This window comes from Schistocerca serialis, chromosome 11 (assembly GCF_023864345.2).
Source record: "Schistocerca serialis cubense isolate TAMUIC-IGC-003099 chromosome 11, iqSchSeri2.2, whole genome shotgun sequence".
Taxonomy (NCBI): domain Eukaryota; kingdom Metazoa; phylum Arthropoda; class Insecta; order Orthoptera; family Acrididae; genus Schistocerca; species Schistocerca serialis.
In genome coordinates this window covers 186,596,837-186,668,925 of record NC_064648.1, presented here as the reverse complement: position 1 = coordinate 186,668,925, position 72,089 = coordinate 186,596,837, and the positions used below count along the sequence as shown (strand labels likewise).

Below are 72,089 nucleotides of genomic sequence, written 5' to 3'. Positions count from 1 at the left end.
GAGGAGAGTGTTTTGCCAATTCTTAAACACACGGAACTTTCTTATCTATGGCTAGATACAGTACTTCTCTTTTTTTTCACTCCAGTGTAATTTTTTAAGAGTTATCGAGAGCTAGCGAAAGAATAGCTTCCTAGTATGAAAATAAACATGAAATTTCTTCTTTTATGTTGCTGCAATCCGAGACTGTGAGGTTTTTAGTAAGCTATTGAACTCTGTATTGCCAGTTACTTGTTTAATGAGGCATTCCGTTTCGGAATTCCGTCGCAATAGCTGCTGTGAGATGAGTTTGGCAAATTATATTGTGACAAAGGAAGTACAATTAAACCAGTCACCAAGAGAAATGTGGCCTTTACTCATAAATGGTGATGCTTTCTCGTGGTCGTGCGGTAGCGTTCTCGCTTCCCACGCTCGGGTTCCCGGGTTCGATTCCCGGCGGGGTCAGGGATTTTCTCTGCCTCGTGATGGCTGGGTGTTGTGTGCTGTCCTTAGGTTAGTTAGGTTTAATTAGTTCTAAGTTCTAGGCGACTGATGACCTCAGCAGTTGAGTCGTATAGTGCTCCGAACCATTTTTTGGTGATGCTTCTTCGAATGAGAAAAGGTTAACAACTTACACAAAAATAGATTGCCAATTGTGTTGGAATTTTGGTGGAATCCCCATAACCCATCGTATTTTTAACAATGGGCAAATGAAATGGAAACTTACCAAGGTATTTTGTTCCTTCTTTTGATCTGAGCAGTATTAAAATATTGACGAGCGTTCCTTCAGGTGGAATGATAGGCACATGCCAGACACTGGTTACTCACCTACAGCTTGAAAACTGACAATGTGGGATCGCGAATGAAATAATTGTTATTGAGAAAAATAAGCAATTGATATGTCGCACAACACAATGGTCAGTGTACTGTCAGCAGCGGAGGATAATGCGCGCGATAGGAATGCACAAGCTAGCCATGTGTGCCCTGTGTGTTAGAGTTCGAAAAACATTGTCACGAAAGCAGATCTGCCTTTGTCAGCAGTACATTTCAACAAATTAAATATATCTAATCATGATACTCTTTTAAGGATATTCCTATTTTTCGTAATAATACCGACCGTTCTTACATTTGTGTAACCTGTTCTAAAATTAGCTTATTAATGCTGATAATGAGCATATAACAATTGAAATGCTTTTAGTCATGACGGTGAGCCAATTAAAACATTGTTATTTGTGACTGCTTTTTCGACTGTTACTAACTTGCAGTGGAAATGTGATGTTCACATGCATGTAGTACAGTGTGTCATATTACACTAGTGCCCATTAAAATTGCTACACCACGAAGATGACGTGCTACAGACGCGAAATTTAACCGACAGGAAGAAGATGCTGTGATATGCAAATGATTAGCTTTTCAGAACATTCACACAAGGTTGAGCGCCGGTGGCGACACCTACAATGTGCTGACATGAGGAAAGTTTCCAACCGATTTCTCATACACAAACAGCAGTTGACAGACGCTGCCTGGTGAAACGTTGTTGTGATGCCCCGTGTAAGGAGGAGAAATGCGTACCATCACGTTTCCGACTTTGATAAAGATCGGATTGCAGCGTATCGCGATTGCGGTTTACCGTATCGTGACATTGCTGCTCGTGTTGGTCGAGATCCAATGACTGTTAGCAGATTATGGAATCGGTGGGTTCAGGAGGGTAATACGGAACGCCGTGCTGGATCCCAACGGCCTCGTATCTCTAGCAGTCGAGATGACAGGCATCTTATCCGCACGGCTGTAACGGATCGTGCAGCCACATCTCGATCCCTAAGTCAACAGATGGGGACGTTTGCAAGACAACAACCATCTGCACGAACAGTTCGACGACGTTTGCAGCAGCACGGACTATCAGCTCGGAGACCGTGGCTGCGGTTACCCTTGACGCTGCATCACAGACAGGAACGCCTGCGATGGTGTACTCGACGACGAACCTGGGAGCACGAATGGCAAAACATTTTTTCGGATGACTCCAGGTTCTGTTTACAGCATCACGATGGTCACATCCGTGTTTGGCGTCATCGCGGTGAACGCACATTGGAAGCGTCTATTCGTCATCGCCATAGTGGCGTATCACCCGGCGTGATGGTATGGGGTGCCATTGGTTACACGTCTCAGTCACCTTTCGTTCGCATTGATGACACTTTGAACAGTGAACGTTACATTTCAGATGTGTTACGACCCGAGACTCTACTCTTCATTCGATCCCTGCAAAACCCTACATTTCAGCAGGACAATGCACGACCGCATGTTGGGAGTCCTGAACGGGCCTTTCCGGATACAGAAAATGTTCGACTGCTGCCCTGGCCAGCACATTCTCCAGATCTCTCACCAATTGAAAACGTCTGGTCAATGGTGGCCGACCAACTTGCTCGTCACAATACGCCAGTCACTACTATTGATGAACTGTGGTATCGTGTTGAAGCTGCACGGGCAGCTGTACCTGTACACGCCATCGCAGCTCTGTTTGACTCAATGCCCAGGCGTATCAAGGCCGTCATTACGGCCAGAGGCGGTTGTTCTAGGTACTGATTTCTCAGGATCTATGCACCCAAGTTGCGTGAAAATGTAATCAGAAGTCAGTTCTAGTGTAATATATTTGTCCAATGAATACCCGTTTATCATCTGCATTTCTTCTTAGTGTAGCAATTTTAATGGCCAGTAGTGTAAATTTTTACATCCATATGCAAGTAATCACAGTGAGACTTCTATACTTCATATCGTGGACGCTTTTTACGAGGATCACAATGGGATCACACCTGTGGAAATTATCGCTTTGTACAGATCGTACAGATACGGCGGGATACTCGGCAGCGAGAAGATTTGGCTCAAATGGCTCTCATCACTATGGGACTTAACATCTGTGGTCATCAGTCCCCTAGAACTTAGAACTACTTAAACCTAACTAACCTAAGGACAGCACACACATCCATGCCCGAGGCAGGATTCGAACCTGCGACCGTAGCGGTCGCGCGGTTCCGGACTGAAGCGCCTAGACCCGCTCGGCTACCAGAGGCCGGAACAGCGAGAAGATAAAACTTGTTTTACTTTCCTTCTTAATCACATGATTTTTTAATATTCCTTGCTTCCTTATTCACTACCCTCTGTGGTTTCTTGCGATCTGAAAACATCGTGGTTTTTTCTTGCGATACGAAAACATCGCGGAGGCATATGATACAATTCCTGCGGCCAATACCTCACCAGTTACTGAAGTATGCATTTTTCTTGATAGAAGAAAAACAAAACAAAACTATACAGATATAAATAACGTAACAAAAGTATAATGGACTAACGAAGAAAGCTGGAGTGTTTGAATGGCGAAAAACGAGGCACTACCCAAAGGCAATTATAATTTAGTAGACACTAAGGCAAAATTTATCGTATGGGCAATATTACCACTGCTCATATATTCCGTGCCGATGTGAGCAAACCGCCGGGCCGCTTTTCCGCTCCCCGCCTCAGATTTCCCACGGTGGTAGCGAGGCACGCGCGACGCGCAGCGCGAGAAACTGTGACGCAACCGCAACGCCGCGCGCGTCGCGTCCCAGTTGCGTTACGTCGCCATTTGCACGGTCCCATTTGACCCTGTGTGATGTTACAAAAATGCGCGCTGCGCTGCGTCGCGCCACACGCGCTATACGCGTCTCAATTGTTAGGCTAGGCGTGTTTTTGTAACATCGCAGGTTCAAATGGGACCGCGCAAATGGCGAAGCAACGCAACTGGGACGCGACACGCGCCTGCGCCAGGTCGCGCGGCGTTGCGGTTGAGGCACAGTTTCTCCTAGCACCGCGGGAAGTTTGAGGCGGGGAGCAGAAAGCTAGTCCGGCCATATACTCACATCGGAACGGCGCATACGAGCAGTGGCAGTATTGCCCATACGATAAATTTTGCCTTACTGTGTACTAAATTTTATTACCTTTGGGTAGCGTTTCGTTTTTCGCCATTTAAACGCTCCAGCTTTCTTCGTTGCTACATTATACTTTTCTGTTATTTATATCTATATAGGTTTGTTTTGTTTTTCTTCTGTCAAGAAAAATGCATACTTCAGTAACTGATGAGCTATTGGCCTCTCGAATTGTGTCATATGCCTCCGCGGTGTTTTCAGATCCAGAGGGTAGTGAATAAAGAAGCAAGGAATATTATAAAATCATGAGATTAGGAAACAAGGCAGGAAAGTAAAACAAAGTTATTTTCTCGTTGCCGCGTATGATGGCGTATCTGTACGATCTGTTACAAAAATTTAGAAATGGATAATCTTCACAGATGTGACCCTTTTGTGCTCCAGGTATAAAGCGTCCAAGATCTGAAGTATAGAAGTTTCGCTGTGATTACTCTGATATTGACGTAATAATGTAATACGACACACTGTACTACATGCATGTGAACAACACATTTCCACTGCAAGCTAGAAACAGTCGAAAAGCAGTCACAAATAAGAATGTTTTAATTGGTTCGCCGTGATGAGAAAAAGCATTTCAATTGTTGCAGCACATTATCAGCATTAATAAACTAATTACACAACAGGCTACACAAATGAAAATGGTCGGTATTATTACGAAAAATGGGAATATCCTAAAAGAGTGTTATGATTAGATATATTTAATTTGTTGAAATGTACTGCTGACAAAGGCAGATCTACTTTCATGACAATGTTTTTTCGAACTGCAACTCACAAGGCACACATGGCTAGCTTGCGCATTCCTGTCGCGCTCATTATCCTCCGCTGCTGACAATACACTGACCAGTGTCTTGTGCGACAGATCAGTTGTTTATTTTTCTCAATAACAAGTATTATGTTCGCGATCACATATTGTCAGTTTGGCAAGCCGTTGGTGAGTAAGCAGTATCTAGCATGTGCCTATCATTCCGCCTGAAGGAACGCTCGTCATTATTTTAACACTGTTCAGAAGAGAAGGAATAAACTTCCATTCCAGTCGGCCAGTGTTAAAAATACGATGGGTTACGGGGATTCCACCAAAATTCCAACACAATTGGCAATCAATTTTTGTGTGAGTTTTTAACCTTTCCTCATTAGAAGAAGCATCACCGTTTCTGAGTAAAGGCCACATTTCTCTTGGTGACTGGTACAATTGCACTTCCTTTGTCACAGTGTAATTTGCCAAACTCATCTCACAGTAGCTATTGCGACAGAATTCCGAAACGGAGTGCCTCATTAAACAAGTAATTGGCAATCACAGAGCAACAATAGCTTACGAAAAACCTCATAGTGTCGGTTTGCAGTAACATAAAAGAAGAAATTTCACGTTTATTTTTATACTAGGAAGCTCTTGTTTCGCTAGGTGTCGTTAACTCGTAAAAAATTACAGTAACTGGAGTGAAATAAATAAAAAGGGAGGTATAAGTACTGATATATCGCCATAGATAAGAAAGTTCCGTGTGTTTAAGAATTCGCAAAACACTCTCCTACGTGTGTGCTATCATTCCCCAAACTTTCGTTTCGATGTCTCGAGCCGTTTAAGAGATATGAGAGATGTTGAGAGTGTTTCATTCTCGCGGGCGTGAGATCGGAAATGAGCGCGCTACATGGGATCCATTTTCTCGAGATCTCCTCCCACGTCTAAACAAAAATTCAGCATGTTAGCTAAATTTCATTCGCAGCAACATGTGGTGTAATGCGCACCGAATAAAAAATCATAGCGACCCCCAATTTTCGTTGCAAATTTTTTGAGTTTTGTGTAGTGTCTTACTAAAATGTGTACATCACAATAAGAATGGCCATTAGCGAGGTGATGGGCACTTCGTCACGAAGCTGACATATAAAGGTACAAGTAAGGCGAAAATCAAATATTTTCAGTGAATAGTTTCTGTAAAATCGTTTGAGAAAGATAACAGGTTGCGCCCGTGCGGCACGTGCGTGTCGCGCTGTATTGTCGTGTCACGTCACACGTGCTATACGCTTCTCTCTCTCTCTCTCTCTCTCTCTCTCTCTCTCTCTCTCTCTCTCAATATATATATATATATATATATATATATATATATATATATATATATATATATACTCCTGGAAATTGAAATAAGAACACCGTGAATTCATTGTCCCAGGAAGGGGAAACTTTATTGACACATTCCTGGGGTCAGATACATCACATGATCACACTGACAGAACCACAGGCACATAGACACAGGCAACAGAGCATGCACAATGTCGGCACTAGTACAGTCTATATCCACCTTTCGCAGCAATGCAGGCTGCTATTCTCCCATGGAGACGATCGTAGAGATGCTGGATGTAGTCCTGTGGAACGGCTTGCCATGCCATTTCCACCTGGCGCCTCAGTTGGACCAGCGTTCGTGCTGGACGTGCAGACCGCGTGAGACGACGCTTCATCCAGTCCCAAACATGCTCAATGGGGGGACAGATCCGGAGATCTTGCTGGCCAGGGTAGTTGACTTACACCTTCTAGAGCACGTTGGGTGGCACGGGATACATGCGGACGTGCATTGTCCTGTTGGAACAGCAAGTTCCCTTGCCGGTCTAGGAATGGTAGAACGATGGGTTCGATGACGGTTTGGATGTACCGTGCACTATTCAGTGTCCCCTCGACGATCACCAGTGGTGTACGGCCAGTGTAGGAGATCGCTCCCCACACCATGATGCCGGGTGTTGGCCCTGTGTGCCTCGGTCGTATGCAGTCCTGATTGTGGCGCTCACCTGCACGGCGCCAAACACGCATACGACCATCATTGGCACCAAGGCAGAAGCGACTCTCATCGCTGAAGACGACACGTCTCCATTCGTCCCTCCATTCACGCCTGTCGCGACACCACTGGAGGCGGGCTGCACGATGTTGGGGCGTGAGCGGAAGACGGCTTAACGGCGTGCGGGACCGTAGCCCAGCTTCATGGAGACGGTTGCGAATGGTCCTCGCCGATACCCCAAGAGCAACAGTGTCCCTAATTTGCTGGGAAGTGGCGGTGCGGTCCCCTACGGCACTGCGTAGGATCCTACGGTCTTGGCGTGCATCCGTGAGTCGCTGCGGTCCGGTCCCAGGTCGACGGGCACGTGCACCTTCCGCCGACCACTGGCGACAACATCGATGTACTGTGGAGACCTCACGCCCCACGTGTTGAGCAATTCGGCGGTACGTCCACCCGGCCTCCCGCATGCCCACTATACGCCCTCGCTCAAAGTCCGTCAACTGCACATACGGTTCACGTCCACGCTGTCGTGGGATGCTACCAGTGTTAAAGACTGCGATGGAGCTCCGTATGCCACGGCAAACTGGCTGACAGTGACGGCGGCGGTGCACAAATGCTGCGCAGCTAGCGCCATTCGACGGCCAACACCGCGGTTCCTGGTGTGTCCGCTGTGCCGTGCGTGTGATCATTGCTTGTACAGCCCTCTCGCAGTGTCCGGAGCAAGTATGGTGGGTCTGACACACCGGTGTCAATGTGTTCTTTTTTCCATTTCCAGGAGTATATATATATATATATATATATATATATATATATGAATTCCTCGTGGATAAACGAAAAAGATTACAAGAATCAGGTAATATTAAATATAGCCTACTGTAATAACGACCATATATAACAAGAGAACTACCGTATCCCTTCTACCGCACAGTAAGTAGGCCTATTAAAAACTGTCTTCAAGAGTACCTACAATTATTTACTACGAATAATGTTTCAGCAATCACAACAACAACTGCAGAAAACGTGCTTAGAACTTGCCTGCGCCAACAGTCAGACAATAATACTGAAACTGAAATAATGCCTATTGTTCTGATTCGGAACGAAATAAAGTTTGGCGCTATAAAGTCGAATGAGCATGGCACAACAATTACAGGAACTTTGCGTTTGCAGCAAGGACGTCAGATATTGCCTTCAAAAAAGCTTGTGATGCTACCAGTATGGACGAACTGTCAAAGAAATAAGAGCTTAAAAATGCAGTAAATTGTAATAGGCCTCCCTGTTTTCCGTAACTAAAAATATTTTTAAAAAAACTGCTCACTGCTTTCGTCTTTCTTCATTGCGTGGAAATGCTAACATGCGAAATCCACCTTCGCCTCTATTGGAACAACCAAACGCAGCACAACCTGGCATCGTTTAGGAACGTCTGCAGAACGAATTACAGAGGTCAAAAACAGTACTGTACAATTACTAACGTGTTTACTTCAAACATGTAGGCCTACCGACTTCATCACAAAACGCTTCATTATTTCAACTCGTATTTAAGATCCCAAACGCTAATTACGTACTAAAAACGATATACAACTTAATCGTTTCCAAAAGTCGTCTGAACTTCAATTCAACTCAAAAGCACGGCGAACATAGGAAGCGTGATAGACGTTTGGCACAAAAATGGCGCCAAAGCTAATGAACCAATCACAGGCAACTTCACCTATGGGCACTCTCTCTGTATACAGGGTGTTACAAAAAGGCAACAGCCGTGGCGCGGTACGTTTGTATCGAGACAGATTTCCAGAACGAAGGTGTCCCGACAGGAAGACGATCGAAGCAATTAATCGGCGTCTTAGGGAGCACGGAACATTCCAGTCTATGACTCGCGACTGGGGAAAACCTAGAACGACGAGGGCACCTGCAATGTACGAGGCAATTCTTCGTGCAGTTGACGATAACCCTAATGTCAGCGTCAGAGAAGTTGCTGCTGTACAAGGTAACGTCGACCACGTCACTGTATGGAGAGTGCTACGGGAGAACCAGTTGTTTCCGTACCGTGTACAGCGTGTGCAGGCACTATGAGCAGCTGATTGGCCTCCACGGGTACACTTCTGCGAATGGTTCATCCGACAATGGTTAATCCTCATTTCAGTGCAAATGTTCTTTTTGCGTATGAGGCTTCATTCCAACGTGATCAGATTGTAAATTTTCACAATCAGCATGTGTGGGCTGACGAGAATCCGCACGCAATTGTGCAATCACGTCAACAACACAGATTCGCTGTGAACGTTTGGGCAGGCAGGAGGCGATGTCTCGATTGGGCCCCACATTCTTCCACCTACGCTCAATGGAGCACGTTATCACGATTTCATACGGGATACTCTACCTGTGCTGCTAGAACATGTGCCTATACAAGTACGACACAACATGTGGTTCACGCTCGATGGAGCTCCTGCACATTTCAGTCGAAGTGTTCGTACGCTTCTCAACAACAGATTCGGTGTTCGACGGATTGGTACAGGCGGACCAATTCCGCGGCCTCCACGCTCTCCTGACCTCAACCCCCTTGACTTTCATTTATTGTGGCATTTGAAAGCTCTTGTCAACGCAACCCCGGTACCAAATGTAGATACTCTTCGTGCTCGTATTGTGGACGGCTGTGATACAATACGCCATTCTCCAGGGCTGCATCAGCACATCAGGGATTCCGTGCGACGGAGGGTGGATGCACGTATCCTCGCTAACGGAGGACATTTTGAACGTTTCCTGTAACAAAGTGTTTGAAGTCACGCTGGTACGTTCTGTTGCTGTGTGTTTCCATTCCACGATGAATGTGATTTGAAGATAAGTAATAAAATGAGCTCTAACATGGAAAGTAAGCGTTTCCGGACACATGTCCACGTAACATATTTTCTTTCTTTGTGTGTGATGAATGTTTCCTGAAAGTTTGGCAGTATCTTTTTGTAATACCCTGTATAGGCTCTCTACTGCAGCAAACGTTTGCTCCCAAGTGCTGTGAAGTCCGCTCGGCTATGCAGCACGCTGACAGTGTTTACCACAGATTCTCACCGACAGTGGTTCACGGGACGACAGCTTAATGAAGTGCCGCGTGGTAATCGCGAGGGGCCGCTGTAGCGTTTGAAGTGCGTAGCAGTCGCGGCTCATCGCTCCCCCCCCTCCCTCTCCCCTCCCTCTGCCTCACTGTATCCTGCTGCAGAACTCGCACCCTCTTCCTCACACCCTCACGGCCGTCAAAGCGCGGAACTAATATTCGGACACGCGGTGTGGCCGCCAACACTGCAGCATATGTCGTGCGCCGCACGCAACGCCTCATGAGGCGATCTGTGTAGCGGGCCGCTCTCCATCAATCAGACACGGCCATTATGTCGCAGGGCTGCCGTGCCCAATCAGACGATGCGGTTGTTGTGTCAGAACGGGAGGCGGCGGCTGCGGTGGCGCATGTTGCCCACGGCTAGCGCAAAGGCCGACCTCACAGGCATAACACGTACACAGTAGAGTGGGGCAACACGACTCTTCTTCCCGATTCCATTCCTACGATTCAATCTCACATTGCTAATCGATTCGTTCGCGATTCTTTCACGATTCATTCTAGTCATAGAGTAAATATCTCTGGAGCGAGCATTGCGTTCTCCGCATGTTGTCAACATTAAACCAGGATTGTCACGTGTTTTCAGGGCTTCGCTGTGCGTGTGTGCTTTCCGCAGCGTTTGAAGTTTATAATATCAAGAGTTGTTTTTTTTATTTCTCCGTTTGTTGATTGTAATAGCGATGATGAACTACTGTTGTTGCTACGGATGCAAAGAAAAATATGTGAAAGGAGGGATAGTAACATTTCACGGGTATATACCATGTAGCTCTAATTGTTGCTGTTGTGGTCTTCAGTCCTGAGACTGGTTTGATGCAGCTCTCCATGCTACTCTATCCTGTGGAAGCTTCTTCATCTCCCAGTACCTACTGCAACCTACACCCTTCTGAATCTGCTTAGTCTATTCATCTCCTGGTCTCCCTCTACGATTTTTACCCTCCACGCTGCCCTCCAATACTAAATCGGTGATCCCTTGATGCCTCAGAACATGCCCTACCAACCGATCCCTTCTTCTAGTCAAGTTGTGCCACAAAGATCTCTTCTCCCCAATCCTATTCAATACCTCCTCATTAGTTATGTCATCTACCCATCAAATCTTTAGCATTCTTCTGTAGCACCACATTTCGAAAGCTTCTCTTCTCTTCTTGTCTAAACTAGTTATCGTCCATGTTTCACTTCCATACTTGGCTATGCTCCATACAAATACTTTCAGAAACGACTTCCTGACACTTAAATCTATACTCGATGTAAACAAATTTCTCTTCTTCAGGAACCCTTTCAACGCCATTGCCAGTCTACATTTGATATCCTCTCTACTTCCACCATCATCAGTTATTTTGCTCCCCAAATAGCAAAACTCCTGTACTATTTTAAGTGTCTCATTTCCTAATCTAATACCCTCAGCATCACCCGAGTTAACTCGACTACATTCCATTATCCTCGTTTTGCTTTTGTTGATTTTCATGTTATACCCTCCTTTCAAGACTCTGTCCATTCCGTTCAACTGCTCTTCCAAGTCCTTTGCTGTCTCTGACAGAATTACAATGTCATCGGCGAACCTCAAAGTTTTTATTTCTTCTCCATGGACTTTAATACCTACTCTGAATTTTTCTTTTGTTTCCTTCACTGCTTGCTCAATATACAGATTGAATAACATCGGGGATAGGCTACAACCCTGTCTCACTCCCTTCCTAACCACTGCTTCCCTTTCGTGTCCCTCGACTCTTATAACTGCCATCTGGTTTCTGTACTAATTGTAAATAACCTTTCGCTCCCTGTATTTTACCCCTGCCACCTTCAGATTTTGAAAGAGAGTATTCCAGTCAACATTGTCAAAAGCTTTCTCTAAGTCTACAAATGCTAGAAACGTAGGTTTGCCTTTCCTTAATCTAGCTTCTAAGACAAGTCGTAGGGTCAGTATTGCCTCACGTCTTACAATATTTCTACGGAATCCAAACTGATCTTCCCCGACGTCAGCTTCTACCAGTTTTTCCATTCGTCTGTAGAGAATACGCGTTAGTATTTTGCATCCGTGACTTATTAAACTGATAGTTTGGTAATATTCACATCTGTCAACACCTGCTTTCTTTGGGATCGGAATTATTATATTCTTCTTGAAGTCTGAGGATATTTCGCCTGTCTCATACATATTGCTCACCAGATGGTAGAGTTTTGTCAGGACTGGCTCTCCCAAGGCCGTCAGTAGTTCTAATGGAATGTTGTCTACTCCCGGGGCCTTGTTTCGACAGGTCTTTCAGTGCTCTGTCAAACTCCTCACGCCGTATCATATCTCCCATTTCATCTTCATCTACATCCTCTTCCATTTCCGTAATATTGTCCTCAAGTATTGTCCCTTGTATAGGCCCTCTATATACTCCCTCCACCTTTCTGCTTTCCCTTCTTTGCTTAGAATTGGGTTTCCATCTGAGCTCTTGATATTCATACAAGTGGTCCTCTTCTCTCCAAAGGTCTCTTTAATTTTCCTGTAGGCAGTATCTATCTTACCCCTAGTGAGATAAGCCTCTACATCCTTACATTTGTCCTCTAGCCATCCCTGCTTAGCCATTTTGGATATCCTGTCGATCTCGTTTTTGAGACGTTTGTATTCCTTTTTGCCTGCTTCATTTACTGCATTTTTATATTTTCTCCGTAGCTCTAATTATAGTAATGCCCCGTCACCCCTCTATTGAACCCAAACGGAAGAGTGTGTGGGAAATGATTCCATTTCTCCACATGACGATCCATTTTCTAGCGTCCACAGCTCCACTCACTGTCCCCAAATGACAAAAGGACAATATGAAAATTCAAATAGCAACAGTGAACTGCAAATAAGATTTAACAACCGATAAATAAACCCACTACAATGGGGATACCAACTTGCAAAAGAAAAACGCTACAAACTTATTGAGCCGTGGCTGGCTCATGTTATGCATTGGATTAAACCTTGTGATTCGTGTTTCAAACCGCACACAATAGGAGGGACCAGGCCCCTTTTCTTTTTTTTAATCACTCGTTTATTACATCAGAGAAATACACATTTTAAGACAAAATTTAACTACATGAAATATTGCTCCCAGTAAAGGTTAACATAAGCAGTGACAAAACTTAGTTGTCTTAAGGGTTTCTGCTGGCATCAAATTTTAAGGAGACAATGTAAGGTTTATATCAATTTAGCTCAAACACTTAGCTAGTGACTGAATCACGACACAGACACTTCAACAATTTCGGTAACAGATAAATAGCGTGAATTTGTAGTCACAGTAACCAACTAATCAACAGTCTTGCCATTGAATAAGTAGTAGGCCATTTGGAACGAATTATCAACACCCCCTGCAACTAGAGTGTTAATACCAACAGTCTTTAAATGTCTTGCTCCCGATTAAATAAACAAACTAACAGTAATTAAATGAATAACAAATCAAACACACTACGCTCCACTCAGACTCTTCAGTGAAAGGCAAGCCAAAATGAAGATTCCATTAACTGACCAGCACTGAAGTCGCACTAAAGCTCATCTCTGTGTTCCCAGACACACACGGGGCAAACTTATACACGACAAGATTTTGAAGGGAACACATCAGGAAAACCTGTAGTGGAGCTAACTCGTGCCACTGAAAAGTAAGGTACTAGACCGGGGCGCAAGGTGGTATACAATGAGGTTGCCTCAGTGCTATACTGCGCTCCAAAGTATTAATCCAAATGGCCAATTCAAAATTGTTGTTGTTGCTGTTGCGGTCTTCAGTCCTGAGACTGGTTTGATGCAGCTCTCCATGCTACTCTATCCTGTGGAAGCTTCTTCATCTCCCAGTACCTTCTGCAACCTACATCCTTCTGAATCTACTTTGTGTATTCATCTCTCGGTCTCCCTCTACGATTTTTACCCTCCACGCTGCCCTCCAATACTAAATTGGCGATCCCTTGATGCCTCAGAACATGTCCTACCAACCGATCCCTTCTTCTAGTCAAGTTGTGCCACAAACTTCTCTTCTCCCCAGTTCTATTCAATACCTCCTCATTAGTTATGTGATCTACCCATCTAATCTTCAGCATTCTTCTGTAGCACCACATTTCGAAAGCTTATCTTCTCTTCTTGTCTAAACTATTTATCGTCCATGTTTCACTTCCATACGTGGCTACACTCCACACAAATACTTTCAGAAACAACTTCCTGACACTTAAATCTGTACTCGATATTGACAAATTTCTCTTCTTCAGAAATGCTTTTCTTCCCATTGCCAGTGTACATTTTATATCCTCTCTACTTCGACCGTCATCAGTTATTTTGCTCCCCAAATAGCAAAACTCCTTTACTACTTTAAGTCTCTCATCACCTAATCTAATTCCCTCAGCACCACCCGACTTAATTCGACAACATTCCATAACCCTCGTTTTGCTTTTGTTGATGTTCATCTTATATCCTCCCTTCAAGACACAGTCCATCCCGTTCAACTGCTCTTCCAAGTCCTTTGCTGCCTCTGACAGAATTACAATGTCATCGGCGAATCTCAACGTTTTTATTTCTTCTCCATGGACTTTAATACCTACTCCGAATTTTTCTTTTGTTTCCTCTACTGCTTGCTTAATACACAGATTGAGTAACATCGGGGAGCGGCTACAACGCTGTCTCACTCCCTTCCCAACCGCTGCTTCCCTTTCATGCCCCTCGACTTTTATAACTGCCATCTGGTTTATGTACAAATTGTAAATAGCCTTTCGCTCCCTGTATTTTACCCCCGCCACCTTAATTCAAAATTAAGTACCCATAAACCAGCATTAATTAACGAGGAGTGACACCAGGTCGCTCGAAGGGATGACAACACTTGACTGAAAAGACGAATGCCGGAGGCGGCAGTAACATCAAACACCTTCTCTGAGTTTTAACCAGGAGTCACTTCCCGCTATACAAGTAAACATTTAACCAAGCACAAGGAAGGAACCCCAAAGAGAAAATTCAAATAAAACGCCCAAAAGATTATAAAGGACAGGGAACCCCAACTATATAAATTTAAAAGAGTTAGCTCTTCCCAAAGGCAGTGTAAACGCGAAGGCCACACTTAAGAGGCCACCAAAACTGGTTACAAAAAGGTCTTATACATTTGCTCCTTTTCTTTAAAGACCAATTGTGTGATTGGATTGAAGTGTTCCTAGATAACAGAACGCAGCATGTCATTCTCAATGGAGAGAAGTCTTCCGAAGTAAGAGTGATTTCAGGTGTGCCGCAGGGGAGTGTTGTAGGACCGTTGTTATTCACAATATACATAAATGACCTTGTGGATGACATCGGAAGTTCACTGAGGGTTTTTGCGGATGATGCTGTGGTATATCGAGAGGTTGTAACAATGGAAAATTGTACTGAAATGCAGGAGGATCTGCATCGAATTGACACAGGGTGCAGGGAATGGCAATTGATTCTCAATGTAGACAAGTGTAATGTGCTGCGAATACATAGAAAGAAAGATCCCTTATCATTTATCTACTACATAGCAGGTCAGCAACTGGAAGCAGTTAATCCCATAAATTATCTGGGAGCAGGCATTAGCAGTGATTTAAAATGGAGTGATCATATAAAGTTGATCGTCGGTAAAGCAGATTCCAGACTGAGATTCATTGGAAGAATCGTAAGGAAATGCAATCCGAAAACAAAGGAAGTAGGTTACAGTACGCTTGTTCGCCTACTGCTTGAATACTGCTCAGCACTGTGGGATCCGTACCATATAGGGTTGATAGGAGAGATAGAGGAGATCCAACGGAGAGCAGCGCGCTTCGTTACAGGATCATTTAGAAATCGCGAAAGCGTTATGGAGAAGATAGATAAACTCCAGTGGAAGACTCTGCAGGAGAGACGCTCAGTAGCTCGGTATGGGCTTTTGTTGAAGTTTCCAGAACATACCTTCACCGAGGAGTCAGGCAGTATATTGCTCCCTCCTACGTATATCTCGCGAAGAGACCGTGAGGATAAAATCAGAGAGATTAGAGCCCACACAGAGGCATACCGACAATCCTTCTTTCCACGAACAATACGAGACTGGAGTAGAAGGAAGAACCGATAGAGGTACTCAAGGTACCCTCCGCCACACACCGTCAAGTGGCTTGCGGAGTATGGATGTAGATGTAGATGTAGAACACAAGGCAGCTTAACATCTGCTAGACGTCCGGTATGGCTCGTGTAGAATTAAATGATCTGCTGAACGGAATGAACAGTCTAATGAGTACACAGTGTGGTTTGAGAGTAAATCGGAAAAAGACGAAGGTAATGAGAAGTAGTAGAAATGAGAACAGCGAGAAACTTAACATCAGGATTGATGGTCACGAAGTCAATGAAGTTAAGGAATTCTGCTACCTAGGCAGTAAAATAACCAATGACGGACAGAGCAAGGAGGACATCAAAAGCAGACTCGCTATGGCAAAAAAGGCATTTCTGGCCAAGAGAAGTCTACTAATATCAAATACCGGCCTTAATTTGAGGAAGAAATTTCTGGGGATGTACGTCTGGAGTACAGCATTGTATGGTAGTGAAACATGGACTGTGGGAAAACCGGAGCAGAAGAGAATCGAAGCATTTGAGATGTGGTGCTATAGACGAATGTTGAAAATTAGGTGGACTGATAAGGTAAGGAATGAGGAGGTTCTACGCAGAATCGGAGAGGAAAGGAATATGTGGAAAACACTGATAAGGAGAAGGGACAGGATGATAGGACATTTGCTAAGCCGTGAGGGAATGACTTCCATGGTACTAGAGGGAGCTGTAGAGGGCAAAAACTGTAGAGGAAGTCAGAGATTGGAATACGTCAAGCAAATAATTGAGGACGTAGGTTGCAAATGCTACTCTGAGATGAAGAGGTTAGCACAGGAATGGAATTATTCGTGGCGGGCCGCATCAAACCAGACAGTAGACTGATGACCAAAAAAAAAAAAAAAAAGGATACACCAGGCAGAAACCCGAGCTAGGCGGTCGCAAGGCACGGCGAGCAAAATCAAGAGAGCAGACAGGCAGGCAGCCAACACATATCCTCCATCCTGAACCGGCAGACCGCCTACAACCAACTCCACATATACGTGGTTGCTTCCCACCTCGTACCTCACGGCATCTCAGCAGGTACCGTAAACTGAGGTAACTTGGACCCAAGAAGTGAAAATTTTTGTATATTTAGTACCACATGATAGTCTAAAACCATTAATTATGCCGATATCCTAAATTGCTTTATATTTGCGATATTTTTGTAGCAGTTTACATCTGTTTCAGACCATATTCTGTTTTTTATATGTGAGTAAAAAATTATTGAAATTTGGGTCCAAGTACACTCCTGGAAATGGAAAAAAGAACACATTGACACCGGTGTGTCAGACCCACCATACTTGCTCCGGACACTGCGAGAGGGCTGTACAAGCAATGATCACACGCACGGCACAGCGGACACACCAGGAACCGCGGTGTTGGCCGTCGAATGGCGCTAGCTGCGCAGCATTTGTGCACCGCCGCCGCCAGTTTGCCGTGGCATACGGAGCTCCATCGCAGTCTTTAACACTGGTAGCATGCCGCGACAGCGTGGACGTGAACCGTATGTGCAGTTGACGGACTTTGAGCGAGGGCGTATAGTGGGCATGCGGGAGGCCGGGTGGACGTACCGCCGAATTGCTCAACACGTGGGGCGTGAGGTCTCCACAGTACATCGATGTTGCCGCCAGTGGTCGGCGGAAGGTGCACGTGCCCGTCGACCTGGGACCAGACCGCAGCGACGCACGGATGCACGCCAAAACCGTAGGATCCTACGCAGTGCCGTAGGGGACCGCACCGCCACTTCCCAGCAAATTAGGGACACTGTTGCTCCTGGGGTATCGGCGAGGACCATTCGCAACCGTCTCCATGAAGCTGGGCTACGGTCCCGCACACCGTTAGGCCGTCTTCCGCTCACGCCCCAACATCGTGCTGCCCGCCTCCAGTGGTGTCGCGACAGGCGTGAATGGAGGGACGAATGGAGACGTGTCGTCTTCAGCGATGAGAGTCGCTTCTGCCTTGGTGCCAATGATGGTCGTATGCGTGTTTGGCGCCGTGCAGGTGAGCGCCACAATCAGGACTGCATACGATCGAGGCACACAGGGCCAACACCCGGCGTCATGGTGTGGGGAGCGATCTCCTACACTGGCCGTACACCACTGGTGATCGTCGAGGGGACACTGAATAGTGCACGGTACATCCAAACCGTCATCGAACCCATCGTTCTACCATTCCTAGACCGGCAAGGGAACTTGCTGTTCCAACAGGACAATGCACGTCCACATGTATCCCGTGCCACCCAACGTGCTCTAGAAGGTGTACGTCAACTACCCTGGCCAGCAAGATCTCCGGATCTGTCCCCCATTGAGCATGTTTGGGACTGGATGAAGCGTCGTCTCACGCGGTCTGCACGTCCAGCACGAACGCTGGTCCAACTGAGGCGCCAGGTGGAAATGGCATGGCAAGCCGTTCCACAGGACTACATCCAGCATCTCTACGATCGTCTCCATGGGAGAATAGCAGCCTGCACTGCTGCGAAAGGTGGATATACACTGTACTAGTGCCGACATTGTGCATGCTCTGTTGCCTGTGTCTATGTGCCTGTGGTTCTGTCAGTGTGATCATGTGATGTATCTGACCCCAGGAATGTGTCAATAAAGTTTCCCCTTCCTGGGACAATGAATTCACGGTGTTCTTATTTCAATTTCCACGAGTGTAACTCCAGGGTTTGGCTAACATGAACCCACGCATTATTTTCCTTGTAAAAAGCAGTTTAAATGTGCATCCGGTCCAAGTAGGACCCGGGCTCTGGCAATAAAGACATTTACAGATATTTTGGTGCAAAAAATGTTCATTTAATTTGACATTTAATTGCAAAACATCCAAAAAATACATAATAAACTGTATTCACTGGTTTACACTGTTGTAAATATTCACAATAATAAATTATGGTGCACAATAAAGCTAGTTTATGGTCACTGAAAACAAACCCCTTCTAATGAAAGTGGGTGGGTTAATTTTTCTTTTAATGTCACACCACTTGTAGAATAAAATGTCCTTTCCTGAAGGCCACGCCCAGGTTTTCCTTGTCCGTGTCATGCAGTCAACAATGGCACCATTGTCGCAGACGGTCATTACTTGACCTCGAAAAAAAACATTATTCCAAGCCACAAGAACAAAATCCTGCTTTTGTGAGGAACCTTTTTTAATTTCTTCGTCTTCTTTATTTTCGTTCTCTGGAAGATTACTGCGAAGGGGTGGCGTACAAATTTCATTTTCAGAAGAAAGTAAGTCGCTTCCTCCGGAGTCCCTGAGACTATAAGCTTCCTCGTCCTCAGATGTGGACTCATCAAATGATTTTTTCGTGGAGTTTCGTTTTTTCTTCGAAGACACTTTTTTCTCTGCAGCTGTTTTTATTGTACGTTCGTTTTCTCTTCGCCTTTTAGAAGATGAAGTTTCTGCTTCTTCGGGCTGAATATCAGAGACACGAATGCTTTTTCCTGGCCTGGGGCTTTACAAACTCACACCTCTTTTCTTGAAGGTGAGCTAAGAACACGTCTCCAACAATGTCTGAGTTTACTGATCTATCTTGTTTCGCAAAACGAGATAACAACTAATCTTTATTTGTGGGGACAATGCCAGTTTTCTTAAAACCTGCTTTCAAATTGCTTGGCAACTGAGGCTCCATCTCGTTTCATACAGTTTTTAGTAACATGCGGAATTGATCTTTAGGCAAGGATGCTGATTTCTTTCCAGCTTCAGACTGTTTCCGTTTGGTTAAAATCTCTCTCCATTTAGCTTTCAAAGGCTTGAAGTAGGCTACATCGAGGGGCTGTGTCATATGTGAGGAGTTCGGTGGCAGGCACACTAATTTTATATTGTGCTCTTCACACAGCTTAACAACATTTAATCTGATATGAGATGACAAATTATCTCCAACTACAATCTTAGTGCCTTCTTGTTTCTTCAGCACAGGCGGGAGGTGGACGATAAACCAATCTTCAAATATTGCATGGTCAGTCCAACCATGCTTACTTCGGTTGTACCTAGCACCCACTGGTCCATTTTCTGTCCATGTTGTCCAAAGGTGTTCTGCTTTATATATTACGTATGGAGGGAGAGATGATCCGGCAGCATTGCCACAAAACATGACAGTGACGTTAGCCTTTGCGGAATTTATTATCCTCTGTGGATATTTGCTACCTCGGCGACATATAATCTTCTTCCTACCAGGATCATCAGACATGCTGGTTTCATCGTAATTGTAAATGTTATCTGGTGGAACGTCTTTAGCCAAAGCACTCAGGTTTTCAAAATACTCGGCAATTACTGATTCATCGATGGCAGCACGAGCTCTTTTTATGTTGTTTGCAAATCTCACATATGACTGGGGTAACATCTTCAAAAACAATTTTACCCACTCAGTGCCAGGGAGGTTGTTTCGGAAACATTGTACTGTTCTTCCATGGGTTGCGAGGTACGACTTGACAATAAAGTCCATTTCATCCACAGGAAATCCGAAATCACAAATTTTATCTGTGTGGCTTGCGAAAGCCTGTTCTTCTTCAGAATTAAAAATGGTCGGATGTCCTGGCTTATTCATACGGTCATTCTTCAGTCTCCTTTTTATCGTAGACCTACTTATTTTGAAGTGTCCTGAAGCCACTCGTTGACTCATTTCTCCAGACCTTACAGCATTTAAACATTCTTGCAATTTTTCTGTAGTGAAATCCGCATACGTTCTGCTCCCAGGGGATCTTTTGTAATTTCGAGTCATTTTTTTGGCTCCAGATCTGCAAATAAATAAATATCGACAGTGCACAAATGATTTAATCAAATAAATTGACAAAACTTAATGATGTACATTATTTTGCAGTCAAATTGAGAAGTGTGTAATTTAAATACAACGCTTGGAGCTGGGGTCCAAGAAACCCCATTATTAAGTTATAAGCACACAGTTCCACAAATACAGGGTGTTACAAAAAGGGACGGCCAAACTTTCAGGAAACATTCCTCACACACAAAGAAAGAAAATATGTTATGTGGCCATGTGTCCGGAAACGCTTACTTTCCATGTTAGAGCTCATTTTATTACTTCTCTTCAAATCACATTAACCATGGAATGGAAACACACAGCTACAGAACGTACCAGCGTGACTTCAAACACTTTGTTACAGGAAACGTTCAAAATGTCCTCCGTTAGCGAGGATACGTGCATCTACCCTCCGTCGCACGGAATCCCTGATGCGCTGATGCAGCCCTGGAGAATGGCGTATTGTATCACAGCCGTCCACAATACGAGCACGAAGAGTCTCTACATTTGGTACCGGGGTTGCGTAGACAAGAGCTTTCAAATGCCCCCATAAATGAAAGTCAAGAGGGTTGAGGTCAGGAGAGCGTGGAGGCCGCGGAATTGGTTCGCCTCTACCAATCCATCGCTCACCGAATCTGTTGTTGAGAAGCGTACGAACACTTCGACTGAAATGTGCAGGAGCTCCATCGTGCATGAACCACATGTTGTGTCGTACTTGTAAAGGCACATGTTCTAGCAGCACAGGTAGAGTATCCCGTATGAAATCATGATAACGTGCTCCATTGAGCGTAGGTGGAAGAATGTGGGGCCGAATCGAGACATCACCGACAATGCCTGCCTAAACGTTCACAGAAAATCTGTGTAGATGACGTGATTGCACAATTGCGTGCGGATTCTCGTCAGCCCACACATGGTGATTGTGAAAATTTACAAGTACATACTGTACATACTGACGAAACTAAAATGAGCTCTAACATGGAAATTAAGCGTTTCCGGACACATGTCGACATAACATATTTTCTTTATTTGTGGGTGAGGAATGTTTCCTGAAAGTTTGGCCGTACCTTTTTGTAACGTCCTGTATATCAATTTTACTGGGCGTTCTTTATCTACATAATTAGAACAATAGTTATTTTGTTAAGGAATGTGTATAAGACGTCAATTTCACTTTACCTTGCATGCAACTCGAGTGGAAAGCGCGGGGAAAGTGGAAGTTTTCCGGCAGCGACAATCCTTGGTTTCACTACACAACAATGTAACGTTAGCTGTGAGAAGGCGCGAAAAGCACAGGCAGTGCAGAGGGCACTGGGCGCCAGCTAGTGCTGCTACCTGGCGACGAAATGGTCAATCAGCTGTGTATGTGCATTACAGCATACCCAGGACTGATCTAACAAGGGGAGGCCGCCAATTGTGAAATTCAGAATCGATTCGTACTGCGCATAATAAAAGCTCATGGCCAGATGTGTAATGTGGCAAAGCACCAAGATGCACTTCTCAGCCGTTGTCGAGAAAATCGACAGTTAAAAGAGACCGTTGCGGTGAAATACTCTCTACGATCAATAATTTCCCATAGCGTCGGGGTGTAGCGGTAAGCGCTTGGGTTCGTAATCCGAAGGTCGGCGAATCGAATCTCACACCATGCAACTTTTTTTTAAGTATTTCTTTTTTGTAATTCAATATATATATATATAATTCCCGGCAATCAGTTGCAACAATTATGCATATAATAAGTTGTTGAAAGTCGTTTGTCGTGGAAAAACTGGCGACTTCGAACATCATTATGTTTTCCGCAAACAAAGTTGTATTTCACAAATGTTATTGTCTTCATAATGTCAACGACGTATAGTTAACGGAAGACGTAGAAACGATATATCGAAACGAATACGTATAGCGTAAGTCAAACGTTCGAATTAGAATAGAGACCCCACGAACACAAATTCGCTGTGGCAGGTATGAAATATAAACTCTGTTACTCGCTCGTTACACTTGAAGGACAGATGTTAAATGGCCCGAAACGAGCCGCCGCATAACAGCGTAGTTGCCTGCTAACTTCGAAAGAAGGTAGATGCGGTCCCTAGCGCAACTTATAACATCGAATATCGTCGAAAATCAGTGCGGACGTGAGAGCTTTGGTACACCCTGTTAAACAAACGGAAAAATGGAGGCGGTACAATTGGAGAGCCATCCGCCTTCACCAACATGCATAAGCAATTCATTAATAGTTTATATATATATATTTGAATTACAAAAAAACTAATAATAAAAAAAATTGCATTGCGCGGGATCCGATCCGGCTACCTTCGGATTACGAACCCAAGCGCTTACCGCTGCGCCACGACGCTGTGGAAAACTATTAATCATAGAGAGAATTTCACCCCAACGGTTTCTTTTAACTGTCGGTTTTCTCGACAACGGCTGAGAAGTGCATCTTGGTGCTTTGCCACATTACACCTCTGGCCATGAGCTTTTATTATGCGCAGTATGAATCGAATCTGAATTTCACAATTGGCGGCCTCCCCTTGTAAAACATTTTTTTGTTTTGGGTCCAAGTTACACCCCAGGGCTCAAGTAACCTCAGTTTACAGTAGCCCCGAGCAAACGTCAACTGCCACTCGCCCCGCGAATGCGGAAAACAACAAGGCAAGCAAAGATGAGAAACATCGAAGGATCGATAATAGACATGCAAGAGACTGGCGCGCCAGTAACGAGCAAAACGACTCACCTTGGTTGCTATTCTGTGTTCAGTCTCCCACGGTTATCGCGATTATGCTGTTACCCTCTGTCTCCGCGAGTGGCAGCAGCGGTGAGTATCGATATACACCCCTTGTACTACCTTTCCGCTGGCTGTGCTATGTGCGATAGTTGCTCGGTTGGTGTGGAACAGCGAGGAAATCTCCGCAGTGCGCAGTTTGGCCGGGACTGCTGGCGGCCTCTATGCGGTGTCGGAGGGTGCGGTGCCGTTTCCATTGCTGCGACGTCCGTGGCTCGCCGATCCTGGACACGAAAGTTGAGTTTTCACTATCTACCAGCAAGAACTGAAAGTACCAGAGGTTGTACAGAGTTTCAGGGAGAGCATAAGGGAGCAATTGACAGGAATGGGGGAAAGAAATGCAGTAGAAAAAGAATGGGTAGCTCTGAGGGATGAAGTAGTGAAGGCAACAGAGGATCGAGTAGGTAAAAAGACGAGGGTTAGTAGAAATCCTTGGGTAACAGAAGAAATATTGAATTTAATTGATGAAAGGAGAAAATATAAAAATGCAGTAAATGAAGCAGGCAAAAAGGAATACAAACGTCTCAAAAATGAGATCGACAGGAAGTGCAAAATGGCTAAGCAGGGATGGCTAGAGGACAAATGTAAGGATGTAGAGGCTTCTCTCACTAGGGGTAAGATAGATACTGCCTACAGGAAAATTAGAGAGACCTTTGGAGATACGAGAACGACTTGTATGATATCTAGAGCTCAGATGGAAACCCAGTTCTAAGCACAGAAGGGAAACCAGAAAGGTGGAAGGAGTATATAGAGGGTCTATACAAGGGCGATGTGCTTGAGGACAATATTATGGAAATGGAAGAGGATGTAGATGAAGATGAAATGGGAGATACGATACTGCGTGAAGAGTTTGACAGAGCACTGAAAGACCTGAGTCGAAACAAGGCCCCGGGAGTAGACAACATTCCATTAGAACTACTGACGGCCTTGGGAGAGCCAGTCCTGACAAAACTCTACCATCTGGTGAGCAAGATGTATGAAACAGGCGAAATACCCTCAGACTTCAAGAAGAATATAATAATTCCAATTCCAAAGAAAGCAGGTGTTGACAGATGTGAAAATTACCGAACTATCAGTTTAATAAGTCACAGCTGCAAAATACTAACACGAATTCTTTACAGACTAGTAGAAGCCAACCTCGGGGAAGATCAGTTTGGATTCCGTAGAAACACTGGAACACGTGAGGCAATACTGACCTTACGACTTATCTTAGGAGAAAGATTAAGGAAAGGCAAACCTACGTTTCTAGCATTTGTAGACTTAGAGAAAGCTTTTGACAATGTTGACTGGAATACTCTCTTTCAAATTCTAAAGGTGGCAGGGCTAAAATACAGGGAGCGAAAGGCTACTTACAGTTTGTACAGAAACCAGATGGCAGTCGAGGGACATGAAAGGGAAGCAGTGGTTGGGAAGGGAGTAAGACAGGGTTGTAGCGTCTCCCCGATGTTATTCAATCTGTATATTGAGCAAGCAATAAAGGAAACAAAAGAAAAATTCGGAGTAGGTATTAAAATCCATGGAGAACAAATAAAAACTTTGAGGTTCACTGATGACATTGTAATTCTGTCAGAGACAGCAAAGGACTTGGAAGAGCAGTTGAATGGAATGGACAGTGTCTTGAAAGGAGGATATAAGATGAACATCAACAAAAGCAAAACGAAGATAATGGAATGTAGTCGAATTAAGTCGGGTGATGCTGAGAGAATTAGGTTAGGAAATGAGACACTTAAAGTAGTAAAGGAGTTTTGCTATTTGGGGAGCAAAATAACTGATGATGGTGGAAGTAGAGAGGATATAAAATGTAGACTGGCAATGGCAAGGAAAGCTTTTCTGAAGAAGAAAAATTTGTTAACATCGAGTATAGATTTAAGTGTCAGGAAGTCATTTCTGAAAGCATTTGTATGGAGTGTAGCCATGTATGGAAGTGAAACATGGACGATAAATAGTTTGGACAAGAAGAGAATGGAAGCATTCGAAATGTGGTGCTACAGAAGAATGCTGAAGATTAGATGGGTAGATCACATAACTAATTAGGAAGTATTGAATAGGATTGGGGGGAAGAGAAGTTTGTGGCACAACTTGACTAGAAGAAGGGATCGGTTGGTAGGACATGTTCTGAGGCATCAAGGGATCACAAATTTAGTATTGGAGGGCAGCGTGGGGGGTGAAAATCGTAGAGGGAGACCAAGAGATGAATACACTAAGCAGATTCAGAAGGATGTAGGTTGCAGTAGGTACTGGGAGATGAAGAAGCTTGTACAGGATAGAGTAGCATGGAGAGCTGCATCAAACCAGTCGCAGGACTGAAGACCACAACAACAACAACAACAACCAGCAAGTCACGACTGTTCACATTGTGTCGTTCGGAGTTCGTTGTCGGGTATTGGGACATTCCCGCGAGCAACAACGTGTGTTTTCACGTTTTAGCCACCCTCCCGTGGAGTTTAACTGTACTCGGTTATTTTGAATTGCAGTGCACCTGCGCAAGCTTCTGCCTTGTGGCCGCTAACGTTCCGGTTACCTGCCCTGGCCGTCGACGTGAATCCAGGCAGTGTATTTTCCTCGTCGTGTTGTCGCTGTCCTGCAGAGATGAATGCATAGTTGGTTGTGGGCGCCAATACTTTCTACGTTGTTCCATTGAACTCCCTGTTGTGTGCTGGTCGGGTGGAGCCGAAGTTATCTTGTCGGTGGGTCCGTTGACTATCTGTCGGTTGGGTTGTCGTCGGATGGGAAATGGTTGTGTGGACTGCCTGTCTCACCTAAGCGAGCGTTAGTGTTTGAATTCCAGGACGACCCTAGGAAACTTCTGAGTGCCGTCAGCTGTACTCCCTTTTCTTATTTGTTCTTGTTGTTTGCATTTGTATGCATTCTAGGCGATTTTAAAATTAAGGTTATTCTGCTCTTAAGGCATAAGATTGTTTGGGCCTTCAGCCTAATTTAAAGAACTGTGTTAAGTAAGTCCTTTGGCCTTTTTAAAAAATTAATTTTGTTGAGTCTTAAGTGATACGCCTTAATCAGCCGATTTTGAATTAAAGATGTTTTGTTCTTAAGGTGTCAGATTGTTTGGGCCTTCAGCCTAACTAAAGAACGGTTTTAAGTTAAGGCCTTTGGCCTTTTAAAATTTATTTTGGTTTGAGCCTTAAGTGATGGGCCTTCAGCCGATTTTGAATTAAAATTGCTTTGCTCTCAAGGTGTCAGATTGTTTGGATCTTCAGCCTTACTAAAGAACTGTTTTAAGATAAGGTCTGTTACATGTTAAAGTCCGCAGCTCGTGGTCGTGCGGTAGCGTTCTCGCTTCCCACGCCCGGGTTCCCGGGTTCGAGTCCCGGGGGGTCAGAGATTTTCTCTGCCTCGTGATGACTGGGTGTTGTGTGATGTCGTTAGGTTTAAGTAGTTCTAAGTTCTAGGGGACTGATGGCCAAAGATGTTAAGTCCCATAGTGCTCAGTGCCATTTGAACCATTTTTTTGCCTTTTAAAAATTATCATTTTGTTTTCAGTTTTAAAGTGCTAATTCTATTGTAGTCTCGCCCTTAAGGCAGCCGGTTATTAAGTTCAAAAAATTGATGCTGTTCTTTTTCTTAATTTTCGTGGCTCTTCTAATGTTTGACCAAAGTTGTATGTCCGAGTGTAACCGACAGTCGCTTATTTTGCCCCCTTTCCACAATTTAAACTACACTACTGGCCATTAAATTTGGTACACCACGAAGATGATGTGCTACAGACGCGAAATTTAGCCGTCAGGAAGAAGATACTGTGATATGCAAATGATTAGCTTTACAGAGCATTCACACAAGGTTGACGCCGGTGGCGACACCTACAATGCGCTGACATGAGGAAAGTTCCAACCGGTTTCTCATACACAAACGGCAGTTGACCGGCGTTGCCTGGTGAAACGTTATAAAGGTCGGATTGTAGCCTATCGCGATTACGGTTTATCGTATCGTGACAATGCTGCTCGCGTCTGTCGATATCCAATCACTGTTAGCAGAATATGGAATCGGTGGGTTCAGGAGGGAAATACGGAACGCCGTGCTGGATCCCAACGGAATCGTATCACTAGCAGTCGAGATGACAGGCATCTTATCCGCACGGCTGCAACGGATCGTGCAGCCACGTCTCGATCCCTGAGTCAGCAGATGGGGACGTTTGCAAGACAACAACCATCTGCACGAACAGTTCGACGATGTTTGCAGCAGCACGAACTATCAGCTCGGTTACCATGGTTGCGGTTACCCTTGACACTGCATCACAGTCAGGAGCGCCTGCGATGGTGTACTCAACGACGAACCAGGGTGCACGAATGGCAAAACGTCATTTTTTCGGATGAATCGAGGTTCTGTTTACAGCATCACGATGGTCGCAGCCGTGTTTGGCGACATCGCGGTGAATGCACATTGGAAGCGTGTATTCGTCATCGCCATACTGGCGTATCATCCGGCGTGATGGTATGGGGCGCCATCGGTTACACGTCTCGGTCACCTCTTGTTCGCAATGGCGGCACTTTGAAAAGTGGACGTTACATTTCAGATGTGTTACGAGCCGTGGCTCTACCCTTCATTCGATCCCTGCGAAACCCTACATTTCAGCAGGATAATGCACGACCGCATGTTGCAGGTCCTGTATGGGCCTTGCTGGATACAGAAAATGTTCGACTGCTGCCCTGGCCAGCACATTGTCCAGATCTCTCACCAACTGAAAACGTCTGGTCAATGGTGGCCGAGCAACTGGCTCGTCACAGTACGCCAGTCACTACTCTTGATGAACTGTGGTACCGTGTTGAAGCTGCATGGGCAGCTGTACCTGTACACGCCATCCGAGCTCTGTTTGACTCAATGCCCAGGCGTATAGAGGTTATTACATCCAGAGGTGGTTGTTCTGGGTACTGATTTCTCAGGATCTATGCACCCAAATTGCGTGAAAATGTAATCACATGTCAGTTCTAGTATAATATAATTGTCCATTGAATACTCGTTTATCATCTGCATTTCTTCTTTGTGTAGCAATTTTATTGGACAGTAGTGTATCTGTCCTGTCCTTCGGGTTTAGTAGGGCGTGTCTCTTATGCACCGACCCAGTAGTTTTCCGTTTACATTTGCTGAAGTAGCGTATTTCGGCCTTGAGGTTTCACTGGTATGTTTCTTCTTCTTTTTTCTCGCTCAAGAACTGGCGTTTCTGCGTACAGTAATGGAAATAAGTATTGATACACTAGAGCGTGGAAAAGTAAACTGCCTTTATTGACAATACGAAACCAAAAACACTAATTGGATATGCACTATACACATTGGCCAGTCGCCAATGCAGCTATGCTCGTATATAGAACGAGAATAAGCAAGCCTTTACAAAACAGAATACAAAAACGTCTGCCAAGTTCTTTGCTCCGCTGGGAATTAAGTATTCATACACCAACAGAAAATGGCACCTCTAACAAAGCCAGAACATGTTTAATACTTCGTATGCATACCCTTCCGAGGTATTACGCCTCGCAACCTCCGTGGCATGGAATGGACCAATTTTCTTGTAGTGTCCGACGTGATACCTTCCCATTCTCTTTCAAAGAGGCCTTACTACGGATGCCGTGTTTTCTCACTCGTGTTTCCAGCTCACTCCACAAGTGTTCGATGGGATTCAGGTCCGGACTCTGAGCCGGTGTTTTAAGAATGTGTGGAGTGTTGTAGAGCAATCACAGCCGGACTATTTGCGCCGTATGTTTGGCACCATTGTCCTGTTGGAAGTAATAATTTCTAGGAAGACCCAAGGCGTGAACACTCTCTTGTAAGTTCTGTTTGAGAATGTTCATATACACAAATCTGTCCACGGTACCTTCCACAAACACTAATTTTCCGACACCGGAGGCTGACATACAGCTCCATACCATCACTCCACAACCTCCGTGCTTCACCGCGGGTTGGATGTTGTTTCGGTCGAGGTCTGTATTCGGTCTTCTGCAGACCAAGATCCTACCGTCATTGTGCACGATATTAAACTTGCTTTCATCACTAAACAATACAGTATTCCAGAAGTCTGCTGTCTCGGATACATGCTGTTTCGCGAATTACATCCGCCAGTTCTTGTTCTTTTTGCTCATGTAGGGCTTTCGTCTCGGGACCATGGCTGAGTAGCCCGAACGATTGAGAATGGTACGAACTGCCCATGGAGTGATGTCCTTTGGGAAGTGGTCAGTCATTTACATATGCGGATAGTGCCGACGCTGTCTTTTTTGGGTTTTTTTGATTCTTAGTAGCATGCTGGTCTCTCTTGTTGTAAGCTTCAGTGGACGACCGTGTCTTTCACTGTTTATTACTATATGTTGTTGTTGTTGTTGTTGTTGTGGTCTTCAGTCCTGAGACTGGTTTGATGCAGCTCTCCATGCTAGTCTATCCTGTGCAAGCTTCTTCATCTCCCAGTACCTACTGCAACCTACATCCTTCTGAATCTGCTTAGTGTATTCATCTCTTGGTCTCCCTCTACGATTTTTACCCTCCACGCTGCCCTCCAATGCTAAATTTGTGATTCCTTGATGCCTCAAAACATGTCCTACCAACCGATCCCTTCTTCTAGTCAAGTTGTGCCACAAACTTCTCTTCTCCCCAATCCTATTCAATACCTCCTCATTAGTTACGTAATCTACCGACCTTATCTTCAGCATTCTTCTGTAGCACCACATTTCGAATGCTTCTATTCTCTTCTTGTCCACACTAGTTATCGTCCATGTTTTTCACTTCCATACATGGCTACACTCCATACAAATACTTTCAGAAACGACTTCCTGACACTTAAAAATCTATACTCGATGTTAACAAATTTCTCTTCTTCAGAAACGATTTCCTTGCCATTGCCACTCTACATTTTATATCCTCTCTACTTCGACCATCATCAGTTATTTTACTCCCCAAACAGCAAAACTCCTTTACTACTTTAAGTGTCTCATTTCCTAATCTAATTCCCTCAGCATCACCCAATTTAATTTGACTACATTCCATTATCCTCGTTTTGCTTTTGTTGATGTTCATCTTATATCCTCCTTTCAAGACACTGTCGATTCCGTTCAACTGCTCTTCCAACTCCTTTGCTGTCTCTGACAGAATTACAATGTCATCGGCGAACCTCAAAGTTTTTACTTCTTCTCCATGAATTTTAATACCTACTCCGAATTTTTCTTTTGCTTCCTTTACTGCTTGTCCAATATACAGATTGAATAACATCAGGGAGAGGTTACAACGCTGCCTCACTCCTTTCCCAACCACTGCTTCCCTTTCATACCCCTCGACTCTTATAACTGCCATCTGGTTTCTGTACAAATTGTAAATAGCCTTTCGCTCCCTATATTTTACCCCTGCCCCCTTTAGAATGTGAAAGAGAGTATTCCACTCAACATTGTCAAAAGCTTTCTCTAAGTCTAGAAATGCTAGAAACGTAGGTTTGCCTTTCCTTAATCGTTTTTCTAAGATAAGTCGTAAGGTCAGTATTGCCACACGTGTTCCAATCTTTCTACGGAATCCAAACTGATCTTCCCCGAGGTTGGCTTTTACCGGTTTTTCGATTCGTCTGTAAAGAATTCGTGTTAGTATTTTGCACCTGTGTCTTATTAAACTGATAGTTCGGTAATTTTCACATCTGTCACACCTGCTTTTTTTGGGATTGAGATTATTATATTCTTCTTGAAGTCTGAGGGTATTTCGCCTGTCTCATGCATCTTGCTCACCAGATGGTGGAGTTTTGTCAGGACTGGCTCTCCCAAGGCCATCAGTAGTTCTAATGGAATGTTGTCTACTCCCGGGGCCTACATGTCTGTCCTTATATCGCTTGTTGATAGATTGCACAGTCGCTCGGCTTCGTCCTATGACTAAATAAAAACTAGACAGCGCAATGGCGCTAGTGTCGCGTCGCCACATTGAACGTGACAGAAGCCGCCATTTTCAGGGAAACAGTGCGTAAACAGGGTTCGTTCGTGGGCTGCTTTTAATTGTAACAGCATAATGGAAGCAAAGACGAAGACGGAAACAATGTTACATTTCACAGGTCAGTCATTCCTGATTGTTTGTTACTTTCCATTACTTGTATATAGTATTTTCATGGAGAAATAGTACATGATGACCGTTTGTTTTGGTTTAGGTTTCCCCTTACAAATGATTTTCTAAATCGGAAATGGATAGTTGCTACTCGGAAACTTCCAACCGACAGGAAAACATTTGCTGTGCTCTCTTCATTTTGAAGAGAATTGTTACATGAAAAATTATGTAAATAGACGTCAACTTAAGGACGATGCTGTACCGACAGTATTTGGATTTACAACTCATTTGAAAAAGGTATAATGTCCTGGAAATCGTGTAATATAGGCCTAGCTTAAATAGTGTGGAAATATTGTCAGTGTGTATAATTTTGAACGTTCCTTTTGCAGATTACCAAGGCAATCAAATATATATTAAGTATGAATCAGAGGTAGGTCGAATAATTGCGTTTAGATACTTAACATGTGTTGTCAGGCGGTGATTATACTTCGTAAATGGTCAAATATTTGATCAAATGTTGCAAACTCAACCACTTTCAGAGGTGCTATCAGTGTTAAAAACTGAAACACGTATGTATTCAGTGTATTCATTAACAGCGATGGCGAGGCATGACAGCATCTCTGACCAGAGAGTTATTTATCGTTGCTAGTCTGCGCTTGACCGCGCGAGTGTTTAGTTGCGAGTGGCACTCTGTCTGCAGTTGTTGTGAGTTGGACTCAGTCGGAAGTTGTGTGTGAGGAGTCGGCAGTAGCAGTAGCGAATGGACGGTTGTGCTGAGCGGGCGTATACATGGGTCTCTGGTCACGGTTCTGGGCGAGGTATATTGTTATTAAAGGTAATGAAGCAGCATTGCGCTCAGCTAATGACATATGTTAGTTGAAATTAATTTGTTCAGGAATTGCCCCAATAATAATTTTCTTTTAAAGTAACTGTTTTAAACAAAAGATTCATTTTAAGTTAAATAATATTTCCTATGCATTCCCTCCAAGAATGAAAATTAAACACGGGCCAGCACTGCACGGAGCTGTGCCGAAAAATAAGAGCAGATATAGATGCAGTTTGCTGAGGTAAGAATTTTGGTTTCTCTATTCAGGTACAATTATTGCACAGGGCCGAAGGTCAGCGCAGCTGCCCTTATATAATTTATCAGGTTCATCTTAACGTTAATTTTGTGGGGACTTAACATTTTTGCACATTTTTAATATCATTGAGTTTTATTACTGTGGAGAGTTTACATTTGGGCCATTATTATTCTTTAATTTTGCAAGGAGGTTACGCTTAGCTCATTTTTATTATTCAGTTTTGTGGGAAGACAGCATTTCACATAATATTGATTTTTTATATTCATGCGGGGAGGTTACAAAACTAATGCGCGAATGAAGTTCCTACGGTATTTAAAGTGATATGGGTTATTACAATTAATCATACCAAAATTCGAGTGTAGACAATACTGTGCTAAACAAAAGCAAGCGTGCAAAATGTACACAGTAGTCGGCAAAAAGCAAACAGGACCTGACAGGAAAACTACGTGAGTTACATAATAATCGTACTGTCTGCTACTTCGAACGTTTCAGGTAATTATCTAATGCAAATAACTCGATGTAAACTCGCCCCACCTTGTCAGGAAAGAGCCCTACATTCTTAAATTTCGCCTCTCAATGCAGACGTACTTCGGAAATTAGGAAACTTCATTCATTTAAGTATACTTTTAAAATAGACTCGAATACTCAGTACTTTTTTAAACAAACGTGTTTAATTTGTGCTTCATTTTGCTCTTGTTGCGTCTCATATACTTGAAATCACAACCCCAGTACTGCAAATGGCGGCGATCGGCTGCTTCAAATGGTTGACAGTTGCCTCGCTTCTCCGCTACGGCGTGGTAAGGGCTTGGTTGCTTCACGGCCGCCATGGACCCCGTGGCTGCGTCAGCCATTTGTTTGGTTTAAAGTAGTCCGCTGTATGAATACGTTTGGCCCTGTCGTAGACCGTGCGGAGTGTAACATATTTTATTTTCCCAGACAATTTTCATGGCATACGGGAACCTTCATCATCGTACTTATTCGTATCGGCGCTGTGGGTGATTTACTATCTCAACACACCGTCGGAGTTTGTCACCACCTACTGTATGAATACTTATTTCCATGACTGTATGTTTCACATTTCGGTCCACCCGCTGTGACGTAGCAGCAGATAGATCTGTCTCAGTGGCAGTATTGAGCCAGCGCAGACGCCGTGTCTGAAGGCACGCAGGTGGTTTTGTTCCCACGCTACGCAGTGCGTGACGTGGCGTGCTACAGCCTGCTAGCTGGCTAGCACGCAGCGGGACGCTAAATCATACGCTGAGAGCTGTGATTGCCAACTCTATCACTTCCTGTGAACCAGTCTTAATGAAACGTTGCGCTACACAGTCAATAAAGTCGCCATGACACAGTACTCGATAATTCGACAGACCCCGTAGTCCGGAACGGTGCGAGATGCCGGCGCTAGCAGTGTATTTAACACTAAATTCTTCTAGAATCTACATATGTAAATGATGCTCTAAGCCCCTCCCCCCCTATTCTAACTCTGACTTTTGCTGCTGCACATGGATTAAAAAGATACGCGAACTGACTGTAACAAACCCTGCAAGTGGAGTAGAAAAAGAGTTTGGCACCTGCAATAATTTAATTTGATAAATAAGTTAAACAAAGGAAGGTTTCATTAACGTAGTGAGAAATGATAGGGTTGCTCTACCGATTAACAGAATGAAAGTTCTGTCCAAAATAACAATATGATTTATTAAGACTAAACATAAAATAATAAACAAAAACACATGAAACATTTACAATACATCAAATTGGCTCAAATTGGATACTCAAATAAACGCTGTGAAGGTGAAGTTGTCCCTAAACTAGATTGTGACGTTTATGACGAAGTGGTATGTGGAGCCAATTCCTTGCAACTCAAATCTTAAGAGAGACACACAGCTAACCCAACATTAATTGCTGCTACGTTAGTGATAACTCAGACAATGAACACCCAAGATAGAACAAAGTCAGAAAAGACGAACAGGCGCGCTCTGCTGAGCTCTGATTATCGCCTAGCAAAAATGCCTGCTTTGCCGGTGCTGCGGACATACATTACCAAGCAGTCTTCTTAGCTGCAAGGACACGATCTGGTGTACTGGAAGCGATGGCTCGTTGCTTCGACGTCCCGTCGTGGTGATGATAATGTCGCTAGTATAGCCCGAAACAAATTGTCCTGGTCTGGTTGTTCCAGACTAAAGACTTCCTATCAATACAAATGCGCCTCTGAGGGAGACGAAGAAGGCTCGCCACACAATCACTGACGGTACAGTGATTGATTTTAACAAGCGAAGTCACACAGTAACTCCGATAGTCAACTTTAGCCAAAACTGCCCAAGACAGACAACATAGGCCGCTTGTATGCAGAACGCTCAATTGCCAACTGTACTCGGAAAGTTACGTTGAAGTCGAAACTTCAGCAACTTCATCAAACAGTTACTTTTATTTAAAGTATATTAGACAGCCAACGGAAGGCAGGCTGTCCAGAGCAGAGAGAGCTCAGTCTTGTAACCTACTCCGACCGAAAGGCGAGAGCCGACTACTCCACAAGAGCACCCGTACCAAACCGAACACAGAACATTCCCGCCCGCACGGCAGTGGCCGTTCCAATCAGCAACTCGAAAACCGGCGGAGAGTTCCACTCTATTGGCGAAGCACTACCATTCCACCAATGGAGATTCTTGGCGCCAATTTCTGCGCCGATTTTGCTACGTCACAGAGCTATGCCCTGAGCAAGCCAATCACAGTTACGATTTTGCAGAAAGCGCGGGAATTTGCCCGCCAAAACTGTCTGGGTACACAAGTCATTCCCACGCCTCGCTGGTAGCCCGCCAGAAAGTGTTTTCGCTAAGTTTCTGCGAAGTAACGGAACTAGCCCAGCCGCTACTTCAGGCCCCTGCAGGCGTGTCTCTTGACAATGTCGGCGTCTGGAAAGCATTCACTCGACTCCCTCACACACGTCGGCTTAACCCTCTCGAGATCAGTGGAGCCCGCCTGTTGCCGGACCACCTGGCTGACGAGAGATGCTGCGTGGGAAGTCCGCATGTGAAGGAATAGCAACTTTTCATGGCATGCAATTAGAGAGGAAAATCGTAAGATAGAAATATGAGAGGGGGCTCATGCCACCTCTCAACAGATCTGAAATTTTTTTTCCTGTTACTTTTAGCTGGGCGCTTTTCGAAAGCGCAGTCGGACACCTTGAAGAAACATCGGGATCGACACTGACAAATATTTAGCTACCGAAGAAGCTCTGACTCTCGGCGTGATAATACAAGGTGTTTTCAACCCATAGTGAAACATCCCCTTTTGAAAAATTAATGAATTACTGTGCTGGTAAATCCCTAACGTTATTTGATTTTCAAACACCTGAGCAAAACTGAACGTACTCAGACATTACTCTCTTTACTTATTTTTGCATCTAGCAGAAAAAGGAGCCACTATGAATATATTAGCAAAATTAGAAATACGCACACACAAAAACAGCAACCCAGACTGTATCCTTAACGAACAAACAGAGTTAGCTAACACCCCTTTCCTGAAAAATTTCCAAAAATTACTTTCCAGCCTCCAAAGCAAATAATATTAATACACCTATCTGCAGATCAAGTAGCAAATTTATATGTTACTATAATTCCCATGATGCCAAATGTAATTAAATAATATACTATTTTACATATACAGTACTATATATATATATATATATATATATATATATATATATATATATATATATATATATATATATATATATAACTTTATAATTAATTTAGCAATATCAACTCAAAAATTCAATGTCTCTGTACTAATGTAAAAGGCAGTACAGTTGTCTAAATGAATATATGATCCCTTCCAAACATAGGACATCATCGTCAAATGTTACGATATATCATAGCATCTGTGATACTCATATGTTTGTAAGCTCTCTGTATGTATCAAAACACGTGGTGCGTGGTTGAAATGATCTCAGCGACAAATCTAAAGCGTACAGTGAGAACAATTTACGTGTGCAACAACGAGGATGCAATGAGAATGCATTTGCATCTGTTGGACGAATGTTATAAAAACAAACACCCGAAACCGACGTTTCGCGTAAGTCACATGCAACGAAAATCTGTAACGCAACCATATGTGTGTGGCGTGTTTATAGTTATGTTTTATTTATATTTTAGGGCAATTAATCTGTAAAAACACACCACATGTCATAAAGAAATCGTGTAAACCGTATGAGGATGAATCACAACGATTCTAAACCGGTAACGGTACCATTTTAATAAAGGAACTGAAAGCAAATTTGTGGCTGGTTGCTGTCCTAACACCATCAACATTTGCCTTCAAACAACAGCCACGGTCTCCATCATGTCATCATATGACAAAATTGCATAAATAAAGGATTCTAACTACTGAAGGCACTAACTACTGATAGGGATAGTCAGCAAATGAAAGATTTTGATAGAGAACAAACGATGTATTTACCTTAATAGTGTTCAAAAGTCATAATATATATATATGTATCAGTTCATGATATACAGTCTTACAAATTTACTCTCTCTGACGGACACACGTCCAGATCGTCCGCTCTCAAAACTCCGCCATCTCTCTCCCCACATCCACCAATGCTCGTGGCTCACCTCCAACTGCGCAACGCTACGCGCTGTTCACATCCAACTGCCCAACTCTATAATAGCAAATATTCTAACAACGCAAACCAGCCACAGACTGCACACAGCACAGGCAGTGATTTTCATACAGAGCGCTACGTGGCGTTACCAACATGAAACCTAAACAGCCTACTTACATAGCCCACATGCTCCCCACAAAAAATTTTACAAACTTATTTGGACAGTGGCCAGTAATGATTTGATAAAAGTTTTGATAAAAGTTTGCGATTGTGGAGGTGCACCATCAAAGAGTCTTGCGGACAATATAGCAAGTCCATAAACCACCACTTGTGCACTCACAAAAAAATTTTTTTGAAATGTCCTTAGAACCAGCAATGCTGTTAACCAGTCCCTTGCTGAATTATCAACACACGTGCAAACACTAACCAAAGATAAAAAATGTACACACTTATTGATGCAATTTTGGTCAAAAGCAAAAATTGTTCTCATAAAGACAGTCCTGATCATACATCACAGTAGTAATTACAATTTCCTTTTTTTTTCTCTCAAAGTCTGAGCAGTAAAAAAAAAGAAAAAAATTTTTAAATGTCCTTAGAACCAGCAATGCTGTTAACCAGTCCCTTGCTGAATTATCAACACACGTGCAAACACTAACCAAACTTCTCACATATTGTGCATAAACTATGACCAACAGAAATCCGTGCACTGAAATGAATGCTTACAAGTTACTTAATTTGATGAACTGGTGTCAATTACAATTTTATAGCCGGCCGGTGTGGCCGAGCGGTTCTAGGCGCTTCAGTTTGGATCCGCGCGACCGCTCCGGTCGCAGGTTCGAATCCTGCCTCGGGTATGGATGTGTGTGATGTCCTTAGGTTAGTTAGGTTTAAGTAGTTCTAAGTTCTAGGGGACTGATGACCTCAGATGTTAAGTCCCATACTGCTCAGAGCCATTTGAACAACTTTATAACATGAGAATACAATTACAAAGGTACAGAAAACATCATTAAAAACATAATGATACTGATAACATTTGTAGTAATACAGGCCTTACAATCAGTTCATAATATCCAGTATTACAAATTTCCTCTTTCTGACGGACACACGTCCAGATCGTCCGCTCTCAAAACTCCACCGTCTCTCTCGCCACATCCACCACTGCTGGCGGCTCACCTCCAACTATGCAACGCTACGCGCTGTTCACATCCAACTGCCCAACACTACAATAGAGAATATTCCAACAGTGCAAACCAGCCACAGACTGCACACAGCACAGTCAGTGATTTTCATACAGAGCGCTACATGGCGTTACCAACATAAAACCTAAACAGCCTACTTACAATAGGACGCTCCATACCTGGGAGAAACGCCTGCACCTCACATGTCATGGGCTGAGGCTTCAGAAGCCTTACACACTTTCGTGAAAATAGCCAAGAGTACTCAGCAATACAACTCATCTGAAGCTGAGACTCTGCACATCGTACAAAATAATGTTTATCAAGAAACAGCTCAATCCAAGAAACAATCAACATTTCCACAGTGTTGTAGAGCGGCTATGTGTTCTATTCTTAACGACACTGATTCCAATTAAGTGTACCTAATTCTTGGTAACATTTTTTATTAATTAGTTTCTTCTCGATCTTTTCAAATCAGTGGTGATTATTTTATGTCTTAACTGGCGAAAAAAAGTATTTGTATGTACTGAACTTTTCTAAAACTTGGAGCCTTAGAATTATTTAATAGAGCATTACAGTATTCGACTTTTAATACAATTTTTTTTACAGGTAAGTAATACATACTTTTATTTTTTGATACTGGGTGCTGTAATCTCTCCTGTTGTATTTAATAAATAACAGTTACTTGTTATTGTGCGTTAAAACTACAGGATTTCCTTATATTCCAATTTTAAATCGATGTTTTTAGACATAACCTTCATAAAACAGCATATTCTATAACCTGGAACTGACAGATCCCCGATTATGTCTGATTAGCAAGATACTACTTTATATAAAAGTATGAATTTGCTGTACAAATTTCAAGTAAATAACTTTTCTAGACATTGCCAAACAGTTGAAAAATTTGGAGAAGGAAGAAAGAAGAATTACTCGAAAAACGTTGGGCCCCAAGTATGGTATTTGGAAATTTAGAAGCAACAAGGGAGTGTATCAAATCATTGAGTATATAACACACGCACCTAGAAAAGCTTTGCATCACCTCGGTTTCGAGAGTTCCGGAACCTGTACAGAAAATTGGAATAGAGATCAAAATAAACATCATTTCCACTTCAGAGGTGGTGGTTCAGATTGCTGTACACACCGGTACCTGTAATACCCAATAGCACGTCCTCTTGCATTCATGCAAGCCTGTATTAGCCGTGACATACTAATCCACAAGTTCATCAAGGCACTGTTGGTCCAGATTGTCCCACTCCTGAATGGCGATTCGGCGTAGATCCCTCAGAGTGGTTGGTGGATCACGTCGTCCATAAACAGCCCTTTTCAATCTATCCCAGACATACAAAATTGTTAACGCTTTCGTGGCCTCTTGTCAACAAACTGCCTATTGGCTTCTGTCTCGGGTTCTTCAGCCGACGTTCACCTAATGATTTCACTAACGTTACCCCAGCACGAGTGGCTGGCATTGTCAAAGCTTCACCCTCCAGTTCACCACCGGCTATGGAGGGTGAAGCTTTGACAATGCCAGCCACTCGTGCTGGGGTAACGTTAGTGAAATCATTAGGTGAACGTCGGCTGAAGAACCCGAGACAGAAGCCAATAGGCAGTTTCTTATCCCAGACATGTGAGACAGGGTTCATGTCTGGAGAACATGCTGGCCAATGTAGTAGAGCGATATCGTTATCCTGATGGAAATCATTCACAAGATGTGCACGATGGGAGAGCGAATTGTCGTGCGTGAAGACGAATGCCTCGCCAATATGCTGCTGTTATGGCTGCACTATCGGTCGGAGGACGGCATTCACGTATCAAACAGCGGCTACGGTGCCTTCCGTGACCACCAGCGGCGTACGTCGGCCCCACATAATGCCACCCCAAAACAGGAGGGAACCTCCACCTTGCTGCACTCGCTGGACAGTGTGTCTAAGGCGTTCAGCATGACCGGGTTGCCTCCAAACACGTCTCCGACGATTATCTGCTTCGAGGCATATGCAACAGTCATCGGTGAGAGGAACGTGATGCCAATCCTGAGCGATCCATTCGTCATGTTGTTGTTCGGCCCACCTGTACTGCGCTGCACGGTGTCGTGGTTGCAAAGATGGACCTCGCCGTGGACGTCGGGAGTGAAGCTGCGCATCGTGCAGCCTATTGCGCACAGTTTGAGTCGTAACACGGCGTCCTGTGGCTGCACGAAAAGCGTTATTCAACATGGTGGCGTTGCTGTCAGGGTTCCTGCGAGCCAGCGGCCATCCACTGCAGTAGTACCACTGGGGCGGCGTGAGCGAGGCATGTCGTAGACACTTCCTGTCTCTCTGTATCTCCTCCGTGTCCGAACAAGCTCGCGCTATTCGTCCACGAGACTCGGAGGGCCATAGACACGGGTTCACAGGTAGATGCCGTGTTTCTTGACTTCCGCAACGCGTTCGATACAGTTCCCCACAGTCATTTAATGGACAAAGTAAGAGCATATGGACTATCAGACCAATTGTGTGATTGGATTGAAGAGTTCCTAGATAACAGAACGCAGCATGTCATTCTCAATGGAGAGAGGTCTTCCGAAGTAAGAGTGATTTCAGGTGTGCCGCAGGGGAGTGTCGTAGGACCGTTGCTATTCACAATATACGTAAATGACCTTGTGGATGACATTGGAAGTTCACTGAGGCATTTTGCGGATGATGCTGTGGTATATCGAGAGGTTGTAACAATGGAAAATTGTACTGAAATGCATGAGGATCTGCAGCGAATTGACGCATGGTGCAGGTAATGGCAATTCAATCTCAATGTAGACAAGTATAATGTGCTGCGAATACATAGAAAGACAGGTCGTTTAGCTACAATATAGCAGGTCAGAAACTGGAAGCAGTTTTAATTCCATAAATTATCTGGGAGTAGGCATTAGGAGTGATTTAAAATGGAATGACCATATAAAGTTGATCGTCGGTAAAGCAGATGCCAGACTGAGATTCATTGCAGGAATCCTAAGGAAATGCAATCCGAAAACAAAGGAAGTAGGTTACAGTACGCTTGTTCGCCCACTGATCGAATACTGCTCAGCAGTGTGGGATCCGTACCAGATAGGGTTGATAGAAGAGATAGAGAAGATCCAACGGAGAGCAGCGCGCTTCGTTACAGGATCATTTAGTAATCGCGAAAGCGTTACGGAGATGACAGATAAACTCCAGTGGAAGACTCTGCAAGAGAGACGCTCAGTAGGTCGGTACGGGCTTTTGTTGAAATTTCGAGAACATACCTTCACCGAGGAGTCAAGCAGTATATTGCTCCCTCCTACGTATATCTCGCGAGGAGACCGTGAGAATAAAATCAGAGAGATTAGAGCCCACACAGAGGCATACCGACAATCTTTTTTTCCACGAACAATACGAGACTGGAATAGAAGGTAGAACCGATAGAAGTACTCAAGGTACCCTCTGCCACACACCGTCAGGTGGCTTGCGGAGTATGGATGAACATCCCTTGGTTCACTCTGAGACGGCTCGACACTTCCCTTGTTGAGAGCCCTTCCTGGCACAAAGTAACAATGTGGACGCGATCGAACCGCGGTATGGACCGTCTAGGCACGGTTGAACTACAAACAACTGGAGCCGTGTACCTCCTTCCTGGAGGAATGACTGGAACTGATCGGCTGTCGGACCCCCTCCGTCTAATAGGCGCTGCTCATGCATGGTTGTTTATATCTTTGGGCGGGTTTGATGACATCTAATGGCTCTGAGCACTATGGGAGGAGAATATTGGTATTTAACGTCCCGTCGACAACGAGGTCATTAGAGACGGAGCACAAGCTCAGATTAGGGATGGATGGGGAAGGAAGTCGGCCGTGCCCTTTCAAAGGAACCTTCCTGGCATTTGCCCGGAGTGATCTAGGAAAATGACGGAAAACCTAAATCAGGATGGCCGGACGCGGGATTGAACCGTCGTCCTCACGAATGCGGGACTTAACATCTGTGGTCATCAGTCCCCTAGAACTTAGAACTACTTAAACCTAACTAACCTAAGAACATCACACACATCCATGCCCGAGGCAAGATTCGAACCTGCGACCGTAGCGGTCACGCTGTTCCAGATTGAAGCGCCTAGAACCGCACGTCCACACCGGCCGGCTTTAGTGACATCTCTCAACAGTCAAAGGGACTGTGTCTGTGATACAATATCCACAGTGAACGTCTATCTTCAGGAGTTCTGGGAATCGGGGTGATGCAAAACTTTTTTTGATGCGTGTAGATTCATAGAGAAAGCGGAGGATTACATTTTGTGACCAGTTACAAATAATGGATAAAAAAACATTCAGCATCGTTGACAAAAATTCATAAACACGAATTTCATGTTTTATGTAAAGAAGGATCTACCGGGGAACACACAAAGACACAGAAAACAGGCACGAGTGCAAGGAAAAGGTACAAAGGACCAAATGTTTCCAGAGGGAACCACAATAGGAGAGAGGTAGAGAATAGCACAGATCAATATTTAAGAAATACTGGGAAACCAAACAAAAGGGGAAAGAGGCTGCATCTTAAATCATCTGTTTTACCCCGTGCTGAGTTGGCCAAATTCGAGTAGCAATAACAGTTATCAGATTTTGTGAGGCGTGAACGGAAGGTGTCCACGAACAAGGAATCTTGAATCATTGAGCAAATAAGAGTATATCATCCTGTGAAATTGCTTTGCACAATAGTGCACCGATCCGCGTACACTGAGAGAAAGCGCAGGTGCTTTCAGTGAAGTCCGTGGATACTGTCTTCAAAATGGGTTGCATACAGGGCGAAGCAATGCTTCGTGCTGAAGTCTGCTTGCGTGATCGGCAAAAAAGTAGTAATCTAATTTTGTGTTTCCTGAAGGTTGAAAATATGCGTAAAGTTTTCTGGAAATCACTTAGTGCTCCCATTCTCAAATATAATGTGAACAAAGTGGTAGTGAAATGCGGAACGTGAGCTGGGTGCGTCAATGCCAAACAGTTTAAATTTCATGCAATGGCCATACCTCACCCATGTCTGAGGGGAACTGAACTGCAATTTTTTGGGCGTCTAAGGTATCAGATGGTGTGCCACATCCTGTACACAATGTTATCCACTTGCCTTTTGAAAACAGTTCCGCGATTTAGATTGCGATCAACTATTGAACGTCAGTCTGTGTCACGATCTTTGGGTGTGTCATGCTAGCTGATAGCTTTTATCCCAGAAAACATGGCAGTTCAGTTTGCTTCAAACATGGCGGACGAATAGCCACTCTATGAAACTTAAACTCTATGGTAGAAGCATATATACGATGTTTACAACTTTAGTGCTTGAACTATTGCGTTTAACCTTCAAACTGTCCGCCCCTTGAGCTGACTGAAATGCAGCGGGCGCGGGTTCGATTCCCGGCCGCTGTAGTGTCCCTTTCGCAATATTCACCATTATCGAGGTGAAACATAAATAAAAATGACTGTATGTGACTCAAAATGAACTGCAAACATCGATTTACCTGCGAAAGGTAATAACACTAACTGTAAAAATATACAATATACACTCCTGGAAATTGAAATAAGAACACCGTGAATTCATTGTCTCAGGAAGGGGAAACTTTATTGACACATTCCTGGGGTCAGATACATCACATGATCACACTGACAGAACCACAGGCGCATAGACACAGGCAACAGAGCATGCACAATGTCGGCACTAGTACAGTGTATATCCACCTTTCGCCGCAATGCAGGCTGCTATTCTCCCATGGAGACGATCGTAGAGATGCTGGATGTAGTCCTGTGGAACGGCTTGCCATGCCATTTCCACCTTGCGCCTCAGTTGGACCAGCGTTCGTGCTGGACGTGCAGACCGCGTGAGACGACGCTTCATCCAGTCCCAAACATGCTCAATGGGGGACAGATCCGGAGATCTTGCTGGCCAGGGTAGTTGACTTACACCTTCTAGAGCACGTTGGGTGGCACGGGATACATGCGGACGTGCATTGTCCTGTTGGAGCAGCAAGTTCCCTTGCCGGTCTAGGAATGGTAGAACGATGGGTTCGATGACGGTTTGGATGTACCGTGCACTATTCAGTGTCCCCTCGACGATCACCAGTGGTGTACGGCCAGTGGTGGAGATCGCTCCCCACACCATGATGGCGGGTGTTGGCCCTGTGTGCCTCGGTCGTATGCAGTCCTGATTGTGGCGCTCACCTGCACGGCGCCAAACACGCATACGACCATCATTGGCACCAAGGCAGAAGCGACTCTCATCGCTGAAGACGACACGTCTCCATTCGTCCCTCCATTCGCGCCTGTCGCGACACCACTGGAGGCGGGCTGCACGATGTTGGGGCGTGAGCGGAAGACGGCCTAACGGTGTGCGGGACCGTAGCCCAGCTTCATGGAGACGGTTGCGAATGGTCCTCGCCGATACCCCAGGAGCAACAGTGTCCCTAATTTGCTGGGAAGTGGCGGTGCGGTCCCCTACGGCACTGCGTAGGATCCTACGGTCTTGGCGTGCATCCGTGCGTCGCTGCGGTCCGGTCCCACGTCGACGGGCACGTGCACCTTCCGCCGACCACTGGCGACAACATCGATGTACTGTGGAGACCTCACGCCCCACGTGTTGAGCAATTCGGCGGTACGTCCACCCGGCCTCCCGCATGCCCACTATACGCCCTCGCTCAAAGTCCGTCAACTGCACATACGGTTCACGTCCACGCTGTCGCGGCATGCTACCAGTGTTAAAGACTGCGATGGAGCTCCGTATGCCACGGCAAACTGGCTGACACTGACGGCGGCGGTGCACAAATGCTGCGCAGCTAGCGCCATTCGACGGCCAACACCGCGGTTCCTGGTGTGTCCGCTGTGCCGTGCGTGTGATCATTGCTTGTACAGCCCTCTCGCAGTGTCCGGAGCAAGTATGGTGGGTCTGACACACCGGTGTCAATGTGTTCTTTTTTCCATTTCCAGGAGTGTATTACGTAGCGCCCCCGTTAGCACGCAGAAGTGTCGCAACACGACGTGGCGTGGACTCGACTCATACAATGAAGGCTTTCACGACCGGATGGGACTGTTGTTGATAATTCTTCCGGATTATATGGCCGTGGTCCATGGAATTCTTCTATTCCTAACTTTTCGTCCAATACTACGTTGGACATCCTCAGAGGTATGGCTGGTCCTGTCGAGTCCTGCCGACTGACTAGTCGGCGGTCGGAGAGCGGCCTAAATACCGAGGGAACTGGGCGATTGATTCCCCTACTTATCAAATATCTAGGTAGCTAGCTAATCTTCTACAACCATACATTGGTAAGGCTCACTCTTATGTGAGGGATTCACGTCATTTAATTGAGAAAATTGAAGGTCTAACCTCGGCTCCTGAAGACATTCTGGTCAGTTTTGATATATTGTATCTCTGTTTACTATGATTCCGGTCATTGAAGTTATGGTTTACATAACGGAAGTTTTCCCTGAAGATTTGGCCGCTCTGTTTAGACACTGTCTCACATCTAGCCAGTTTCAGTGGGATGAGGAGTTTTGTGAGCAAGTGGATGGTGTTGCCATGGGTAACCCGTTGAGTCCTGCGTTTGCCAATTTTTACATTTGAACAACTAGCATTGAATAAAGCAAATAAGAATCCATGTTGTTGGTATCGTTATGCAGACGACTCATTCGTGGTTTGGACACGCGGTAAAAAAGCCTTAGACGAATTTTTTGGGTATATTAATAGCATAAACCCTAAAATTCAGTTTACTATTGAAGTGGAAAAAGACCAGGCTATTTCGTTTCTCGATGTGTTAGTCGTGAGACAGACCGATGGCAGTCTAAAACATAAAGTGTTTCGGAAGAGCATACATACTGATAGATACTTACATGAGAACTCCAGTCATCACCCACAACAAAAAAGAGGTGTAATCAAAAGTTTAGTGGACAGGGCTAAACGGATTTAAACGCCGGAACATCTGGATACGGAACTGAATTATCTGAAACAGGCCTTCGAAAAGAATGGGTACTCAAACAAAGAAATTAATAGAGTTTTAAGACCTAATTACAGCAGGCCAACGGACAAAGATGGTACACAGCAATGGAAGAACACGGTGTCTTTACCTTTCATTAGTAAGGTTACAGATCGAATCGGCAAAATTTTGCTGAAACATAAAGTGAAACTGGTATTGAAATCTACCAGAAAAATAGGACAAGTACTTCGTTCTGTTAACGATAGAAGCCCACTATTATCATCTAGCGGTGTGTATAAAATTCCGTGTACTTGTGGCAAGGCCTATATTGGTACTACGAAAAGAAGTGTGAATACGAGGGTAAAGGAGTATAAAAGTCTTTGCCGACTGGGAAAAATAGATAAATCGTCCGTTGCGGAACATGCACTTCAGCCAGGTGACCATGTAGTTAAGTTTTCTGAAACTACAGTTTTAAGTGCTACCACGAACTATTATCCACGACTGTATAGGGAGGCTATTGAAATTTATAAACATGTAGATAATTTTAATAGAAAAGAAGAGGCCTTGAAATTAAGCGAGATATGGACAGTGGCGTTACACAATCGACAAGTGATTTTTATCTATGACGGACTATTATCGATAGTTACATTTTATCTTTGACCAGTTTTCTCTCTGCTACTGTGTGCAAGCTAGACCACGCCCACTTTCCTCGGTATTTAGGCCGCTCTCGTCACTCGGCAGGACCAGCCATGCCTCTGAAGATGTCCAACGTAGTATTGGACGAAACGTTAGGCATAGAAGAATTCCATGGACCACGGCCATATAATCCGGAAGAACTGTCAACAACATGGACTCGACTATCTGAAGTAGTCATGGATGAAACTGACACCATGAATCCTGCAAGGCTGTCCGTAAATCCGTAAGAGTAGGACGGGGTGGAGATCTCTTCTGAACAGGCATCCCAGTTAGCCTCGAATAATGTTCATGTCTGGGGAGTTTGGTGGCAAGCAAAAGTGTTTAAACTCAGATTGAGTGTTCGTGGAGCCACTTTGTAGCAATTCTGGACGTTTGGGATGTCGTATTGTCCTGCTGGGATTGACCAAGACCGTCGGGATGCACAATGGACACGAATGGATGCAGGTGATCAGACAGGATACTTATGACTCACGTGTCACCTGTCAGAGTCGTATCTAGACGTATCAGGGGTCCCATATCACACCAACTGCACACGACCCACACCATTACAGAGCCTCCACCAGCTTGAACAGCCCGGTCCGTGGATTCATGAGGTTGTCTCCATACCCGTACACGTCCATGCGTTCGATACAATGTGAAACAGATTCGTGCGACCAGGCAACATGCATCCAGTCGTCAACAGCCCAATGTCGGTGTTGACTGTCCCAGGCGAGGAGTAAAGCTTCGTGTCGTGCAGTCATCAACGGTAGACGTGTCGGCCTTCGGCTCCGAAAGCCCGTATCGATGATGTTTCGTTGAATGGTTCGCACGTGGGCATTTGTTGATGGCCCAGCATTGAAATCTACAGCAATATGCGGAAGGGTTGCACTTCTGTCACGCTGAAACATTCTCTTCGGTCGTCGGGCATCCCAGATACAGGCCCCCAGGTAGATGCTATTTTCCTTGACTTCCGGAAGGCGTTCGATGGACTTCCGCTGATAAACAAAGTAAGAGAAAATGTGATATCAGACCAACTGTGTGGCTGGATTGAAGAGTTTTTAGCAAACAGAACACAGCATGTTGTTCTCAATGGAGGGACGTCTACAGAAGTTAAAGTAACCTCTGGCGAGCCACAGGGGAGTGTTATGGGACCATTGCTTTTCACAATATATATAAATGACCTAGTAGATAGTGTCGGAAGTTCCATGCGGATGATGCTGTAGTATACAGAGAAGTTGCAGCATTAGAAAATTGTAGCGAAATGCAGGAAGATCTGCAGCGGATAGGCACTTGGTGCAGGGAGTGTCAACTGACCCTTAACATAGACAAATGTAATGTATTGCGAATACATAGAAAGAGGGATCTTTTTTCTTTTTCTTCTTTCGTTTCACCCTCTTTGGGGTACGCTGGATCAATCATTTCTTTGTGCATTGTTCTTTTCTTAGGGCCCAGTATTTCTTCATTCTTTATGATCTTCTTCTCCTCTCTTCTTCCGAGATGAAGGATTTGGACTTTTGTGTGCATTTGTCTTGGAACCTTATGTTTTCATCTTTAGTAATTAATTTAGCAGTTCGATCAATAAGTGAATTTTCTGAAATATTTAATTCCGCTAGGTCTTTCTCAGTTTCTTTAAACCAGTTGCGCTTCGTTTTTCGGTTACGGAAGAAGTCAAAGATTTGTTTGGTTAATCTGTTGGAATTCATTCTGAGAAGATGACCATAAAAATTTATTCTCCTTTTTCGCATAGAATCTGAAAGTTTTTCAATTTTCTTGTAGAGAGTTTCATTTTTGATGTATATAATCTTATTGTCTTGAAATTTAGGCCCAATAATTTTTCTTAAAATTTTTCTTTCCTTTACCTCAAGTTTCTCCATTTGGCCTTTGATATTCATGTTAAGTGTTTCTGCTGCATACAGTGCTTCTGGCTTAATCACTGTGTTGTAATGCGTAATTTTGGACCCCCATGAAAGGGATTTTTTGTTTTACGTATTTTTTGTTAGTTGGAAGGCCAATTCAAGTTTATTTTTTCTGGATCCTTTATTGTATGATTATATGATAGCGGAACAAACACTGGTAGCAGTTACTTCTGTAAAATATCTTGGAGTATGCTTGCGGAACGATTTGAAGTGGAATGATCATATAAAATTAATTGCCGGTAAGGCGGCTACCAGGTTGAGATTCATTGGGAGAGTCCTTAGAAAACGTAGTCCATCAACAAAGGAGGTGGCTTTCAAAACACTCGTTCGACCTATACTGGAGTATTGCTCATCAGTGTGGGATCCGTACCAGGTCGGGTTGACAGAGGAGATAGAGAAGATCCAGGTTATTTGGAAAGCGTGATAGCGTTACGGAGATGTTTAGCAAACTCGAGTGGCAGACTCTGCAAGAGAGGCGCTCTGCATCGTGGCGTAGCTTGCTGTCCAGGTTTCGAGAGGGTGCGTTTCTGGATGGGGTATCGAATATATTGCTTCCCGCTACTTATACCTCCCGAGGAGATCACGAATGTAAAATTAGAAAGATTAGAGCGCGCACGGAGGCTTTCCGGCAGTCGTTCTTCCCGCAAACCGTACACGACTGGAACAGGAAATGGAGGTAATGACAGTGGCACGTAAATTGCCCTCCGCCACACACCGTTGGGTGGCTTGCGGAGTATAAATGTAGATGTAGATGTAGATGTAGTCTTACAGGATCTTTTTTAGGCAGCAGCGATGTCGGAAATTTGATGTTTTACGAGATTCCTGATATCAGCGGTGCACACGGGAACATCCCCGACTTCATCGCTACCTCGGAGACGGTGTGTCCCATCGCTCGTGCGCCGACTGTAACACCACGTTCAAACTGACTTAAATCTTGAGAACAGCCGTTGTAGCAGCAGCAACAGATCTAACAACTGCACCAGACTCTTGTCTTATATAGGCGTTGCCGACTGCAGCGCCTTATTCTGCCTGCTTAGAAATCTCTCTATTGGAATACGCATGCCTGTACCAGTTTCTTTGGCGCTTCAGTCTATGCGCAAAGTAGCAAACAGCTTTATTCAAAGAGTTTCTGACGAGCGTCCCTTTTGTTACACAACTACTCTAGGCAACCGATACACGTATTGTTGACATCTCTATCGTCTGTGAGCCTTTAGCGTGTGGCAGTCTTTGTGCTCGTGATTATAGTGTCCGAGCTTCTAGCGTTCGGGTCGTGAGCATTCGCGTCTCCTAAGTTCACGTGTCGCTCTGTAAAATACTTAACTTTATTGTAAGCCAGGCTAATTAAAAGTAAATTTCTGTTCGTTTAATTTATTGTCAAAAGTACTGACAGGACTCAGATAAAGCTAACATCCGGAGAACATCTCCATCGATAAAAGAATGATATCATTAATTTCAGTTAAACAACTTCAGTTATTGCTGGACTTACTACTAATACATCGCGTCGCAACTTGATTTTCGATCGTAGACTCTGTTTGAACATTGATTATCGCGGAAAGGTGTGACCACTCACACTAGTGAATCATATCAAAGACACTGTGTTAACAAAGACCGAGCTAACGAAACACGATAGCATCCTACGATTCCGAAGAGAGTATTACGAGAAGTGAACAACGTATTGGATTATCTCTGGGCAATAATAATAATAATAATAATAACACAACCACACATCGATCAAGACGCATCCAACACATGGCTAAGAAAAGGCAATATATACAGTGAGACGGGATTCATGATTGCAATACAGGATCAAACAATAAACACCAGATATTACAGCAAGCATATTATTAAAGATCCCAATACCACAACAGATAAATGCAGACTTTGCAAACAACAAATAGACACAGTAGATCACATCACAAGCAGATGTACAATACTAGCAAATACAGAATACCCCAGAAGACATGACAATGTCGGAAAAATAATAGATCAACAGCTTGCCTTACAACATAAACTTATAAAACACGTTCCCACATACAAGTATGCACCACAAAATGTACTGGAGAATGATGAATACAAATTATACTGGAACAGAACCATTATAACAGATAAAACAACACCACATAACAAACCTGACATCATACTCGCCAATAAAAAGAAGAAATTAACACAACTAATCGAAGTATCCATACCCAATACAGCAAATATACAGAAGAAAACAGGAGAAAAAATTGAAAAATACATCCAGCTGGCTGAGGAAGTCAAGGACCTGTGGCATCAGGATAAAGTTGACATTATACCAATTATACTATGAACTACAGGAGTCATACCTCACAATATCCACCAGTACATCAACGCAATACAGCAGCATCCAAACGTATATATACAACTACAAAAATCTGTAATTATTGATACATGTTCAATTACCCGAAAGTTCCTAAATGCAATGTAACATATACCGTACAATTAAAAGGAAGTCACGCTTGATCAAGGTCCGCGTCACTTTCCATTTTTAACCAGACATAACGTCTGAGAAACAAAAGAGTAATAATAATAATAATACGATGTGGCACTTCTCACAGATAACGAAACCACAGCAATCAGACAGCTAGAAGTACTCAAAGACTGCGGGGAAAAAGTAGGGCTAAGTCTTCTGCACGAAATTAACCATACCAAATTTGATCACAAAGAATGGCAAGATGAACAGGGTCAGACACTTCAAGTACCTAGGTGAAATGCTCGAACCGACAGGAAAGGAGAACACTAGGTTAGCGGTTCTAGGCGCGTCAGTCTGGAATCGCGTGACCGCTACGGTCGCAGGTTCGAATCCTGCCTCGGGCATGGATGTGTGTGATGTCCTTAGGTTAGTTGGGTTTAAGTAGTTCTAAGTTCTAGGGGACTTATGACCACAACAGTTGAGTCCCATAGTACTCAGAGCCACTTGAACTATTTTTTGAACACTAGGTTATTGAAAATGAAGAGAGCCCTATACAAAACACAGGGCATCTACAACAAGAAATGTCTGTCCACCTGCACCAAAATTCGTCACTGGAACACTGTAGTCAAACTTGAGGTGTTATACGCCAGTGAGACACAAATGTTACACACAGGAAAGAAAAACTACTAGGAAAATTATTGGACCAAAACTCACGGAGGATGGATATAGGCTTCACTCCAGGGACGCCACAGAGGTTCTCCAACATCGCAGCGGAAATTAGAAAGAGGTGACTGAAATTTTATGGGCAAGTCATCAGACTCTCACAGACCAATCCTCAGATACATCCAGGGACTCAAGACCACTACACCTTGGATGACGCAAGTGAAAATTGTTCTGGAACGAGCTGAGATAGATCCAGCGAACGTCATAGACAGAGGCGTCTATATACACAAGGTGTACAAGTGGGAAGTGATGGCAGAGAAAAAGCACCTAAAACCCAAAGGCGAAAGTGGACTGAAGAAAGGAAGGAGCCTTTAGTGAACGAATGAAGGAGTAATGGAAGAACACGAACAACAAGTAGTCATGAATGTTTCGCGTGGTTTGATAAAAGGCATATAACGTGTGTAATAATAATAATATTCACTACTGCCCATTAAAATTGCTACACCACGAAGATGACGTGTTACAGACGCGAAATCTAACCGACAGGAAGAAGATGCTGTGATATGCAAATGATTAGCTTTTCAGAGCATTCACACAAGTTCGGCGCCGGTGGCGACACCTACAACGTGCTGACATGAGGAAAGTTTCCAGCCGATTTCTCATACACAAACAGCAGTTGACCGGCGTTGCCTGGTGAAATGTTGCTGTGATGCCTCGTGTGAGGAGGAGAAATGCGTACCATCACGTTTCCGGCTTTGATAAAGGTCAGATTGTAGCCTATCGCGACTGCCGTTTATCGTATCGCGACATTGCTGCTCGCGTCGGTCGAGATCCAATGATTGTCAGCAGAATATGGAATCGGTGGGTTCAGGAGGGAAATACGGAACGCCGTGTTGCATCCCAACGGCCTCGTATCACTAGCAGTCGAGATGACAGGCATCTTATCCGCACGGCTGTAACAGATCGTGCAGCCACGTCTCGATCCCTGAGTCAACAGATGGGGACGTTTCCAAGACAACAACCATCTGCACGAGCAGTTCGACCACGTTTGCAGCAGCATGGACTATCAGCTCGGAGACCGTTGCTGCGGTTACCCTTGACGCTGAATCACAGACAGGAGCGCCTGCGATGGTGTACTCAACGACGAACCTGGGTGCGCGAATGACAAAACGTCATTTTTTCGGATGAATCCAGGTTCTGTTTACAGTATCACGTTGGTCGCATTCGTGTTTCGCGACATCGCGGTGAACGCACATTGGAAGCGTGTATTCGTCATCGCCATACTGGCGTATCACTCGGCGTGATGGTATGGGGTGCCATTGGTTACACGTCTCGGTCATCTCTTGTTCGCATTGACGGCATTTTGAACAGTGGACGTTGCATTTCAGATGTGTTACGACCCGTGGCTCTACCCTTCATTCGATCCCTGCGAAACCCTACATTGCAGCAGGATAATGCACGACCACATGTTGCAGGTCCTGTACGGGCCTTTCTGGATACAGAAAATGTTCGACTGCTGCCCTGGCCAGCACATTCTCCAGATCTCTCACCAATTGAAAACGTCTGATCAATGGTGGCCGAGCAACTGGTTCGTCACAATACGCCAGTCACTATTCTTGATGAACTGTGGTATCGTGTTGAAGCTGCATGGGCAGCTGTACCTGTACACGCCACCCAAGCTCTGTTTGACTCAATGCCCAGGCGTATCAAGGCCGTTATTGCGGCCAGAGGTGGTTGTTCTGGGTACTGATTTCTCAGGATCTATGCACCCAAATTGCGTGAAACTGTAATCACACGTCAGTTCTAGTATAATATATTTGTCCAGTGAATACTCGTTTATCATCTGCATTTCTTCTTGGTGTAGCCATTTCAATGGCCAGTAGTGTATTAATAGTAGTAGTAGTAATAGATTACTCCACATTAACATTAAAGGGAATAATGTTCAACGGAAAAAACATAGTGCTGTGTTAAGTGAACTCTGTAACTTTTGAAGGAATTAATTCGGTGTACATGAACTACGCAAGGCAAAGATATCAGTTTATTTTGAAACGCGAATCGGCCGCCTAGTAACTGTGAAGCAGCATATTTGGCGGCAACCGGTAAAGAATGCAGCAAACCCATAGTAATAATTTGAAACTTAACTTATTAACAGGAGAGTTTCACTCAAATTAGTACAAAAAGCAGATATTATAAATAAATATTGACTGTAATAACAGACAGTGCGGTGTCGCTTGGCTTTCACGTATCTGTAATGGGTGAATACTGGCTGGGCATAGAATAAGGCTATTGCACTTTCGCTGATGGTGGATGTTCCAGTAGAGAGAAATAGGAAACCTCACACTGGGTACACTGCTCGCCATCAAAATTGCTACACCAAGAAGATATGCAGATGATAAACGGCTATTCATTGGACAAATATATTGTACTAGAACTGACATGTGATCACATTTTCACGCAATTTGGATGCATAGATCCTGAGAAAGCAGTACCCAGAACAAACACCTCTGGCCGTAGTAACGGCCTCGATACGCCTGGGCATTGAGTCAAACAGAGCTCGCATGGCGTGTACAGGTACAGCTGCCCATGCAGCTTCAACACGATACCACAGTTCATCAATAGTAGTGACTGGCGTACTGTGACGAGCCAGTTGCTCGGCCACCATTGACCAGACGTTTCCAGTTGGTGACAGATCTGGAGAATATGCTGGCCAGTCGAACACTTTCTGTATCCAGAAAGGCCCGTACAGGACCTGCAACATGCGGTCGTGCATTATCCTGCTGAAATGTAGGGTTTCGCAGGGATCGAATGAAGGGTAGAGCCACGGGTCGTAACACATCTGCAATGTAATGTCCACTGTTGAAGGTGCCGTCAATGCGAACAAGAGGTGACCGAGACGTGTAACCAATGGCACCCCATACCATCACGCCGGGTGATATGCCAGTATGGGGATGAGGAATACTCGTTTCCAATGTACATTCACCGTGATGTCGACAAACACGGATGTGACCATCATGATAATGTAAACAGAAACCGGATTCATTCGAAAAAATGACGTTTTGCAATTCCTGCTTCCAGGTTCGTCGTCGATTACACCATCGCAGGCGCTCCTGTCTGTGATGCATTGTCAAGGGTAACCGCAGCCACGCTCTCCGAGCTGATAGTCCGTGCTGCTGCAAACGTCGTCGAACTGTTCGTGCAGATGGTTGTTGTCTTGGAAACGTCCCCATCTGTTGACTCAGGGATCGAGACGTGGCTGTACGATCCGTTACAGCCATGCGGATAAGATGCCTGTCATCTCGACTGCTAGTGATACGAGGCCGTTGGGATCCAGCACGGCGTTCCGTATTACACTCCTGAACCCACCCTTTCCATATTGTGCTAACAGTCATCGGATATCGACCGACGCGAGCAACAATGTTGCGATACGATAAACCGCAATCGGGATAGGCTACAATCCGCCCTGTATCAAACTCGGAAACGTGATGGTGCGCATTTCTCCTCTTTACACGACGCATCACAACAACGTTTCACCAGGCAACGTCGGTCAACTGCTGTTTGTGTATGAGAAATCGGTTGGAAACTTTCCTCATGTCAGCACGTTGTAGGTGTCGCCACCGGCGCCAACGTTGTGCGAATGCTCTGGAAAGCTAATGATTTGCATATCACAGCATCTTCTTCCTGTCGGCTAAATTTCGCGTCTGTAGCACGTCATCTCCGTGGCGTAGCAATTTTAATTGCCAGTATTTGTAGATATGTTCACTGCGGCCGACCACACGTAGCTCTCCGAGAAACGACAGGGCGGTGTGAACCTGCGACTTACGGAACTGTCATTTGCAATCGGTCTTCCTTGGTCGCTTTGTGATTTACGTCCCCTAGACTGCAGATGTAGAGGACGATAACGTCGGGACCCCGACCTAGAGGGGCGATTACATGTGTGTATGTGTGTGTGTGTGTGTGTGTGTGTGTGTAGATGAGGGCAGCGGAGCGGCGCCGGAAGTGGAGCGTGGCGGAGGGTGGTTTGTGCGGTGCAGGTGCGTGGCGAGTTGCGGTGGGGTCGGCAGGCCATCTGCCGTTATCTGCGAGGCGTGACCCCTGACCCCGGCCGCACGCGACTCACGCCAGGGGGAGCGCCGGCGGGATACACGTGGGCCTATATCCACTGTCCGATATCCAACCAGACCGGCGGCAGCCAGAGCCCAGCGGGCGCAGGTTCACACCGTGGAGTTCATTAAAGTCGTCTGCATACAGAAACTGCGGAACATCCACATCTACATGATGAAAGGTCTCTGTTGGATTCCTTTCATGTTAATTTCTTTGAATCTGCTAGCTAGCTTAAGAAACACTTCGACAATGAACGTCTTATGGCTGTGGCGAGTCTAATGGAGAATTCGAAACATTGTAGAATACGTTTGGCAGCTATGTATCAGTTTATTTCCTGGGGTGGTGACGAATTATCCTACTAAATTTACTCGCTAATAACAGTATTTTGTTTATTCGATAAAAATCCCGAATGATTGTCACATAAGCGGTGATATAAAAGTGGAAAATTCTTATTTTTGAGTCCCGAAAGCTCTATTCAACACAAAGTGCAGATCATTTTGCCATTTTCAGTGCGAAATGTGCCGGCTTATTCATGTCTGGTAATAATAGAGGGCTGTTTGCCTGGGTTGGCTGCTAGCGTTGTGAAAGATGTTTGCTACTGCAAGGGAAATCTGGCTTGTTTTCGGTTCTAATTTCGATGGAGGCAGATAGACTATTAGCAAAGCAATTTTAAGAAATTCCCGCGCCCCCAGTTCGTTTTATTGCTACCTTTATTCTATACTGGCAACCTGTGGATGAAATATGAAGATCTTGTAGAATTTCATGCTTGTTACTGCCCACTTTTTCCGCTTCTGTCAACAATTGAATTGACTTACGTGTGGCACTGAATGATTTTTAACTGAATTTCGTTGTGAATCTTCACGCATTGCTATATTTGCACACTTTCATGGTAGGTCAGGAAAACTAACCCAGTAGGGCAGGTCTGAACGTTGACACAGACCGTTTCGCAGCCGAATGCGCGTAATATTTTGCTAATTCGTAACGATCTGCGGTTCTTTTTCTTACTAAAACAGTTATCTTATCTCGATAAGCTGAAAATCATTTTTATTAGTACAGTTCATACTAATTAAAGTTTCTTCTTTCATTTATTTTTTGTATTTGCGTGTTGTGTTTAACGTAATAATCAGCATTAATATAGTCTTACACATGATGAAAACAGTCTGACAAAGTTGGGATAGTTTTTCAATTTCACGCCTGTGCCTAGTATGTTGGTAGCACTTGGTTGCCTTGCCTGTTATGCTGAGTAGCAGACTTTGAAGCTGTGCGGATCAGCATAACGAAAAGGGGAGCGGTCTCGCTAGTACGTCTTAAGATGTGCATTTAGAGCCCCTGTTTACTTTACTTTTTCTCTTGTTTTGGCCTATGCTGGCACCTCTCAAAACATGGAGCTCTTGTTGTGATTCTTGAGTTTCTCCCGGCGTATTTGATAATCAAAATATCCACGGCCATCATGATGATGGCGACATGTTTGATCGCCGAAATATTGTGCCCGTTGGACACTATAGACCGGCAGCATACCCGTGGATATTTTGATTATGGAGCTCTTGTTTTTAACAGCTGTATACGTTTTAACAGCCTGCCACTGGTGCCTCATATAAATAACTTCCTAACAGTCTTTGAAGCAATACTCATAGTAACTGCTGGAGATCCGGTGCAATTATAAACGGGTCAGTCATTATAAACCGATCAGTCATGAATGAATAAATACAAAGACTATGTTTTCATCTCATACGTGTTTGTTGTTTTTTCTAAACAACCGCTGGTGGTATAGTGTTTCTTAGACAGTTTAGAGCCGTGTTTCTCAACCTTTTTTGCTCTGGGGCAGACCAAAGCATGTTTCAAATTTTCTGCCATCTCTACATGTCCCAGATGCTAAAACACAAACAGTACATACATTTTTTAAATTATGGAACGATTATGCGCTACAAAGTTTACAGGACTGTGACGAAAGACTTGAATCGCTATACTTGCGACAGCAAGCGTACCTAATATGTTCCAAATGACCGGGGAAAAAAACCGGGATTTTCCGGTGCTCATACCTCTGGTTCTGTTGAATAAAAAGGTGGGGACAAGTGTTTTGGATAGTCCTTGAGCTAGGCACCATTTGTATGCCCAGCATAACGATCGTCTTAGTGTACAGGTTCGAAGTATGAATAGTACACACTTCTGCTCCAAATGGAGCAAATCGGTTGGCTCTTTAGGCAGTTGATGTGGTCTACGAGGGCCTTGACGGGAATTACGGATGAATCATTAGTTCGTGGGCGGTTCCTCGGAAAACGCCAAGAAAGTGTTGTTTTTTTTTTTTTTTTTTTTTTTTTTTTTTTTACTATGTTTTCGTCGTCACCAGAGGACCAAAACTCAGCTGAGGGCCCAAAGACGGCTGAAATTATTACGATATCTTTCTAAGATCCTGAGCTCGAATGACGCTGACAGTTTTCTTAATATCTTTATCCGATCCCAAGATGCAGATATTCAGAGTTTCACTACTTCTACACGTGAAATGTAAGTAATAAATAACTGAAGCAAATTGCTCAAATTTTAAGGGTACATTCTCTAGGCATGTATCTAGAACAACCACCTCCCGTTTTCAAAATTCTTTATCCGTCTTCGAGAAATATCCCAAAAAATTGTTTCTTGGTTATCAAAACCCATACGCAGATTACAAGTCGGCTACGCACAGCAAAGGGCCGTAATTCTTTTTACAATGTATTCCTAAGATTCCATGGTCGAAAAACCTTAAATTTTTTTCATATTTTTATTCGTTTTCGAGATACAGAGGTTCAAAGTTACCCCACTTGTACAAGTGAAATACCCACGCAAAATCACTGTGAGAAAAAAACGTAGTTTATAAAGTGACATAAACAAAACTCCGTCCGACAGGCCTTGGAAGGCCCACCGGGTACCGACCGGCCGCCGTGTCATCCTCAGGTCACAGGCGTCATGGGATGCGGATACGGAAGGGCACGCGGTCAGTTTACGAGACCGGAGTCTCTACTTCTCAGTCGAGTAGCTCCTCAGTTTGCCTGACAAGGGCTGAGTGCACCCCGCTTGCCAACAGCGTTCGGCAGACCGGATGGTCACCCATCCAAGTGCTAGCCCAACCCAACAGCGCTTAACTTCGGTGATCTGACGGGAACCGGTTTTACCACTGCGGCAAGGCCGTTATAATGCGATATACTAGGAGAAATAGGCTGTGAAGTTACTCCGTTATCATCTGGGAATCACATGTTGTAGTACTGAACCACATGCAATTTTTTTAACGTAAAATTCGGTCTAACATTAGTTTTGCGTTATTTCAATTTCAAACAAATAACCTATAAATATTCTTACTGACCCACACAGTTCTTTTCATGTGAGCGACGTGCTGTAGCAGGAAACAGAAGGAAACCATCGCAAAAATGCTCCTAGCTGAGTAGGGAAAAGAAAGACGAATATGCACCTGTTTATTTAAAAGAGTCTGACTGTAAAACGGGGTACCAGCTCCCTCGTTCTACCTTCCTCAGCACCTTCAAAGATTTTCCCAAAGTTTTGGCATGAGAACATATTCGCGCTTTTTTATGCTAAGAGAGAAGAATACAGTGACAGTGGCAAAGGGACATAAAACTAATAAATACTGGAAGACAGTTGAGAGTGGTTGTGCTGTGCACTGCTCAAAACAATTAGGGGATCAGGTGAGATATCATACACAGTAGACATACGGTAACGTGTTTTATTCAACTATCTACATCTACATCTACATCTACATAGATACTCTGCAAATCACATTTAAGTGCCTTGCGGAGTATTCATCGAACCACCTTCACAACAATTCTCTATTATTCCAATCTCGTATAGCGCGCGGAAAGGAAGAGCACCTTAATCTTTCCGTACGAGTTCTGATTTCCCTTATTTTATCGTGCTGATCGTTCCTCCCTATGTAGGTTGTTGATGTTGTTGTTGTGGTCTTCAGTCCTGAGACTGGTTTGATGCAGCTCTCCATGCTACTCTATCCTGTGCAAGCTTCTTCATCTCCCAGTACCTACTGCAACCTACATCCTTCTGAATCTGCTTAGTGTATTCATCTCTTGGTCTCCCTCTACGATTTTTACTCTCCACGTTGCCCTCCAATACTAAATTGGTGATCCCTTGATGCCTCAGAACATGTCCTGCCAACCAATCCCTTCTTCTAGTCAAGTTGTGCCTCAAACTTCTCTTCTCCCCAATCCTGTTCAATACCTCCTCATTAGTTATATGATCTACCCATCCAATCTTCAGCATTCTTCTGTAGCACCACATTTCGAAAGCTTCTATTCTCTTCTTCTCCAAACTATTTATCGTCCATGTTTCACTTCCATACATGGCTACACTCCATACAAATACTTTCAGAAACGACTTCCTGACAATTAAATCTATACTCGATGTTAACAAATTTCTCTACTTCAGAAACGCTTTCCTTGCCATTGCCAGTCTACATTTTATATCCTCTCTACTTCGACCATCTTCAGTTGTTTTGCTCCCCAAATAGCAAAACTCCTTTACTACTTTAAGTGTCTCATTTCCTAATCTAATTCCCTCAGCATCTCCCGACTTAATTCGACTACATTCCATTATCCTAGTTTTGCTTTTGTTCATGTTCATCTTATACCCTCCTTTCATAACACTGTCCATTCCGTTCAACTGCTCTTCCAAGTTCTTTGCTGTCTCTGACAGAATTACAATGTCATCGGCGAACCTCAAAGTTTTTATTTGTTCTCCATGGATTTTAATACCTACTCCGAATCTTTCTTTTGTTTCCTTCACTGCTTGCTCAATATACAGATTGAATAACATCGGGGAGAGGCTACAACTCTGTCTCACTCCCTTCCCAACCACTGCTTCCCTTTCATGCCCCTCGACTCTTATAACTGAGTTTGTAAATAGCCTTTCGTTCGTTGTATTTACCCCTGTCACCTTCAGAACTTAAAAGAGGTAGGTGTCAACAAATCGGAGGACTAAGTTAGTGATGGGAATTTCGTGAGAAGATTCCGTCGCAACGAAAAACGCCTTTCTTTTAACGATTTCCAGTCCAAATCCTGCATCATTTCCGTGACACTCTCTCCCATATTTCTTGATAATAAAAAACGTGCTGCCTTTCTTTGAACGTTTTCAATGTACTCCGTCGGTCCTATGTGGTAAGGATCCGACTCCGAGCAGCAGTATTCTAAAAGAGGACGCACAAGCGTAGTGTAGGCAGTCTCCTTAGTAGGTCTGTTACATTTTCTGAGTGCCCTGCCAATAAAACACAGTCTTTGGTTAGCCTTTCCCACAACATTTTGTATGTGTTCCTTCCAATTTTTGCTGCTCTGTCGCTCATAGTAGAACTAAAATGATCGAAATCGCAATATCAGGGGCTTCGTAATAGAATAGCTGTGATTTATTTCTGCCTTATAAATTGCCATATCAAGCTAAGCTCAAATGTTAATCCGCCTAAGTCAAATATTTCTGTTACTGAATGTAGTGCTGAGGTAAAATTGTAGGTTAACACAAATGGATATTGTCAAAAGTTTGTCCGCTGAAAATATTCGCATCTTAATTTAATTTATAAGTGGGGCTGCAACGGCACTTCTGGCCAAAGTACGTACAAACAAAAGTTTACCAATGATAATGGAAGCAAATAGAATGCTAAATTTTTTTTACCTCAATCGCTCCACTGCAGACGACCAAGATACAAACGCAAGGATAGTTGTATGGAAAAATCCGAGGCCGTCACCCTCTAGTTTAGGATGCAATTTTTTTCACAAGAGTCCTGAAACTACTCGTGAGGAAGTGGAATACATTGAGTAGCAAGAGAAAAATCTTGTCCCTTTCGAAAAGATAGTCGATGGAAAAGAATTACGAGTTTCTTTCCGACTTGCTTTCACCATGATAGAAGGTAAAGTTTGTAATGCTGTCACGCATAATATGTCTACCCAACGATGCTATTTATGCACTGAAACTTCAAAAGAATTTAGCAATATCGACACAATTTTAGAAAAGGATGTCTCTGAAGAACATCTGAAACGTCCCCTTAGAAAAATTAATGATTTTTAAACAGCTGAGCAGAACTGAACGTACTCAGACATTTCGCATTTCGCTCTTTACCTATTCTGATCAACACTAAACTGACACACAATATTTTTAGCGCAACGAAATCTGACTTTCAATAATCCCTACAAAAGAATGGCCCTGACTAACAATAACCTATACCTTTCATGAATCACTTACCTCACAAAAATCTTCGTTACTCGAACTACTGCAATACAGCGAGCTCCAATACTGCCAGCTAAATAAAAGATTCTAACTACTGAAGGCACTAACTACTGATAGGCAGTTCATGACATCCAGTTTTCCAAATTTACTCTCTCTGACGGACAAAAGTCCAGATCATCCGCTCTCAAAACTCCGCCATCTCTGTCACTACATCCACGCCAGCCGGTGTGGCCGAGCGGTTCTAGGCTACGGTCGCAGGTTCGAGTCCTGCCTCGGGCATGGATGTGTGTGATGTCCTTAGGTTAGTTAGGTACAAGTAGTTCTAAGTTCTAGGGGACTGATGACCTCAGAAGTAAATCCCATAAAACCCTATGTCATTCCAAGCATGTGTCTCAATTTGTACCTCTCTATCTACATTATTGCGTGATCTATTCAGTTTTCAAATTTATACTGACTTTTTGATCACCCAGTATAACAGTTCATGACATCCAGTCTTACAAATTTACTGTCTCTGATGGACACACATCCAGATCGTCCACTCTCAAAACTCCGCCATCTCTCTCCCCACATCCACCACTGCTGGCGGCTCACCTCCAACTGCGCAACGCTACGCGCTGTTCACATCCAACTGCCCAACACTACAATAGCGAATATTCCAACAATGCAAACCAGCCACAGACTGCACACAGCACAGTCAGTGATTTTCATACAGAGCGCTACGTGGCATTACCAACATAACAACCTAAACAGCCTACTTACAAATTACGAGTTTCTTTCCGTCTTGCTTATACCATGATGGACGGTAAAGTTTGTATTGCTATCACGTATAATATTTCTACTCAACGACGCTATTTATGCAATGCAACTTCAAAAGAATTTAGCAATATCGACACAATTTGAGAAAAGGATGTCTCTGAAGAACGTCTACAGTTCGGATTGTCAGCCTTCCATGCGCGGATACGGTTTCTCGAATGCTGTTTGCGTGTAGCATATAAGCTTGGAATTAAAAACTGGCAAGGGCGTAGTGAGAAAGGAAAGGAACAAGTAACGACCGGATAAACTAGTATACAGAAGGGTTTCCTTATGGAATTAGGTCTGACATGATCGGCCAAAGCCTGGTTTCGACAGTTCGACTGATGGGAATACCGCTCGAAGAGTTTTTCGAAAACTCAATCGTTTCTGCTGTTACAACAGGGGTAGTTGAGGACTTGGTTAAGCGTTTCCGTGTGATATTGGAAACAATCTCGAGAGGTCATGAAATCGATTTTATAAAATTCCAGGATTATGCTTTAGTCCATGAAGTGTGTGTACCAGTGGTTCGCCCGTTTTCGAGTGGCCGAGCGGTTCTAGGCGCTACAGTCTGGAACCTTGCGACCGCTACGGTCGCAGGTTCGAATCCCGCCTCGGGCATGGATGTGTGTGATGTCCTTAGGTTAGTTACGTTTAAGTAGTTCTAAGTTCTAGGGGACTGATGACCTTAGAAGTTAAGTCCCATAGTGCTCAGAGCCATTTGAATCATTTGAACCCGTTTCTAAGACGCCAGTAAAATGTTTCTGACAATCCGTGTAGCGGACCACCGGCGACCGGCGTCAGCGAGGAAAACATTGAGAAAGTGAGGACTTTAATCATGAGCGAGCGTCGATTAACGGTAGCGGATGAGATACAGATGAACCGTGAACCCGTGCAACAAATCCTTACGCAAGAGCTGGGGGTTGTGTTGTGCCACTTCACTTGACTGACGGTCAGAACCAGCCACGTTTAGAGGCTGCACGGAAATTTTTAGACACTGAGGATGCGACACCCACTTTCTTTAACCATATTGTCACTGAGGCTGAAACCCGGTGTCTCCGGTACGGCGCTGAAACGTTCAAAAAATGTTCAGATGTGTGTGAAATGTTATGGGACTTAACTGCTAAGGTCATCAGTCCCTAAAGCTTACGCACTACTTAACCCAAATTATCCTAAGGACAAACACACACACCCATGCCCGAGGGAGGACTCGAACCTTCGCCGGGACCAGCCGCACAGTCCATGACTGCAGCGCCTCAGACCGCTACGGCCCGGAAACGAAACAGCAAAACATGGAATTGCGTTCTCCGACATCACCTCGTCGGAAAAAGGTCAGAGCCGAAAAAAACACGCATCAGAATGAAGCTTACCACCTCACCTTGCGCGATAGTCAAGGCATTATCCACAAGGTATTTCTACCTGAGGGAACGACGCTAAACGCTGCACGGTACGTTGAAATTTTCACCCGTTTCACGCAACTTGTACGCAGGATATGACCCCAGTACGAAAAACAAGGTTCCTGCTTTTTTTTTTTTTTTTCGACAACGCTCGCCCACACACAGCCAACATCGTCAAAAAGGGGGCGGTGCAACTTGCGACATCCACCATACTCGCCGGATCTCAATCCTCCAGACTTCTGCCTATTCTCCCTCGACTCAAACTCGCTTTGAAAGGACAGAGATTTGAAGATATTCCTGACATACAACGAAACGTGACGCGGCTTTTGAACGCCATCCCAAAGGAAGACTTCCTGCAAAGTTTCCAGGACACGTATCGCAGAGCGCATCTACATCTACATCTACATCCATACTCCGCAAGCCACCTGTCGGTGTGTGGCGGAGGGTACTTTGAGTACCTCTATCGGTTCTCCCTTCTATTCCAGTCTCGTATTGTTCGTGGAAAGAAGGATTGTCGGTATGCCTCTGTGTGGGCTCTAATCTCTCTGATTTTATCCTCGCGGTCTCTTCGCGAGATATACATAGGAGGGAGCAATATACTGCTTGACTCCTCGGTGAAGGTATGTTCTCGAAACTTGAACAAAAGCCCGTACCGAGCTACTGAGCGTCTCTCCTGCAGAGTCTTCCACTGGAGTTTATCTGTCATCTCCGTAACGCTTTCGCGATTACTAAATGATCCTGTAAAAAAGCGCGCTGCTCTCCGTTAGATCTTCTCTATCTCTTGTATCAACCGTATCTGGTACGGATCCCACACTGCTGAGCAGTATTCGAGCAGTAGGCGAACAAGCGTACTGTAACCTACTTCCTTTGTTTTCGGACTGCATTTCCTTAGGAGTCTTCCAATGAATCTCAGTCTGGCATCTGCTTTACCTACGATTAATTTTATACGGGTCATTCCATTTTAAATCCCTCCTAATGCGTACTCCCAGATAATTTATGGAATTAACTGCTTCCGGTTGCTGACTTGCTATATTGATGCTAAATGATGAGGGATCTTTCTTTCTATAGCATAGCAGCCGTGCATAGTTATGGGAGGTGACTATTTCAAAGGACAGCAAGGTAACTGTACTTCATAGTTCATCTACGTTAATGTTATGGGACTATTCACCGAACTTTATTGTCAAAGGTTGTATTTTCTGATTTTATAGCAGTTTAATGGGCAACTGCAGGGCGACGGATGAAACTATTGCTGAAATTTAGTTTTTTTTTTGTTTTTTCTCCGTATTGGAATGTAGTCGACAAATGGGGTTTCCTGCAGTTAACGAAGCATACACTGAAGTTTTTATTGATGTCTTTATTGAAAAATATTAGTATCTTCAGTGTGTATTTCGGATTTTCGGCCGACCAGTGTGGCCGTGCGGTTCTAGGCGCTTCAGTCTGGAACCGCGTGACCGCTACGGTCGCAGGTTCGAATCCTGCCTCGGGCATGGATGTGTGTGATGTCCTTAGGTTAGTTAGGTTTAAGTAGTTCTAAGTTCTAGGCGGCTGATGACCTCAGAAGTTTAGTCGCATAGTGCTCAGAGCCATTTGGACCATTTGAAATCGGATTTTCGCTAGGCAGCTCCGAAAGGAGGTAGACCGACGGTTCTCTCTGTAACTCCGATTGTGGTTGTCTTAACATGAGATCAGCATATGACTTTGATCCTTACAGTTGTAATAATTATAGTTCATCGCTGGGATTTGCAAAAAAAAGATTTTTGGCAAAATTATAGATATTTTTTAAAAAATGGCCGTTTTTGGATCCTTCTTTTCTGGCCGAAAAAAATACTTAATATCAACATAAAAACATAGATCACGATGAACTAAACGGAATTTGCTTCAATGGAGACCAAAAATCGTTAAAATTGGATGAAAACTGTAGCGTGGGCGACGACAACCGTACCGAAAATGTGGCTTTGAGAAAAACACTGTGGAAAATCCTTTCCCCTTAAGGGTAACCTACTGTTCCACCAGCGGTCACACAACAAAGGTGCAGCTGCCGAAAGACCTTTCCGCTGTGATCTCTGCCCTAAGGACTTTGTATGTAAAGGGCACCTGGTCTCCCACCGCCGTAGTCATTCTGGCGATCGGCCACACTCGTGTCCGGACTGTGGGAAAACTTTTGTGGAGAAGGGAAATATGCTCCGGCACTTGCGCAAGCATTCAGCAGTCGGTCAACAACTGTCTCTAGTACCACACCACCATGGCGTTGTCGTTCAGCATTTGGCACATCATCCTCCCACGCTTCCTCCCACAGCTCCTCCTCCTGCCCACCCACAAGCTGCTATCCAGCATCCTCCACAGCCACAACCACAGTCACAGCCACAGTCGTCACAGCAACCCCCATCTCATCAACAGCAGCAGCAACAGGCACAGCCGCAGCAACAGCCACATCCAGCTCCACCACAACACCAGCAGCACCAACAAAACCAGCACATCCAACATCACCCTCTACAGCCACAAGTGCATCAGTCACAGCAGCAACACCAGACCCCATCACCACAGCTTCAGAATCAACAACAGCAGCAGCAATTGCACTTACACCATCAGGCTTCACAGCAGAGGCAAGCACACCAACCACCTCCACCTTCCCAGCCACCTCCAGCAGCGTCTCTGCCCCCGCCGCGTCATTAGACGTGACGTCATGTATTAACATGGGCTCTGACTGAGACTTTGAAATTTTTGTGGTGGACGGCCTATTGTCAAAACTTCCGTTAACACTTGCGTCAATATTTGATGAATCGTCACTACCGGTTGCTGTCGTAAAGTCATTTTCTAACACTTGTCTCTCGTCCGAGTCGGATTGCGTCTGAATAGTATGTCTTTGCTGTTCCATCTTTGCGTATTGTTTTCTAGTTATGACCATGCCACACGTGATATATATTTCAAGAAATTAATGTTTGACACTGGTTTTAAAATAAAATGCAGTTGAGCATGACTCGCTCGTAGCAACAATGGCTGTTTGTTAATTTAAAAATGTAAACTGAATATGGGATTATTGTTAATGGCTGCTGTCCATGTTACAACGTATCGTACAGAAGTCGGCCATATTGTACACTCGTGTATTGGTATTGTTGCAGAAGTTATTGTTTAAGGAAAAGTACTGAGAATGAAATTTATCACTGAAAACTGCTACGCGCGAAAGAAATACTACAGAATCTACTGAAGAGCTAATACACTGAATTATGCGTCTGGTCAAGCCTGCCAATGCAAAGATGCTGCGTCTTACCTTATTTTGCTGGAAGCTTCATTGCGTCTTCCCGCAAAATTTTAGAATTGGAAAATATCTTCAGATCTTTGTTATTTCTCATACATTCACGTCCAGGTCCAGATAGTTAATTTTTCACATGAAACAAAGAGAACAATGTAACAAATGACAAAATAACAAGTCCGACACGCAGTCGCCAATATAAAATAAATAAAATAAAATAAAATAAAATTATTAATTATGTATTATTGTATGATAGTGATTGGTTGTAATTAATATTTGCATGACGTTTAATTATTCGGTATCAGACGCTTGACAATGGCTTTTTCGTAAATGTAATGTTATTCGTAGTTGACCGTGAAATAAAACTGAAATAATCGGACTTCGTAATTAAATCGTTACCAAAGACTGCTGCGGTAGGTGCGGACTCATAATCTAAATCTCAATATTTCTATAATTTGCCAGCCATGCCAAAACGTCGTACAGAGGTGATTGTCTACTAAACAAAAAAATTACACACTTAGTTAAATCAGATATATTCAATGAATAAGCCTACAGTTCATAATCCTACTTACTTTTATAAATATAAATTCTTTTCAGAATCGAGTGCCTAGTAAGATTGCAACTCGCAGTGATCTTATATAACATTAAATATGGCGGTGTGCCAGTCAATAAAATATACGTGCTTCCCGCACCACTTATCCAAGACCACCCTTTTTTAATCAAACATACGAGTAACGTAATTCTGCTTTTGTTTTATCAGCGACACAGCGCTGCAGTTGTGTGCCATAGGCTTTATTTATTTGTCACTGATTATTTATTTAATTAATATCTCGCGTTTCCGAGGAAACTCACGCTCGGCATGCAAATGTGCCTTTATAGGAGGTAGACCGACGGTTCTCTCTGTAACTCCGATTGTGGTTGTCTTAACATGAGATCAGCATATGACTTTGATCCTTACAGTTGTAATAATTATAGTTCATCGCTGGGATTTGCAAAAAAAAGATTTTTGGCAAAATTATAGATATTTTTTAAAAAATGGCCGTTTTTGGATCCTTCTTTTCTGGCCGAAAAAAATACTTAATATCAACATAAAAACATAGATCACGATGAACTAAACGGAATTTGCTTCAATGGAGACCAAAAATCGTTAAATTTGGATGAAAACTGTAGCGTGGGCGACGACAACCGTACCGAAAATGTGGCTTTGAGAAAAACACGTTTAAAGTTGTAAGTAAGCTGTTTAGGTTTTTATGCTGGTAACGCCACGTAGCGCTCTGTATGAAAATCGCTGACTGTGCTGTGTGGAGTCTGTGGCTGGTTTGCGTTGTTAGAATATTTGCTATTGTAGTGTTGGGCAGTTGGATGTGAACAGCGCGTAGCGCAGTTGGAGGTGAGCCGCCAGCAGTGGTGGATGTGGGGAGAGAGATAGCGGAGTTTTGAGACAGTAAATTTGTAAGACTGGATGTCATGAACTGTTATACTGGGTGATCAAAAAGTCAGTATAAATTTGAAAACTGAATAGATCACGCAATAATGTAGATAGAGAGGTACAAATTGAGACACATGCTTGGAATGACTTGGGGTTTTATTAGAACCAAAAATGTCCGACAGATGGCGCTTGATCAGATCAGAATAGCAATAATTAGCATAACAGAGTAAGACAAAGCAAATATGATGTTCTTCACAGGAAATGCTCAATATGTCCACCATCATTCTTCAACAATGGCTGTAGTCGTGGAATAATGTTGTGAACAGCACTGTAAAGCATGTCCGGAGTTATGGTGAGGCATTGGCGTCGGATGTTGTCTTTCAGCATCCCTAGAGATGTCGATCGATCACGATACACTTGCGACTTCAGGTAACCCCAAAGCCAATAATCGCACGGACGGAGGTCTGGGGACCTGGGAGGCCAAGCATGACGAAAGTGGCGGCTGAGCACACGATCATCACCGAACGACGCGCGCAAGAGATCTTTCACGCGTCTAGCAATACTTTTTTTTTTGTTCTAATAAAACCCCATGTCATTCCAAGCATGTGTGTCAATTTTTATCTCTCTGTCTACATCGTTCCGTGGTTTATTAAGTTTTCAAATTTATACTGACTTTTTGATCACCTGGTATATATATTATGACTTTTGAACACTATTAAAGTAAATAGATTGTTTGTTCTCCATCAAAATCTTTCATTTGCTAACTATGCCTATCAGTAGTTAGTACCTTCAGTAGTTAGAATATTTTATTCAGCTGGCAGTATTGGCGCTCGCTATATTGCAGTAGTTCGAGTAACAAAGATTTTTGTGAGGTAAGTGATTCATGAAAGGTATAGGTTATTGTTAGTCAGGGCCATTCTTTTGTAGGGATTATTGAAAGTCAGATTGCGTTGCCCTAAAAATATTGTGTGTCAGTTTAGTGATGATCAGAATAAGTAAAGAGAGTAATGTCTGAGTACGTTCAGTTTTGCTCAGCTGTTTGAAAAGCAAATAACGTATGCGGTTTTCCAGCACAGTAATTCATAAATTTTTCTAAGGGGACGTTTCAAAGTTTGACAAGTACCTATCCTATAAGAAAAACGGACAAAGCTCTAAAATTACGGGGTATCATTGGTGCCTGGTCCATAGTAACGATGGCCCCGGCAAGTGGAATGCTGCTTCTGTTACTTCGACCTGAAAATCCCTCGTCTTCGTCCTCAAAGCCCTTTTCGTCGCTGAGTGCATTGCCGCTGGCGTCTCTGTCTTCACAGAATCGGCGTATTTCATCGCCGAATTTGATGTGAAGCGCATTTGCCACGTGCATTAATGCAGTGTGGGGTACAGTGAATAGACATACGGGAAACTCTGAAGCAATGTTGACAACTTCGCTTCGGCTTGATGTTATTTTTGGATCGTATCTCCACCCAATGAGATTATTGACACTGTCGTTCACATTTTGAGTGAGACCGTCCAAACAGCGCTCTAGCAAATCAAGTTTACTCAGAGCGTTATAAATAGGGGTGTCGGCATCGATAACGACTTTTGGTTCGGTTTTCTAACGCTCACAGTCTCGGTACTTTTTGGAGCTCGCGTATATTATTTTGGGAAACAATTCTTCAATTTATATACAGTCGAATCTTGTAAAAAAAAAAAAAAATACAGATTTTTCGACCGTCACCCTGCGTTTTCTCTCTTAAGAGCCTAGGTCTTATTACGTACACTCAATGTGACTGTTTTAATAAGACCCACTTGATGGCTAACGCTTAACAATTTATGGCAGCAAAAGCTATAAAATCTTAACTTCCCATTCTTCCCCCTAACAGAGAAATAAATTCACTTTCTAATATCCTAAGTTCTCTAACGCTATAGATACAGCAATAAGGAATAGCGCAGTAGGCAGTACTGTTGAAGATGAATGGACATCTCTAAAAAGGGCCATCACAGAACATAGGTACAAAGAAGGTAGCTGCGAAGAAACCATGGTTAACAGAAGAAATACTTCAGTTGATTGATGAAACGAGGAAGTACAAACAAGTTCCGCGAAAATCAGTAATACAGAAATACAAGTCGCTGAGGAATGAAATAAATAGGAAGTGCAGGGAAGCTAAGACGAAATGGCTGCAGGAAGAATGTGAAGACATCGAAAAAGATATGATTGTCGGAAGGACAGACTCAGCATACAGGAAAGTCAAAACAACCTTTGGTGACATTAAAAGCAACGGGAATTCCACAGTTAAATGCAGAGGAGAGAGCAGATAGATGGAAAGAACACATTGAAAGCCTCTATGAGGGTGAAGATTTGTCTGATGTGATAGAAGAAGAAACAGCGGTCGATTTAGAAGAGATAGGGGATCCAGTAATAGAATCGGAATTTAAAAGAGCTTTGGAGGACTTACGGTCAAAATAAGGCAGACGGGATAGATAACATTCCATCAGAATTTCTAAAATCATTGGGGGAAGTGGCAACAAAACGACTATTCACGTTGGTGTGTAGAATATATGAGTCTGGCGATATACCATCTGACTTTCGGAAAAGCATCATCCACACAATTCCGAAGACGGCAAGAGCTGACAAGTGCGAGAATTATTGCACAATCAGCTTAACAGCTCATGCATCGAAGCTGCTTACAAGAATAATATACAGAAGAATGGAAAAGAAAATTGAGAATGCACTATGTGACGATCAGTTTGGCTTTAGGAAAAGTACAGGGACGAGAGAGGCAATTCTGACGTTACGGCTAATTGTGCAAGCAAGGCTAAAAAAAAATCAAGACACTTTCATAGGATTTGTCGACCTGGAAAAAGCGTTCGACGATATAAAATGGTGCAAGCTGTTCTAGATTCTGAAAAAAGTAGGGGTAAGCTATAGGGAGAGACGGGTCATATACAATATGTACAACAACCGAGAGGGAATAATAAGAGTGGACGATCAAGAACGAAGTGCTCGTATTAAGAAGGGTGTAAGACAAGGCTGTAGCCTTTCGCCCCTACTCTTCAATCTGTACATCGAGGAAGCAATGATGGAAATAAAAGAAAGCTTCAGGAGTG

The 72,089-nt window shown here is 43.9% G+C and overlaps 1 pseudogene; it reads right to left on the bottom strand.

The window, feature by feature from the left end:
* Window positions 1–58,979: 58,979 nt before the first annotated feature.
* LOC126427552 (5S ribosomal RNA) lies at window positions 58,980–59,097 on the bottom strand (annotated as a pseudogene).
* Window positions 59,098–72,089: the final 12,992 nt, after the last annotated feature.